Raw genomic sequence first — 65,401 nt, 5'->3', positions numbered from 1 at the left:
CGCCAATAGATTGCATATTATAATCTGTTGTGTTACACATCTCTCTGTATAAATAACTCAATGTAGTAGCTCCCCACGCATAAGTACTGCACTCTTCAAAAGCTACCAGAAATTGCAAATATCTCATAGGGACTCTTTTACTACTTTTATCCACCAACAAGACACCTCCAATAAATCTCAAAATCAAAGCACGTGAAAACATTTTGAGGTGCTCTTCGTCGTCCACATAGTCTTGGATATTTGCAAATTTTGAAGCCAACCAGCTTAATTTCAATGTGTTTCCGTCAGCCAATGCATTGGCATTTGGCCTAACTCCAAGGTATTATTCACACACATATCAATCCCATCAATATTTGTGCTGTCAATTAAAAAATTGCCATCCACAGGAAGACCTAGCAACACAGACACATCTTGTAGTGTGATGGTGGCCTCCCCACACGTCAAATGAAAGGTGTGTGTCTCTGGCCTCCAACTTTCAACAAAGGCATTTACGATTCCTCCATTGATTTTGATTATACACAATTTTATTGCTGTGTATAATCCAGACTGCTGTAACAAAGAAATAATTTCTGTCGGTGGTTGTTCTATACCCTGATAAGTTGGAATCGCTCGCCTCATTCTTAATTTTCTATCTACATCCCTGTTCCAAATATATTGGGACACATGTTGCTTTTGCATCCACAACACATCATTTTCACGTGGTCCACATACCACATCAAAACTGGATGAGAAGGATGATGAACTTGTCATATCAAATACACTGCATATTACAAACATAATTAAATTTATTTAAAACCTTATTAAAAACAACAAATATCACAAACAATTTAAAAATTTCATTTACAATCTCACATATAATAATTAAGTTACATAACAACTTAAAAAAAATCACAATATCATATATTACAAAAAATTGTAAAAAGCTAATATTCCAAATAAATTTGGTTACAAACTACACTTATTTATAATGTTTTCCATTATCATAACATGCATCAAATGCCATCTTTATATATAAATCAGAATAGTCATGTTAAACGAGAATAAGGACTTTTTTACAAGAATGTTTTTACATTTTTTTTGTAAAAACAAAAGTATTTTTTAGATTTTTTTTTAACTTTTTATCTCTTTTGATCTATTTTTTATCTTTATTTCTAAATTTAATTTCAATAGTTTTTTTAAATATCAATATCATAAATTTAAAATATAATTTACAAGTTTAAAATATTTATTTATTATGAAATTTAATAAGAATATAATTTATATATTCAAAAATATTTATGTATTATAAATTTTAATTATATAAAATAAATAATTATCTTATATATTGGACGAACTAAAACATTAATTATCTATCTCTAAATAACTAGCATTTGATGTCAATTAATTCTCCGTCCATATATAATAATGCATCCGTGTGAAGGCTCATTTTCCTTTGTATCTATAACAATATATAATGAGAATAATTTCATTTGGTCTCCACACTTTGCCACGATTATTTTACACCCATTAATTATTCTGAACACTATCCACTATTCTCTTTTTATCACTTTTTTTCTTCTCATTTTCTATTTATCTTTCTCTTTTATTGTATTTTATTTTATAAAAAATGTAGAGACACAAACATAATTTTCCCTAGCCTCTCTAGAAGTGAAATAAAATTAAAAATAAAGTAAAAACATGTTATGGGAAATCATGCATGTCATAAGGTAAAATTATATTTAACTTTTAATTTTATAACGTTAGTATTATATCTAACAATAAAAAAACAAATTGAAAAAATTGAGGGGACTAACGTGTCCCCTGAACATGCCGTACTCATTAAATATTTTAAATATACACATAATATCACCTATTTTAATATATGTAAGTGTCATTAGCAATAATAAAAAAATATGAACTAAAATTATTATGAGAGACAGATTAAACTACAAGAGAGAGAGCAAGTTGGGATGGAAGGGAGCGAAAAATACTTACGGGGAAAAAGGAAGTTGCTTGAAGAGGGGGGTGTTTGCTGCAAGTGAGGGAAGTGAGGGAACAACATGCATTTTCACTTTATAAATGGGGAAGGAGTAAGGAGTATTGCTCCAGGAGGTTTGGCACAACACCCTCACATGCGTACTTGCACCATGTGCAGCACTTGCGCAGCACCTGTGCCCTACCCTGTGCCTATGTTGACCAAAAGTGGTTGTGCCACTACATGTGTAGCAACCCATTGCGCAAAGCTTTTGGCACAACAAATCAATGCCACATGTCAGCTCCCCGTTGAATTGTGTCCCTGCCTTTGGTGTAATACAAATAAAAATAACCCCCTCGGTAAATAGTTTCAAAACAACCCCCTTTTGGTAAATAGTTTCTAAAAAGACACCAAACTGGTGCTTTTGCCCGATATTATACCGACTATTGACAAGTTCTTCTATTTCTTTGAGTTTACGAACACGAAGAAGACAAATTGGGTCTCGATGAATAGTGTGAGTGGGCGGGGTATTTTAAATCTATGTACTTCGTCTTACAAAAACTTTAAAGATAAGTTTTTCTGTTTGTGTGCGACAGAGAACATATCAGATCTGTTGGACAACATCCTTCTTTATTGGACAAGCAATCCTCATAACTATGGTGGCCTTGATTTTGAGTTTATCGGTTGAAAACTTACCTTTTTTACTACTTTATTTAGTGCTTCTAAAATCTTAGAGTTAGAATATCGTTGGGTGGATCTAAGATGCTATATAGGTATAACTTTAATATTTTAATTTTGTTGTCTTTTGACCGAGTTGATACTTATTAGTTATTGTTATTTTGCATAAGTACTGCATAAAATAGTATGGCTCCTAAAAAGTAAGAGGTGAAAAAGATGTTAGAGGAGACGACAAGGAAGGAAGCCACCGAGGTTGTTGCATTGAAGAAAAAACTGCACACACAAACAGAAACAAATGGGTATATTGAGTTTTTTGAACTTGTTAGTATTAAAGTAATCCTGTTAGTCATGTTTTTCCATTTCCATTGCATCAGCTGATTAAGAAAATTGTTTAAGTCCTTTGTGTGTGGTTGTGATGTTAAGAATGCTTTGCCTCAGAAGATGAGTGGAAGAGAACTAGTTGCCCAATTATGTCTGAAGGGTGGATAGATAAATAAAGATGTTCGATTTGTAACTTTTTGGTGAACAGTCCAAAAGGGACTATATTTCTTTATTCATTGGATACCTCAAGCATCTCAAAAATAACTGACAAAGTGTTGAAGATGTTGGATGATGTAGTGAATTTTGTTGGAGAGGAGAATGTAATCCAAGTGGTTACTAATAATGCTGCAAATTACAAAGCAGCTGGAGAATTGTTGATGTAGAAACGAGAGCATTTGTATTGATTTGATATTTGAAGATTTTGAGAAACATTTAAAGTTTCATCAAACTACTATAAAGAAGGGAAGAAGGATCACCATCTACATTTATGGTAGAACAATGTTGATTAGCATCATGAAGAAGTTCACAAATGGAAGAGACTTGATTAGGCCTGGTATAACTAGATTTGTCACAACTTATTTAACTTTAGCTTGTCTTCATGAATTGCAAGCATCATTGATGAGCATGTTTAGCTTTGAAGAGTGGAAAACAAGCAAGTTTGGAACTTCACAAGAGGGGAGAAAAGTACAGAATGTGGCTTTGGATAGTCGATTTTAGAAGAATGTAACCATGTGCCTTAAAGTTGTTGCCCCTCTTATGGTGGTCCTTCGATTGGTGGATTTAGATGTAAAACCTGCCATGAGTTTCATATATGAGGAGATGGAAATTGCAAAAGAAAAGATAAAATGCAACTTTAATAACATCAAGAAAAGGTAAAATTTCTAAACTTTCTCACATTTAAAATTTACATGTGTATTCTTTTAACTATTTCTAATATAGCATATTTGATATCTATGGACTATGTAGCTATGAGCCTGTTTGGAAAATTATTGATGAGAGGTGGGATCATTAGCTTCACAAGCCTTTGCATGCAGCTACATATTATCTTAATCCTCCTTTGCATTATGAACCTAGTTTCAGACATGATGACCCTCAGGTGAAAGAATGGGTGCACATGTGTATGAGAAGATTGGTCAAGGATTTTGCAGAAAGGAAAAAAATTAATTTGCAACTTGTTGAGTTTCATATTGCTAGAGGGATTTTCTCTATGAAAGAGGAAAAAGACACTAGAAAATTTATGCAACTTGGAGAATGGTGGGAGATGTTTGGTGACGAAACTCCAGAGTTAAGGAGGTTTGCTATCTGTGTTTTGAGCTTGACTTGTAACTCTTTTGGGCGTGAGCGTAATTAGAGCTCATTTGAAATGGTAATTCATTTCAAGCTTATGAATTTATTTTATTTGTTTGATAATTTATTTATTTGGTTTAGATAGTAATTAAAATTTGATTTTTAATTATAGGTTCATACAAAGAGAAGAAACCGCTTACATCAACAAAAAATGAATGAGTTGGTTTATGTGGTGTATAACTTGAAGTTGAAAAGTAAACAAAATAGAAAAAGTATTGTTCTTCCATTTGATGAGATTGAGTCTGATGATGAATGGATAACTAAAGAGGGATATAATGAAGAGGATGAGCAACCTCAAGGTGAAGGTGATGATGGCAATGTTGAATTAGTGGGAGATGTTGGAGGAAATTCAAATGATCTAGTTGTAGAAGCTTTTGATCTAGATAATTTAATTTTGGTGGAACCTGATGATGATGCGCAATCTGAGGAAGACCTTGATGATAATGGAGATAGTGATGAAACTGATGATATTCATGGAGATGATCCTATTAGAGGATTGAACATGGTTCTTTGAAGACATTTATGGTTTATTTAGTTATTTAAATGTTTTAATTTTGAGAAGTTATGTTTTGTAATAGACTATTGTCATTTTGTTTGCAAAATAGTGAATTTTGAATATATTTACTTATTATTCATAGGTATTTTTTTGATGAAATAAACTTTTACGATTCTCTGAGTCGAGTCTATGAAACTCTTACCGTGTAGACTCTCAATTTTGATCACTTTAGTATCACGCCATCATGTCAATGTTAGAGATAACAGTCAACGCATCAAATTTAATTATTGAACCAAAATTAATTTTTTGTATACTAGTGAGATTAAATGCCTTAAAATTTTTTGGGAGAATTAAATTCACTTATTAGGAAAAAACCAGGGGACTAAAAGTATCCTGTAGCCCTTATTATACTAAAGCATTAAAAATTGGGTTCGATAATCCGAATAATCAGAGAGCGAAGAAAGAGTGAGTTGCAGTAAGAGTCTCCAATCCAATCCATGTCGTTGCTGCTACTCCCTCAACCTCCGACACCCCTCTCAACGGTCACCTTCTCCGCCGCCGCACGCGCACCCTTCGCCGCCGTCACGCCTCCGCGCCCGAGAACGCTAACTCCGAAACCCGCACTCTCCCTCTCTGCCCCAATAACAACAACAGCACCCAATAATGCAATCCCTCCGAAGAAGGTCCTGGTTCCCATCGGATTGGGCACCGAAGAAATGGAAGCCGTTATCATGATTCACGTCCTGCGCCGCGCCGGCGCCGACGTCACCGTTGCCTCCGTGGAGCCGCAGCTCCAAGTAGAAGCCGCCGGAGGCACCAAACTGGTCGCCGATACCGACATTTCCGCGTGTTCCGATCAAGTTTTCGATCTCGTTGCTTTGCCCGTTAGTCTCTAACTGAAATTGTTTTGGATAAGCTTATCCAGAAGCACTATCAGCACAAGAAAAAAAAAATGAAATTGAGTTTCTCCATAAACTTAAAAATCATTTTTAAAGAAGTGATAAGTGAGAGAACTTTTACAATTAATTTATATATATAAGGTATTTTAACTTACGAAGAAATCATTTTTTTTTCTTCTCTTACAAATGTTTTTAGAGAAATTTATCCACATAGATTCCAGTGCTGTTACTGTTACTACTACTTATTTTGTTGTTCATAGTATTAACTTTAAGTGGCAGGGAGGGATGCCTGGCTCTGCAAGACTACGGGATTGCGATGTGCTGCGGAAAATCACGTGCAGACAAGCTGAGGAAAACAGGCTCTATGGTGCTATTTGTGCTGCTCCGGCTGTCACCCTTTTGCCATGGGGGCTTTTGAAAAAAAAGAAGGTGCTTTGCTTAACTTGGGTTTTATTGAATTAATATTTGTTACCATAATTTTGAATTGCAGTTGGGGTAACTGTTGGGTGGTGCCTATAAAAATTATTGTTGTATAGCGTGTTTGGTTCTACGTTTCAGATGTGATTTTCTACGCTTTTTATGTGATTTTAAGAAGCTAATAGTTATAGTTTCTGCATCCCGAACGTGATTTCTTGCTTTTCAACAGGTTTCTAAACACGCAATTAGTTGTGGAAATTTAAAAAGAATTTAATTGGCATGCCCTATCATCTTAAAGTTTTTACATTGTCAACTAGTCAGAAATCCTCTTTGCCATGATTTTAAAGTAGTTATTATAAAAAGTTTATAGGCATGCACCAGCTGTTTACTGTGTAGTTAGTCTCTACTAAGTGGGCTGAGTACACCTGCAACGAAAATGGAAACTGAACTTTCTGTGGTTTAAAAATGCTGAATCCCGCCTTAACCAATAATAAACCATTGTTAATATGACTTATCATTATAAAAGTTAATAAACTTACCATTGATAATGGTTTGTGATTGCATAAAACTTTACAAAACCTTAGTACATATATGATATATTATTCTATTATAGAAATCAACAAACTTATCATACATGATGATTTGTGATTGAATGATATACATTGTGCATTATTTTTTTATTTTAAAAAGAGTTTAATTTTCATACATGCTTAGAGTAAATATCTTTATACTGTTAACTAATTAGAAATCATCTTAGATCTGATTTTTAAAGTAAATGATTCCGTACATTATTGAAAAAACCTTTGTACTATCTGTGTATTTTTTTTTAAAATAGTAATTTTACTGCTGTAATTGCCGTTAAAGACTGTAACTTAGGCTACAGTTATATTTTGTTGTTTTTGTTTATATTTGGATAAGGCTAATATGCTCTATTCTGTCATGCAAGATAACTTGCCACCCCGCATTCTACGACAGGCTTCCAAGATTTTGGGCCGTTAAATCAAATCTTCAGGTTTCCAGAGGACTCACAACCAGCCGGGGGCCTGGAACTACTTACCAGTTTGCTTTGTCCTTGGCGGAGCAGCTATTTGGGGACTCTGTTGCCAATGAGGTTGCAGAATCGATGGTAAACTGTTTTAATTAGTAACTTTTTGCTGGAAAGGAATAGATTGTTTCTCTTTTTCTATGTAATCAAATTTTTTCTTTTTCTTTCTTTACTGGCTGATACTGTGCTGAAAAGTAATGGTAGCTGATATTGAATTAGTATACATAGCAATCAAAATTAAAGGGTAATGCAAATTTAGTAATCACTTGAAGAGAGCATTATAATAGGATTCAGTTGTTCTGTATTGCCAAATATTCATGTGTTAAAATTGTAAGCCCTATGACACACCAGTAGCAAACTTTTAGCAGGTTCAACAGTCAAATATTTAACTGCTATTAGATACTGATCTAGTTGAACTGGGAAATTTTAAGTTTTTAACCAAGGTAGTATTTGGCGTGCAGATAGAGCACAAAATACTATTATGTTTTGTTCTCCTTGGTTCCAACTATTTTGGTGGGGCCAAAATGTATCACTAGTTCTATTATATTTTTAAAATGTATCAAAAAACAACACCCATATGTTATGTTTGATCCCGTTTTAACACATTTACTAGACCTGTAATACATTTACCTAGGGGTGGAAAAGTTTAAAATAAAATATAAAAAAAAGATTATTAGAGAGGAAGAGATAAGAGCAGGAAAAAAGTGCAGAATGATGAATGTGCTTGAAATCTATGTTTTAAAATTTGGATTCTTTAGTTTGATTACATTTATAAAAATTAACGTCTTCATTGTTCTTTCTGATTTTTTATCTATGTTGCCTTATCAGTTAAGTTATGTGCCTGATCAAGCAATCGTTCTTTTTTATAATAGTTTATGAGAACAGATGATGATCATGCAGCTAAGGAGTTCAATAAAGTTGAATGGTCTGTTGGCCACCACACCCCTAGTGTAAGTTACAAACTTACCATCATATTTGTATAATTTGGGAAGATTTCAGCTGCCCATCCTTCTGCATCAAGGATCTTACACATAAAGTCATACATTATGATGTCCAGGTCCTCGTACCAGTTGCACATGGTTCCGAAGAGATTGAAGTAGTGACTGTGGTAGATATTCTAAGGCGAGCAAAAGCTAAGGTCATAGTTGCTTCAGTTGAAAAATCTCTTGAAGTTTTGGCTTCTCAAGGAACCAAAATTGTTGCTGATATATTAATTGGTGATGCTCAAGAGTCAGCGCATGATCTGATTATTCTTCCAGTAAGATAAATTCTCAAAATAAATAAGTTGATGCATTTTTTCATGGTGCTATAGTAGACCTTACAATTATAAATTTTTTAGTTTTGGATCATTCAAATTTGATTTGATGTGGAAATTGATTCTCATGCTTATAACCCATTGGAGAAAATAAGATTTGAATTGCTTAGTAAATTAATTTTTATGTTTGGAACACCTTAAAATTGAATGGAATTCATTTTGTTTTAATACTCACTTTCTTATCCTTAATAAGAATAGGTAGAGTGGGTTTACAAATCAAATAAAGGTCACTCAAATCCAACGAAACTTGAGTGGATTTCAAAATATGCACTGCAAAGATTTCAAAATAAAATAAATCTGTATTTTTAAACTTTACCCTTTCCCCTCCCCCCAAAAACAAAAAAGCAAAAATCACATGTTGGGCATGGGCATAGGGTAAAAATGAGTGGTCACAATCATATCTTGTGCCAATATTATCTCTCTTGGGGTTCCTTCAAATTGTAGGAATTTTGATTGCGGTTGTAATTGACACGGTATAAATAGTATATGATAATCATATGATTCTTGTTTTTGCCCCACCTATCATTTGTTGTTGCTGAGATTTTCATGAACTTTTAGGGGGGAACTGCTGGTGCTCAAAGACTAAGCAAATCTAGAATTCTGAAGAAGCTTCTTAAAGAACAAAATTCAGCTGAAAGGATATATGGGGCAGTCTGCTCTTCACTTGCCATTCTACAAAAACAAGGTTTACTAAAGGTATTTGATGCCCTTCTGTTATTTTTCTGCTTCCTGTTCCAATTCTTAAGGAAAGCCTCACTGAAATGAGAAATTTCTTGCTGTTACAGGACAAGAGGGCCACAGCTCATGCCTCCACCTTAGACAAGCTTAAAGACAAAGAAATAAATGGTGCTAAAGTAGTTATTGATGGCAAACTGATCACTAGTGAGGGACTTGCCACTGTAACAGATTTTGCATTGGCCATTGTGAGCAAGCTATTTGGTAATGGAAGAGCAAGAAGTGTAGCAGAAGGCCTTGTTTTTGAGTATCCTAAGAAGTAGAGTGCATGGTTTGAACTTTGAAGTGCATGTTGGTAGGAGAAAATTTTATAACGAGTCCAAGAGATGAGGGGTTTATCAGTCTTTTCCAAGCCTAAAGCCTGACCAGCAGCTCCATATTATCATTATGATTTATTTTGCCTCCAATCACTTCGGAAAGGATAAGTTGCAGTCTTCTAATTCAATATCTTGGCAAAATCTACCAACCTGAACTCATGTGATTAGCTCTGTATCGATTCATATCCCCTTTTGGCATTCGTTTCACACACTTGGATGGTAACAATCAATCTTCTGAGTTTGATTTCTGGAGGGGATGTCGACCTGGGAATGCCATTGCTATTGACTGAGACAGGAACTTGATGATTTTCATCATTTAGAGAATGGATCCTCTCATAGTTAACACACTGTAGACTCTAGTTAACAATAGATTGAACTTTCTAATATAAAAACCAAACTTCCCCTGATAGGATGTAAGAAAATGTCCAAAACGCAATATGTCATAATGTAATTATAATTAGCCAAATATCATCTTGTATCACAGAATGCTTTCCAAAAAAAAAATCATGTCGAATTTTTGTTGAAAAAAGGTGGTTTAGTCACTCACATCTTTACTTTGGTAATAATTCTTTTACTTTTGTCAATCAAGATGTAGTACAACAAATCTGCATATTAACACCTTTAAAATATGACCGTTTTAACAGAAGGTTATGTTCAGGTCTTGATATCTCATCAAAGTTTTTATTGATTCTCTTATCAAAGCCTCTTCAAGCTCATATGAGTATTCTTTTATTTGTTTATCCGAGTAACTCACCAAGTATTTTCAGATTTCAACTGTATTCATTTCGAAAAGGAAAAGGGTTAAGGTCACTAACCATATCGTCTTATAAAGATGGATGTACAATATGAAGTGCTAGTCTAAGTCTTAGGATATTTTAAAAAAAGTCTTAGGACAACAATATGAAGTGCTAGCCTAAGCCTTAGGATATTTTTTAAGAAAATGTCTAAGTCTTAGGACACAAATAGCCCCTGAACTAGATGTGAACTGAGTTAAGTACTAAAAATTTAGACTCTCAAAAAAAAAAAAAAAAGAATGATTCAAGTTTGTTTCATTTATTCAAACGAATCTAATTAAAAATCTGAATTTTGTCTTATCTAAAATAACTAAAGCTTGAACTTGACTTGTTTAGTTCATTTATAATCTAATTATTTTTTAATTTGTGAAAATTTTTCTTAAATTATTTTTTTAACTTTATCAATTTAATATTTAATGAAATATTTTAATATTATTCCCTAAAAAAATTAATATTATATAAAAAATAATCTACAAGTAAAAATATGTGCTAAACATGTGGTATAATATTGGTGTTAAATTAAAACAACTTACTTTACTTGCCATTAAGGACGTTTAAGTAACTTTAAATTGTGAGTACCGAAGCTTAAACCTATAAAGCTAACTAATGAAATTGTAATTATTTGGTAAAATTATCTATTTCAATAAATATAATATGACATAGACATGTTTATATGATATTTTTTTTATACAAATTTGAATTTAATTTTATTGATAAAAATATATTCTTCTATAATCATAATTTTGTTTTTAATTAATTTTAAACTCTTGTAATTTTTATTTATAAATAAATTATTTCAATAAGATTTTCTAGTTTCAGTTATTATATTTTTTATATTGTGCAGTGTTATATCCTAAAATATTCTTAATCAAATCAAAATAAAAAGAATTTAATACTTTTCTTTTAATTCCTAAACAGGTTTTTTTTTTTTTCATTTTCGGTGCCTATGTTTTTCCTCTATTAACAATTTCCTCCACGTATCAAGTACTTAGCTTAACTAATGATTAACTAATGATATAATCATATTGACAGATGACTTATCAAGTCATCAAGGAATCTAATAAAATAATTAATTTTTTTAAGTATTTTTTTAATTCCTCATTTGTTTAGATTAATTGATGTGAGATTAAAAATATAATTTATAAAAAAATAAATATAATTATTTTGTCAAATTCTTTAATGATGTGACAAGTGATTAGACTGTGAAGTTACTGATATGTTATTGGTTAACTATATAGTTTATTAAGAAGGACTAAAATTGTTATTAGAAAAAAAATGTAAGAATCAAAAACACTTAAAAAAAACTAAAAGCAATGAAAAATTCAGGGATAAAAAGAAATATTAAACCCAAATAAAGACAACATTAGTTAAATAGACATTATATTTTCATCATATTAATTAGTGTAATGATTAAAATAAATTGTATACTTTTTTTAAAAAATATCCAAAACATTTAATTTGCTTATTTATTCATATTTTTTTAAAATGAAATATACGTTTATTATTACTTATATGAATAAATTTTTTTCAACAATTAATATTAATTTTCTTATCTTAACTGACATTACAAGAGCAAAATTCAAATAGTAAATATATAAATAGAGTTTAATAATTATGTATTATTTGTGTAAAAAATTGTACATTGTTAATTAATAAAAAAATTATTAAATAATTATTATAAAAATTAATAAATTTATTATTTTATGATTTATAATTAGATCACAGCTTAAAATTAGTAAATTACTTTACAATACTGATACGAAAGCTATTTTCTGACAAATATTAGGAAAACACTCTTACTTTCGGCGGTAAGAGTTATTATTATTTTATTTTAAGAGTATGAAAGAGTTATCCTTAACACATCAGCGACTATGTTACTTTTACATTTATTAAGATTAAAGATAAGATAACATTAAGATTTTGCTTCAATTTGACGTCTAAACTCAATTTTCAAAACACGTACACGAGAAAAGGAGACGCTTTATACTATTAGTAGAGGAAGATATTTTTCCCTTTTGTCCTTTTCACTATTGCACGACAATGAAATATTGGTAGGGCTTATTTTAGCTTTTTTTTTTAAGGAGGTTATTTTAGCTTGCTAATGGATTTCTTTTTTCTTTTTCTCCATCCCCTTCATTTCATAAGATTTTGGGAAATTTAACAAAATAAAAATGATTCATATTTAATAAATAGTAACATTTATTTCTTAAAAGCTTAATAATAAAAAATAGAGAAAAAGACAATGTAGGGGGACTTTTCGCATTTTAGCTTAGATTTTGAGTTTGATTTTTGTTTAATACTGCAGTTTCTCATAATTATTCATATTTGTGCTTATTGAAATTGAAAAAAAAAATATTTCAAATAGAGATGTAAATAAATTGAGTCAAGTCGAAATTAGTTTACCCTGATTCTACTTTAGAAGAATCATTTTAACTAAAAGTTTAACTTCAGTTATATATGAATCTTATATTTTTAGTTTGAACCCAATTTTGTTCAAGCTCGTGAATGATTCACTTCTCATCATTAGCTTAAATACATAAATCAAAAGTATTTTAACTTACTTTTATACTTAACTAAATTTAAAATTATGATTATGTTACTATTTATATATTTATGCAAAAATTTGTTTAAGATGAAATTATCTAAACCGAGATTTGGTGCCAAAAAATCCAGAAAGGGTGAGTTTAGTTTGTTTAATTTTCTGTTCCAATACTTCAAACGAACGTTCAGCTCAATGACCCTAGACACATGGATTGAGTTTTTTTTTTTATCAACCACATGGATTGAGTTGAACGTATAAAAAATCTGAACTTGAACCTATAAAAAATCAAACACACAAAATCTGAACTTGAACCTATAAAAAATAATTGATTTAGATTCAATTTTCACCCATAATCAATCCGAACCGACCCATGAAGACCTTTACTTTCTTCCCAACTGAAATTATATTTGAGAAGATTTGAAAATCCAGATTATAATAAGACTGTGAACGAAAATATTACTATTGATATACAAAAGTTTAAAGCTGAGAAGAATCTCTAATTTTTAATTTAGGATAAATCAACAACCTCTATGAAAACTTACAACACGAATACGCATCGTTTACTAACACGAAAAAGCTTTTGTGTTTTCTTGTATATCATCCTGCAACACAAAAGAAAATAACATTCAAGCATATAATAATAATTTGTTATCCAAAGATACAAGTTTAATGTACAACTCAACTCTCCTAGTTCCTATACATAATAACACTAACAATAGCTACCACCCTATCTAGTTTTGGACTGCAATTACCTCACGTCTCACATACATATATATACCCCAGCCCTTATGACATAATGGCTTCCTTCGTGTAGATGTCACTTGGAAACAATGACTCACATTCACATAATCTACCATGGTCCAGTAAGTGTCCTTCTCAAGCAGTGTATTTTACTTACCCTTGGTCTGCATGCAGGGTCCAAATCCTATCAAAATAAAGAATAAGACAGTGTATTAGACTTTCAACTACTGTGTAAATAAAGTGTATTCATAGCTTATAGAGAACACAAGATTTTATACCTTATTTTTCTGCATTTCCATGATTTCTTCCTGCATCAAACCAAATGTAGTTAGAGAAAGCCATAACCTCAGTTAACAAATTACTGATGAGGACATGGTGCACAATGACAATATACCTGTTTTCTTTGTAATTCTCTGTTTAATTCCTTAAGTTTTGCAACCTCAGCTTCTAGTTCGAAAGTGTAGGCCTGCCATTCAAGAGAGACAATTTTAGTAGTTACCAGTGTAATAAATCATTTGATAAGGCAATAAAAAAGGTCATCATATAACATGGGAAATTTTTTTATCTGATGTATTTTACGTCTCTCTTTTTATGATTTTTACAGTTAATGTATAGCACTTTTAAGATTATAATCTGGTTATGCACAATTAGTAATGAAGTGTGGACCTTTATCAATTGTTCTGTTGACTTTTTAGTCCCACTAAAAACAAAGTGGACCAAAGCTTTTAGCAGGATCTACATAGTAAAATTAGAAGTGTGAATTGCTAACACTGCTCTTGACAAGAAAGCATAATGACTAGTTAGAAACAACAACCATTTTTGTTTTTGTTTTTCTCTGTAAAAATCTTAAGAATAAAAATATCATTTTGTAAAAGTGAGAAACAAAAGAATATTTTCTCAAATCAAACAATTCCTTAATTATTTTTATAAGAAAACCAAAACAGACAAGTTATTTTTATTTCTTCTTCATAATAAAGAACGTTAATAAGATACTTTATATATATATATATATATATATATATATATATATATATCTTTTAACTGTTATTATTAGGTGAATTTTAGGAGTTACACTAAAAAACAAAATGGGCTTATTTTTTCAAAATGAAACATACATAAATTTTATTAAATAATACAGCTATGACATAAAGTATATCATTAAGGAAAATGTTTGTTTGAACACAAGTTTGGCACAACACAAGTTGTCTCTTCAATTTTGGAATGTATTTTGAAGATACGAAATAGGTAAAAGACATAGTAAGTTGTTTCCAATGTCACATTTGTTAACACTTTTTATGTTAAAAAACAGTGGAACTGATGATGCATTTAATGATTAATTGTAGGGTGACTAACCTGCTTACGAGCCCTTGACCTCGCAGCTGATTCTCTATTTTTTATCATTCTCCTTTGTCTCCTCTCAACCACTTTCTCTATGGCACTGAATTTCCTTCCCCTGTTGATTACATAATGCGGTGATATTGGAGAGTTATCAACATTATTACTCCTTGTAATAACATCAGGTGATATTTTACTTGAGGCAGAAGCTGTGACATTAGCTGTGGCTAAACCAACCATTCCAACATTCATCGAATGCTCAGCAACTCCAATCAACCCTCTCCTTCTGCCAGGGCTAGCAAGTTGTGCATTGTTCAACAAATGCATAGGAGCAGCTGCAAAAGTTACATTTGCTGGCTTTGGAAAAAGTGGTGGTGGCTGTTGTTGGTGCTGTTGTGCTTGTCTTTGGGAGTGGTTTGAGTTTAATGATAAAGGAGGAGGAGGTTGTTTGGGAACTAAGTTAGTGTTCTCACCCAAATTCCCGTTGCTTCTATTTGGTTGTTGAAACCCAAAAAGTAGGCCAGTGTTGTTATTGTCTGGTCTAGGAAAGTCACCAAACCATCCATTGTTGTTTGGTTTTCCAATTTGTTGTTGTTGTTGTTGTTGAGGCACATCTTCTCTCACAACCCCAGCTCTCGCCAAAAACTCCTCCAATGTCATTTCTCCCAATGTTGCTTGCCTTTGAGGAATTGATGAGCCACCATTGCCACTTCCACCATCCTTGGCCCCACCACTACTATCTTTGATCAAGTCCCTCCAAACCTCATCAACTGTTTTCTGACTAAGAGTCCTTGGCAATGTCAAAGAACCTTGTCTTTGCAAACCACCACTAATAGGGTTGTTGTTATGGCCTTCTCCTCCTGCTGCACCAGCTGAAAATGCCATGGCTTGAGTCTCTTCAGCTGCCCATATGTTCTTCAAGAGTTCATCCATGTTCATCGACCCAAAATCCTTCCCAATCCCACCCATTGTGCTCTGAAACTCATCAAATGTCAATGAGTATATTGTTGAGGGCTGTCTCAGCAGAGTAGTAACATTGTTTGCTGGTGTCTTCCCATGCATGGCATCCCAAGTGGGGTGGTTACTATTATTATCACCAAAGTTCCTGAAGTTCATCTTTGACCCCACTTTCCAACACTTGAAGCAGACGTTCGAAGCTTACTTAAAGCAAACTTTGTGTCTTACGTAGCAATCATGCCTTAGTAGATCATGGGGTATTTTCAATGGTTTCCTTGGATTCAGATCTAACCATACAAAAATATTGGGACAACAAAAGCAATTCATTAATTAATCAAGTTACCAATGGCAGATAATTATTAATATTATTAACAAGTTAAAACTTGCAATTCTACCCCCACAAGAAGAAACAAAACATTCAGTTAGAAGGTTGTTAACTTCTGAGCGATCAAATTCATGTTAAACCGCAAAAATCCAAACTTGCGCGAATGGTGAAACTTATGATAACTAACTTTGTAGGGACAAGCCCGATCTAAAACTCTGCTGTCTGTTATTCTGGTATTTCGTACTAGGTGAAAAAATTGTACTAGTTAGGTAAATTGGATTAAATTAACCTAAAAATCTGATGATGTAGATGGAACTTAAAATTACACACGCTTCTAACTGAAAAAAGTTAACTAATTTCTCCGAGATACCAACACCCTTTTACGAGTTTAACAGAACCCAACTTGCTTTTCTCCGCGAAATCACAAAAATCGAAAGAAAAAAAAATCTCCGAGACGCATCACCATCCCCACCCTTATTTTCATTTTATCTTGATAAAATAATTGTCTCTATTACACAAATTTCACATCCAATTATAGAAACTCCCTTGTTCCACACACAACTCAGTCACACCCGAAACAACTATAATAACTAAACTACGCGTAATTCACTCCTTCAGAGTTCAGATTCTCCACGCGATAGAGCGTTGCAGTGATCGGAGAAAACCGAAACCAAAACGCAAAACCTCAAACACAAAACCCAAAAGGTCCATATCGAACAAACTAAAATTTGTTAGCAGAAGAGACCCTTACAAAAGAAAAAAGAAAAGAGTGAGCCAAAACAAATAGACAGAAAAAGGGAAAGAAAATTAATACAAACGTCGAAAGAGGCACAGATGTAGGGATATGGAAGAGGAAAAACAATGGCGGTGAGAATGAAAGGGGAAATTAACATTAAAATTATAATTATTACCTTGGGTAGTTGGGTTAGTAGTGTTTTTGTTTGGGCCTATTTCTCAAAAATTTCACTCAGCAACGTTGGGAGTGTCGTGTCGCAGCGATCTTGAGATTGGGGAGTGTGGTGGAGTCGACAAGTGTCTTGTGTTGTGCCGCCTCGACAAGGGTCGGGATTTAAGGAGAGCACTCGCTCGCTGCGACTATCGTATTATTGTTATTGGAGTTTTCTGCGAATTAAAATATTTTCCGAAAATGAAAATGGAACCACACTGATCACGAAACGTGGACCAATGGAAACTGAGTTGAATCCTTGATGTGACCTTTTCCCAATTGCGTTGCGAAATGTGGGAGGATCCACTGCACTTGATGCTGCTTTCCGACAACATCTTACATTTGTCATCATCACGCGCCTTTTGGATTTTTTTTTACCTCCTATTTGGTTTTATGATATTTTCAATAAATTAATTTGATGTGTTTTATTTTTAATTTTTATAAATTTATAAATTTTAATTTTCTTTAATTTACTTCTCACATAATTACATTTTTTATCTCTCATTTTTTTTATTCTTTTGATAAATTTTACACCCATTTTTTTATTTTTAGTGAATTTTATTCTTAACTTTTCATATTTTTTTTTAAATTGTATCTCCAACTTTTATGCTTAATAATAGATATTTTTTAAAAAGTTAAGAATAAAATATATTAAATTAATTTGTTGGATATAAAATTAGTTAAAAATTACAAGTTTAAGGTAAAAAAATGTAACTCATCCCATAACATACCCCATTTTATGTCTCATTTTACTTTCTTAATTCTAAACCTCCTATCCCTTCCTCTTACAAATCATTTTACTATCTTTTTGCAGTAAGCAATATTAAAATGCATTAAATGTAGTAGGAGAATTTGTAGGAAAATGGAGTAGGAAAAGATGATTTGACATTACTCATTTCTTTTTAACTTATACTTATAATTTAGTTGTGTTATAAATTTTCAATTTGGTTTCTTTACATAGAAAATTTACTCAAATCGATTCATGTTCAGGTATGAACTTTCTCTAGGAATTGAGAAGATCTAGCCAAAGCATTTAAAGTGTGTCTTCTATCATTCTTCTTTGTTCCTTGAGTTTTTTTATTCTCCAAATGCTACCTAAATATTCAAGGATGAGTCTCTTCCCCTAAAAATATGGGGGTGTTGTTATGTGAGATATAATATTGTAAGGACTCTACAAGACTCGGGTAAGCGTGATCGAATAAAACCCGAACTTGATCTTATCATAAATCAAGTTGATAGTGATCTTTAACTTAAAGGATACAATTCTTATATGTATACATATTATCAATTTAGTTTATGTCATCCTAATCTGTTTAATTATATATATATATATATATATATATATATATATATATATATATATATATATATATATTCTCTCTCTCTATGTATATATATATTCTCTATATGTGTGGTGTATTTTTAATTTGTTCCCTACGTATAAAAGACTAAATTAAAAATGTGTCACCCCTATAAGAACCAACTTGAAAATTTTCACCCATAGAGACCAAATTAAAAGTTTGACACCTATAAAAACTTTTTTTTAAAGAAAGACACCTATAAGAACTAAATTATACGTTTAACCTTTTTTATTTTTATCTGTTTTAACATTATCTTTACCTGTTTCAATGATAAAAAGTTTTTGGAACCCATCTGTGGTGCCTCGATCGGTACAGGGTAAGGTAGATGACTAGATGTAAATATTTGAATCTATTAGTTTTATTTTGTCAACAGATACATCGTTTAAATAACTTAACACCTAATTTAGTTTTCAGTCAACTCACTATATTAATAAGAATATTTATCTTTAGCATTATATATATTTGAAATAATTTATTTATTAAAAAATAAGTAAATTTTAAAAAAAAATCCAAAATTATTAAGCAAAAGTTCAACAAATATATTCATTCCCCGATAATTAAGTTTTGGATTGAAGGGGATCAAGGCTCTTACTAGCTCCCCAATGCATTCACCTTTGGTTACAAAATACAATTATCTGAAGTATTGGTTAAACTACATAACAAAAATCGTGACTTTGTTCATTTATTTCCTCTCTTCATTTTTATATAAGACTTATTAGAACTTTTTTATATAAAAAAAGCTATTTTAAGGCAATTATTGATTTTACTAACAAGTTGTTGACCGAATGAAATTGAATTTGATCTCCTTAAATGAGATTTTTGATCTGTAGCTTATAAATAAAAAAAATATAATTAAAAAATAATTAGATGGATTTTTTTGACAAAAATTAGTTATTATCAAATTTAGTAGATATTGACACTAATGTTATGATGAAAAAAGGAGCAGCAATTATTGAATTCTAACTTAACTCTGTAACTTCTAAAGTGTGAAGTCTTTTGTGTTATGTCCCTCCAAGCAAAAACAAAATGGTATCGAGTTTTTTCATCCCTTAATTTTCCCTTTTCTTCTTCAGAGACCAAATTAATAATAATTTAAATATTTTTTTTTTAAAGAATAAACATTATTTTTATGTAATTATCTTTTGTCATTGAAGGTATCCTATAGTACAGTTATGCAATTAACCCTGCAATTAAGAGTAGTATTTAACTAAAGCTCTCCCTAACGTGGCAACTGATCTAGACTAACAAAGTTTGCTATAATTGGCCATTAGTTGAGTCCGTTAAATATGTTGCTCAAAAAAGGCAAAATTCATTATCTGCATCTCAAAAACAAAGTTTGTTATAGTTGGAACTCCAGTGTTTCGATTTGCTTGATAGAAGTGCCCGTTTAGGGTGGTGGCTGACTTTCTTTATTTTGGTTTTGAAATGTAATTTTCAAATAAATTGTGTTTAATAAAAATGAACTTTAAATAATTTTTAACTGAATTTAAAGCATATTTACGTTCATTTTAAAAAAAAATGATATTTGAATTTGATTTTAGTTTTTTAAAAAATACTCTCCCTATATTTTACTACGGTGCTTAGAACTAAATCAAACCATTTATAAATTATCAAATGGATCCAAAAAATTAAAAATCGACTAAATAGAAAATTGCATAAGCCAAAATCTCAAAAAGCACATACTTTTTGTAATTTGGTTTGGATTTCCATTCTTGTTAAAAAATCAAACTAAATTACGCATTATAATTATATTAATTTTATTTAATAGATGTTTAGCATTATATAGCTAGTATTATTTTCAATTTTTAATGATTATAGTATGTGATCTATTACTTTTCTATAATAATTTTGTAATTAGTATGTGATTTTTTTTGCATTAATTAATAATAAATATTAAATAATTTATTACATTTCTTTTACTTTGTAATCAAGGTGTCTATTTTAGTTTTACATCATATGTTAGAAAAGGATATATTGTTAAAAAATAGTATTGAATATCAAGTAATGTTCAATTTATTATTGTTATGAAAAGGTTTATAATGATTATAATATTAAATTTAAAAACTATAAAAACTGGTTGTTGTTTTCTAATTTTTTTAAAAAACTTACCACTAAAGGCCACCCAAAACTGAACTAAATGTCGGTTGTGTTGCAAACTATATATCATCAAAGCAATGAATTTAATAATGTTTGGTTTTGTTTGACTTTTAAGAATTTTGTCATTACAAATTAGGAATAAATTAATTATAACTTATTTTATTTTGGATTAAAAAAACCATAAATTATTTTAATTACAAAATAGCGCAATACATACATATATAATAGACTCAAACACTACTGATTGAGATTTTCTTTTGTTACCGTATTATATTATGTGCAAAATATCTTCTAATTCTAATTTTATATATGATAAATTTCAGTAAAAAAGATCAGATTAATTATTGGAATTTCCTCTCTCAATTTTTTTTGTCGTATACAAGTTCGATCGAGCATGGAATTTTGCTTAAAATAATTTTTAATTCATTTTCAAAGTTATCACACTTCTATTTTGTACGGATTTTTTTTCCATGATCATGTGGTGCCCATAAACATATGATATGTCGAGAATATGCGAACCTGCTAAAAGATGAACTGGCTAAAATAGCAAAGCTAGATGAAGATCACGAGCATGTAATTTGTCAGTGTACAAAAAAGTGGAAAAGTAATATGAACATGAACTGAGGCCTGCAGATTCGTGGGATCTTTTCACGTGGTGTGAAGGCAGTATGACTATTGTTGTTGCATGGTGATTGGTGGGATTGCTTCACATATCATATCAGGAACTCCCAGACAGAAATTCGCGTCGTTAAGGCACAGAAAATATTTAGGATTAATGTTTATGATATTTAGGATTGCTTATGCGATAACTTATTATATAGGATTAATAAAAAAAATTACATAACTTCTCTACACGATAATAACTTTTAGATTTTTGTCGTACACATTTGTGTTAATTATACTCGCAATAATAATTCGTCAACAGCTTATCTAAATTCCTCTAAAAAAAAGCTTATATAAATTGTATAAACTTGGTAATAATAAGATTAATGCTAATATACCAAGATTTACTAGAAACTTTTAAGTGGACTCATGAGCAAGTGGTGAATAGTGTAATGAAGAGACCAAATTTTCACATTTATTGAGTAATTTGCAAGAGACAATTAAAAGAAAATGAAGTTTCCAAATTAACAAGGAAAAGTGTCACGTGTGCATAAGTAATAATAAGGGAATGTAAGGGAAGGGAGAAGTGTCACCTAAATGATATTCAGTTTAATGGAAAGCCAATTTACTCGATCGAACTCACTAATGGAAGTAATCCAATGTAGAGTTTGGTAGTGGTGCAAGACAAGTGTTGCGGGCTTCGACATTCCTCTCTATGGTTAGAAGATTGATGTACATGATAATTTGATGCATATCACGTAGAAATGGATCATTGAATGCCACGTATATTTTGAGGGGATTTTATGTATCTTACACAGTGGGGTTGATACCATTAATTTCTATCACTGCTGGGCACATATTTTAACTTCATTAATGTTGTCTTGTTTCTTAAACTTTTTGCACATGTATTTCTGGTGGTGTTGGAACTCCTTGTGACAATGTTCACCTTATTAATAATATAAGATGTTTGCTGTGAAAAAAAAAAGGGAAGGGATAAAATAGGAAAAGAGAGAGTAGAAAATTGGGGGAAGAATGGATGTAAATAATACCAATCGGAGTCATGATGATACATGGTGTGAAACAAATAAAAGGGGAGGAGCAGGATATGGAATGGTTGCATGACTCTCAGAAGAATTTTTCATTGCACAAGACCTTTTAGATGGAAGGTTTCATCACGTTGAGAGCTACTTAAATGGGAGATAATATATGGTGTTGCTTTCTGTTGATCAAGAAGAAGATTTGGTGAGTTGTTAGGGGAGGGTAATGATTGGTGAGTTGTTATGAAAGGGTAATGATTGGTTAAAAAGATGGTTCCAATCTATAGCTCCACGGACTCAAGTTGATGTTGTAGCTTTCAAAATCAATTGGATTAGATACAACAAATCCCCGTTAATGCTTCGTAAGAGAACGTATTCAAGAAAATAGTTAGTGCAATTGGTATATTTTTGTCAAAATAGAGAACACTACTCGGATGAATAATCTCTTTATAAAAACAAACTCAGATGAATAATAGATTGGATTATGCATGCATGGTATCAATCACGACTTCTTCTTTGAAGCCAGCTTCTAAATGTCAGAAAATTAATTTTATTTAAAATAATTCGGCTGTTAAATATGTGTCAGATGATAATTTTAATTCTTAAAATATTTTATATAACACTTTCAATAATAAAAAATACCATAAGAAAGAAAAATAAAACAAACATAATTTACAAGAGATAAAAATAAAAAAAAATAACAATTTTACAAGAATCAAAAATAAAAAATACTAAATTATAAGGATTAAAAATATATTTAAACATATTTTTTTATTGATACTAATTAAGGATTTAATCCATATATTATTCATTATTAGATTAATCATATATAATCAATATTGATTCTATTTGTTTATTATAAATAAAGATTAAATGTAGTGATCGAAGACACACACTACAATAAATCTTTCAATATGGTATTAGAGTCATATCATCCCCCATGATCTATCTAGTCATTATTTTTCATTGGGTTCCCAAAATTTTGAACTCCAATTAATTAGTCACTTCTATTGTGTCTCTCTTCTTTTTCGTGTGATATCGCTTTTTTGTTGTTTCCTAATAGCGATTTTAATATTGGTTCTTGCACAAGATCTTAGGCTCAAGATCTCGAAAGAAAGAAAAATAATTTTATTTATTTTTTAATATTAGTTATTTGATAATTAAAATATTTATTATTAATTACTTAATTTAATTTAAAAATAATTAATAAAATATATTTAGGTGGAGTCCATTGTAGGACCTACAAAAGTGGCTCAAGATCTCAAGTTGAGATTTATCATTAGAGCAAAAAAGAAGCGAGATCTTGGTACACATGTGGCACTATGGGACCCATAGAAAAGTGGTCTAAGATCTCAAAATGAGAATCACCACTAAAGATGTTCTAATCGGGTTTGACATTTCAATCCATCGCCAAACGCCATCCCTTTCTAGCACGTCAATCTTATGTGTCTACACCAAATCGACACATGAGCTTTTTTCAGGGAAACCTAATCACATACACTTTTCCCTAGGCCTTTTTTTGCCTTTGGCAACAATTGCCAAACATTTTTTTGGCGCCTCTCACACTCCGGCTATCCCTCTAATGCTTGCATTTTAGACACAACTACTGCCACATCGATGTGTGATGCCCTTTTCCAACAAGACCCACGCATCGACGAACCTCCCACTTGTCTTCTCTCCCTCACATGCTCTTTCTTTTCTTTTCCTTTTTCTCCTTAGAGCATTCTTCTTTCACAAGTGAACAGTACTCGTCACAACTGCAAGGCTCTGTTGGTTGTTGTCAAGCCATTGTTTATCCGCCACAATCAAACAACCAGAATCACCTTTTGTTTCTCTTAAGTTTATCATATTTGTAACAAGCTTAATTCATATGACATGCATTCTCGAGCTTGAGGAGGAGTGTCAGATTATATTTTATTCTCATTCATTATTTGATAAAAATTATGAGTTTAATCTATATTATTTATTATTAGATTGGTACTATGTAATTTTGCGTGAGTTAGCAAGTGTACTGATTCGCACAAGTAGTATAAAATGATAAGACCGAGTATCGTATCCTTAGGGAATTTGTTTCACCTAAATCATGTACATTCAGTATGTAAACACTTATAAGGGTAAAAAATGAGGCACATGTGAATTATGTACTAGAAAATCTATTTGAACATAAACAAAATATCTAAAGCTATAATAAGTGAAAACTATCAAGTTAAGAGCGTTGAGGAGTGTTTTACTAAATTTATCTTGATGTATAAAATGTATTTTTCTCTATTTAACGTTATCCTAGTGTTCTTATGCTGAGAAACTACTTAAACCATGATTCCTCACATGAATGAGCCTAACTCTCTTTAGATTTCGTCCTTGATCCCTCAACAAACTTGTTCTAAAAGAGTTGCACTAAGCCTACAGCATAAAATGGACTAGATCACTGCACTTCATTCCTAGACATATAGATTTCTAGTTTGCTCTATCCAGTTCTAAGATTTTAAAGTATTTTCCAATACTAAAAAGCCTAACTACACATACAAATGGGTGATCAAGCCACAAACATGTAAAATAAGTATAGATAGAAGTAATGAAAACAGAAAAATAACATTGAATAGATAGTGAGAATATTACATCAAGATGGTTCAGTAGAAATCCCCAACAAAGAAGCTTAGTCTTCCATTACAAGCAAAGCTTCAAAACTAAAAAAGAAACTATTTTTGGTGAAAGAAATTGGAAGAAGATGATGAAGGATGTCTCCTCCAGCCTCTAAACCCTAAATCTCTCTATTTTCCTGAACTAAGCTCCCTCTGTTGCTCAAAACTTGTCTTTCTACCCCTTCTTTTTCATTTTTGCCAACCTCAGTGTTTTAAAGACTCTTGGACCTTTTAGCTTCTGAAGGCTCGCTTAGCGAGTGTATCTCGTTAAGCGAGAATTAGTGAATTTTTGCTTAGTGAGAGTGAGCGTCCTGAGCGTGAGAAGAGACAACGTCCTCGCTGGGCAGGCTAACTGCGTGTTGGGCGAGCATATCTTTGACTTATCCTCTTCTAGAATTTCCCAACCCACTAAGCGAGCTGGACGCCTTGCTAAGCAGATGCATCTCATTGAGCGGATCTACTTCGCTAAGCGAGTCATCAGCTGCTTTAACCTTCTCTTCTTTGGCCTGAAACTGAGTTGGATTCAACATTAAGTCACAAAAATGAAGTTTCTACTCTATAAAGTCACACAATAAAGAAAAATATTACAATTCCTACCAAAAGAACCATAAAGGAGGCACAACGTCATTTCTTTGCAAATTTCCAATACCAAACTAACTTATAAATAGCAAATGACAGTAATCAATAATAATTTTATTTACTTATTATAAATAAAGACTAAATGTGGCTATCCAAGACACACATTAGTGTAAACCCTTTCAACAAAATGATTTAAGAAATTTAGGAAGACTTTACAATAATCATTCCTGTACAAAAGTCAGATAACTCAACTCTTCTGGAGCTTGTCATCAAAATAATTATCCAATTCAGATGGGTTGAAGTCATCAAAGATGAAATCTTTCAATATTATCAACACTTATTTTTATAATTTTTTAAATTCTCAATTTATGAATTATTTTTGCATTTTTCCATTAAGATTATACTTATATTAAAATTTCTTTTTACATCAATATTTTAAATATTCAAATGTGTTTTTTCAATATTTTTTAATTTTTATGTAATTTTTTATCTCAAATTTTAATTACTTATATTTTGAAAAAAAATTATTTCTTAATTTGAGTTTTGGCTTAAAAGTAAACTATACTTTTTTCTACTAAACTTTCAACAATAAAAAAGACTGAAATATGATTTTGATCTTAAAAAATAGGGTATGATTTTGGTTCTTTAGTTAAACTTTTATTTTAGTACATGTAATTTATTTTTGTTCTAATCCATGCTATCAAGTAATGACATTAATTAATGATATAACAATGATGTTCGCAGACTAGTGACTTGTTAGGTTATAAAGAGTTTTAACAAGATAATCACATGTAATCTTTTTTAGTAAATTGTGTTTATGAATCTCTCATTAATTAGAATGACATTATAAACAATTCTAACATATAAGAATCTAAAAATGGAATTTACTAAAAAAAAATTATGCGTAACTATCCTTTCAAATTCCTTAATGACATGTCACTTGATTGAGAATGTTATTGTTACGTTATTAGTTAACGTTGTTATTAATTGACAGTAGGTACTATACCAAAAAATATGGAAATTTATAAGAAATAAAAACAAACTTTAAAGGATGAACATCAAAATAATCCTATTATTTAGGAACCAAAAAATATATTTAAGAAAAAAAAAATTCACTCTAACCAGTGAGATAGTATTTAGAAAGTACCTTACTTGATACCAAATGAATATAAAATTAATTATTTGAAAAATACCGTACTTAATATGAAATGGACTAACAGTAGATACTAAACCTAGAAATATGAAATTTTATAGGAAATAAAAACAAATTTTAAAGGATCAACATCAAAATAATTCTATTATTTAGGAAACAAATTAAAATATATTTAAGAAAAAAATTTCACTCTAATTCGTGAGATATAGTATTTAGAAAGTACCTTATTTGATACCAAATGAATATAAAATTAATTATTTGGAAAGTATCGTACTTAATATGAAATGGACATACAATTATCATATCCAAATTTTATTTTATTTTTACTTTTAATCTCTAAATCTTGTCAGATTAATCTAGAGGTCATCATTGTATCTGGAGAGGCTGGAGAGAGAAAGATGATGAAAGGATTCAAATTCAAGTGTTTTAGCTTGAAGATGTTAGTTTAAAATTATTTGGGATTGAGCCAAAACTAACTTGAGAAAGAATACTTGTATTTTATATAAGTGATAGTGAAATTTTGTAGTTTATCAAGACATGAACATAATCTTCCTCAATTGTTTTATCTAACATTGAATTGTGCTTTCTATCAACGTTGTTTTTAGAAAAGGTTTTGATAAAACTAAGTTTGTAAAACTTGTTGTGCTTAAGATTTGCTTTTATAAGATGATACAATCTGTCTTCAAAAGGTTAGCAAAAAGTTGAAGTAACACGATTCAAACCATCTTCTTGTATTTTCCTATTTTCTACAAAAATCCAACTAAATATTATGTAAAGCAAAGGTAAAATGTGATACATTAGTCGACATGGAAGACAATTTTTATGTTAGTGACTTCCACATGATGACGTGGACATTGAAATCATCATGTTTTACAACAAAGGCGAAACAAACAACTAGGATAAAGGGAGGATGATGACAATGGAGAGTAACGAGTGGAAAAAAGAAAAGAGGGATAAGTTTTGATGGGAAAAAAGATAAAAGAAGATTGTACACCTTAGATTATTATGACTATTAATAATAGTACATGGTGAATAACCTATGATAATGTGTCTAATAAGTAATTTGATTTTGAAAAGAAAATTAAAATTGATTTAACTCCACGGGACCACACTCTAAAAAGAATTGATGTTTTATGGATATTCATTGTGTTATGAGATACCACGAAAAGAAAAATAAATATAAATATAATAAGATTTATAATTTGATAGGAAGAAATAGATAACTAAAAATAACATAGGTGAATAAAGTGTTTAAAATAAATGAATATTTATATATTATTACCCTTTCACTTAAATATCACTATTTGTATTTCTAATAGGAACATCCGTTACATGTGCATCCAGCCATAAGCATCCACGTGGAATGGTGTTCTGAGTTTTTGTAGGAATCTTGAACACTTGCTAGCTGCCTGAGTTTGCTTTGCGAGTTTGAAACTATATTTTTGTTTTATTGAAGAAACACTTAAGGATGGTGTTTGAAAATAAGGACAAAAATTCTATTATTAAAGCAAGATAAAGGACGAGGCTATGGTGATGGTGGAAGAGGTAGCTAGTGATAGTGCCCTAGTGCTGCGGAGATGAGGAATAAAGGGGAAAATGGTGATGGGGTTGCTAGTGTTAGTGGGGACAAGAGACTTTAAATCAAAGCTGCCACAGAACCATCCAAAATGCGCTGACACGCACAAGGAATTCGGCTACCTTTCCAATGGCTCTCTAAGTTGAACACTATTTTATGTTCCAACATGATGATATCACCAACAATCACAAAATATCAATACCATATATGTTTTGATAAGTGCAAGATCGCCTGTCATTTTTTAGTGCCTACTCACAATAATAGATAAGACTCTTACTAAATAATATATATATATTATTTGTATGAATTTCTTAGAAGATTTTTATTAAAGAAATATAAGTGACAGTCTTTAATATGTTTTTTTTAATTATATTTTTTTCATTCCTAGGTTTAAATTCAAAATTTTATTTAAGAAAACCAAATCTAACTCAACTTATATACAAACATTTAAAAATATACAAATATTTTGCATAAAAAATAAATATATGATTTCATTAAAAATTATACATTTGATTACATTTAACAAACGATATGATTTTAATAAATCTCAACATTTAACAAGTATTATAGTTTTCATTCAATTTATGTCCAAAAAAAATTACATATATACAAATATTTATATATAATGATTTATCTTAAAGAAAAAAGATATGCACAACGTATATATAATTTTTTTAATTTTATTTCTTAAAAATTCTCTTTATTTTTATTTCTCTTTCTATTCTCTTTTCGCATCATGTATTTTTGTTCTTTAATAATATACTAAATTTTAATTTTAATTTTTTTTATAATTTGAGTTATTGCATGTGTTCTTTATTTTGTTAAAAATATATACTTTAAGTTATTATATATAATAGGTCCATTGTTGTTAATCTCTCAAACTTACTTGAAAATTCATTTAACATGAATTTATGAATATAACATATTAGATAAAAAAAACTATTTTTTTTTACTTTCTACTTATATCATATTTCATGAAAGAAACATAAAACAAGAAAAAAATTCAACTTATTTATAAAAATAATATAGAAAAAAATTTACGGCACAATTTTTTAAAATTTCCTGGGTCCCTTTCAGCTATGGGTCTTAGGCGGTCACACCTCTAATTATGGTCAAGATCGGCCCTTGATAAATAGTGATAAATCAACAAATTATTGATTAGAATGGTACTAATCTCATTTCACTTAAATAATATTAAGTATCTTTACGAATATTAATCATCAACAAACTTAAATTATTTAGTATATTTAGTATTTACATGACAATTTCTTCTCTATTATCGTTCAAAAGAGAATAATACAAAATAAATACATTAAATGACAAATTTAATCATGTACATCTTTTAATGCACAATATTGTGTTTTTATCTTTTAATTTGTGCTGTCTCACAATTTTTTTAAAATCAAATATGGAATAAAAAGTATCGTAATTTTTAACAATAAAAATATTAGTACCCTTGTAAGAATACTTTATTATGAGAATAATAAATCTAAATAATATAATAATATACATAGAATATTTTAGTTTACTTACTTATCATAAATTAAAAGAATAATAATAATAATAGACATCATATTTAGAAGTTGCGCCATAATTTTAAGTATAATATATATATATATATATATATATATATATATATATATATATATATATATATATATATATGTGTGTGTGTGTGTGTGTCTAACCAAGATGTCACTTGTCAAACCTTTCACAGGATTTAGATTAGCACGTCTAATACAGATTTTATTTTTTTAAAACAATTAGTATATCTATCATCACTTATCAAGATTCAGGGGAAGGTAATGTTAACGGGTAGGATTTTTTTGTATACATTAACGGGTAGGGTTAAGATAAGGTTTTCTATACCTGCATTCTAACAAAATTTCCGTACTTATTTCTGATATTTGCGTGGACAGTAAGTAATACTAGTGTCTTTCTTAATTGGGTACCTAAATTTTTATACATATACACGTTCTCGCACTTTAATTAATATAAAAAAATAATATAAATTAAAGACAAGATAATGACTAAATTAAAATCTCATTTAAAGATATTTTATAAAATATAATATAATTAAATATGTTTTTAGTTATTAAAATTTGGAGCTTATTTTTTTAGTCTCCAAATTAAAATTTGCATTTTTTAATTTCTCGAATTTGAAAAATGTTTTCCTGTTCTCTTTTGATTAATTTTTTACTGTTTAAATGCATAATTTATGATAATTTTAGGCCTATAATGAATTAAAAAAACATTTTACAAATTTAAAACACTAAAAAAATCAAATTTTAATAAGAATTTAACCGTGTACACCTACAAATCTTAACCCATGATCTTTTTCTCTTAGTAGAATGATTAATTTAATAAGAATTTAAATCACTTGAACCGTGTACACCTTCAAATCCTAACCCATGGCCTCTTCACTTATAATGCCCAATATATATTATTGTGCCATGTAAGTGATTTAGCAAACAACGATTTTTTAATAACTATTAATACCTGAAAATTGATTGTTGCTTCAAAATTCTTGATTTAAAAAATAGGATGATCAAATGTAAAGAGGATCGAAATAGAAAATTGAATTAAATAGAGGGCCGAAATTATATTTTAATCTTTTTTCTAATTCATATCCTCTCTCTCGAGTTAAGATTATAGTTTTGTCTTAATATCATCCATAAATTTTAATATTAAATTAAAATAAGTATATATATGTAATACATTAAATTAAAATAATTTTAAAATTTAGCAGAAAATATATTATTACAAAGAAAACTGATAAAACATAAGATAAAAATATAACTAGCTATAAGGAGAAAACTATTTATTTACAGATAAATATAAATTGTTAAGGTAAAGTGTGAGAGTATTAATAAGTATAACACATAATTAATAAAAAAATTATAACTATGGTACCTTTGGAATTAATATTTTCTTTGGTTAAATTACTATGCAGATTGCTGAGCTAATTGATAATTTTTAATTAGATCCTAATTTTTTTTTCATTTGGGTGTTTAAACTTGTATTTGTTTTTAATTGGATCCTATTATCTAATTGTTATTTGAAAAATTAACCACCAGGATCTAATTAGTCTTTGCATCTAGTATTGTCAACTCTATAAGTCTGCACTAAGTATTATCACTTCTTCAAGTTGGTATCCAGGCTAGAATTTTTACCTTTGTAGATTATATGAATCCAATATTATAAACCAAGTTGGTCAACTAGTATTCTCACATTTATAAGTTTACTCAACCTAACCTAAGTATTCTTTTACAAATATTTTGAGGCTTCATTCTACAATAACCTTGATATAAACTTACACAATTGGCTCAAACAATTAATTTTTATAACGACAATAAGATAGAAGGGCCCAATTAAAAAACTCCCTTATTTATAAAATTGTCAATGTCTTACATACTAAGACGGCTCTTGGTCAATCATTGTCGTATAAAATGTTTTTCCTAGCGGCGTTTGTAACAAAATGCCTCAAGTTTCCATTGTTGGACAAAAAACTAACCAATTATTATATATGAGATAAATCGTCCCCAGGCTTCCTCCATAAGAAAGAGCAACATAAAAGTGGGAACCCCGTGAAGTAAAGTCTAAGAGAATCCTCTTGTATGACCCACATTGGTAAGAAGATCTATGCAACGATTTGCCTCTACGTCAGTCACGAACTCAACATGTAAACAGTTTCCTTCAAGATGGGTTAGAGTAAGGGAATAAAAGATGTTTCCGATATAACAAAAGAGACCACCACTTAAGAGTCCAGTTCAAAGATAAAATCCACTAGGCCAAGTTGCTGAGCTAATCAAATGCCAAAGAAAAGACCCTACATCTCTCTTCGAACAAGACTAATTAAAAACACCAATGTTGCAATGGAAACCCTTCACAAACAAATCGTTGTGATCCCATATTAAACTAGCTACCACATTTTACACAGTTTGTACTCAAGTGAAATGAAACATTTACATTGACTTTATGCATATATACCATCTAAAGGAGGATACCAATTAATAGAAACTTCATGGTAGCTTATACAGTCTCACTAGCATTAGAGCACCATACTCACTTTTGCGAGATAGCTTTTGCCTGACGATGAACCTCATGAACCAAATCATATTTGAGGTTTTAATAGTGAGAAAAGACAAGATAGTTTTTGATAGAGGACTAGGATGGATATAACCAAGGAGGGGCATGAAGATCATCAAGTGAGGATTTTAATAAAAGACCCTGGAGAGACAAAGTTGAGGACTAATTCACTTATTCAACATGAAGAATCGGAAGAATTAAGATGTTAGGAGATTAGTGACAAAATTTGCAACAGAAAAATTAGTCGCTATATGTGGTAGCTTAGTGATCCTGTATGCTAGCTGAGAAAGGACTTGTATAGAGAATATGTTTTAAGGCTTGCTCATCGAACCCCCTTGCTCGCTTTGCGAGTTTCTGGGAAGAGAGAGCATGTTCCAAGCTCGCTTAGCTAACCCTAACAATGAAGATTAATGATGACACTCGACTTCGTTGGGAAGGGGAAGTCGAGAAGCTTTAGAGACGACTCGTCTGCTGGTTGGAAAACCTTTAATCACAAACGTTATGATGTTCAAAATCTCTTTCTTGTTGCGATATTGGAGATTTGGATTCTTGTGTTGATTCTTTGATTTGAACCGATTTTTTTTTTTTTATGGTGAAGCGACATTTTATCCTTAGAAGCCAAATTGATTTAGAAAGTTTAGGGTTTTTAAGGATTTGCATTGAGATGTGGATTATGTTGGGAGGGTGAGATAACGACAACCCAATTTGAATGTTGTTTGTGCTGGTTTTGTTGTAATTGTCATTGTCATAGTTGTTAGTATGTGATGTTGTTATTATCATTGTTTTGGAATTCTCCCTATGTCATATTGATTTTTCTGGTGGTGGAGGGGTCGCCAGAGGCAATGGAGGGTCAGTGGAAGGTCATGGAGGGTGGTGGAGGGTCACCAGAGGTAGCACAGTGTGGGAGGAAGAGTAAAGAAGGGAAAGTTTTGATAAAGAGGGTAGCTAATAAGATCTTGCGCCTTAAATTAAGGTAATGATGAATGTTGGATAACCTATGTTGATAGTCCACTTAGGATTCGTCCAATAATAGGGCCAGTTCGAGATTTTATGGTAAAGGGTCATATGAATCCCTTCATGATAAGCCTATTATTGTTCTTGCTTGTTTTTTTTTTTCTTAATTGTCGTTAACTATTGCACCAATTCCTGCCAAGTGCCAATAAGTTTCCACTATCTAGCTTCTTTGTAATCGGTCCTCGTATAGTCGTATAGATGTTGAAGTCATTCTATTGTAAGCTGTGGAGGGTGTCGGGTGTTTTGTTTTTGTTTTGTTTTTCATGTTGGTTATCTAATATTTATATCCTTGTTGATATAAATATAGAATAACCTCTACAATTTGTAACTTTGGTACTTCTAGTGCCATTTTCCTTTTAATATAGTTTCAGTTGCTGATTTTAAAATAATGCAAATCATTACTATTTAATTTTTCTCTAGTTTCTTTTCTGCTAATATTTTATTTAATGATTTAATTAGTCAATTTGTTTTACAGTTGGTTAGTTGATCACGATGTTGATTAATGTTAATGAAGATATTAAAATTGGTCAATATTAATGATTCTAAAAAACATTGATCATTCGTTAACACTGATTAATAATTTTTTTGTTGAAGAGAGACTAGAAATATTGTTAGAATGAGAGAATCCACTTTCAATCATTAACACGTTTTACGGGACACGAGAAAAAAATTGAAAAAGGAAAATGAGAAAAAACCCTTTTCTCTTGAGTGGAAAACAAAATAGAAGGGGAAAATTAGGTGTAAATCTTACTACAAATATTTCTCTCTTCCCATGAATAGAAATGTAAAGGTGGGAGAGGAGAAAAAGTTTGTTCTTTCTTTTTCGTAATTGATGCTTTTAGCAATCCGACATTTAAGATTTTTTTTCCAGAACATATGTATTCTTTATTTTAGTGGAGACAATCATATTTAATCTAAAACCTCCTATTAAACTAGAATAATATGGGTGATAAAAAAATTTCTAGGTGATGTAGGGACAGTCATATTTAATGCGACTCTGCATATCTAGGATTTAAATTTAAAATCTCTAAATTGGAATAATTCCACATTAATTAATGTACGCGTTTAGTGGTAATTCAACATTCAATATACTTATGAAGATTTTGAATTTATATTGAGGCAGGTTTACTGGTCGTCCGGGGGTAAAGTAATATATAAGCTTTTTATAAAATTTCAAAATCAAGCTTAATATATTAAGGCTTACGTATTTTTTCTTAATTAATATACTAAAATTTAGCTTTTTTTTAGTAAACTAAATTTTAGTTTTAGTTCTTTATAATTTAAGTTTTGATTCGTGCTTTTTATTTTATTAAAAAACAATCTCTTATAAGTTCTCGCATTATAATATGTACATTATATATTAATATGTTTGGTCAAAAAATTACATATTAATACGTCATAATAATGAGCTTGATATTCATTTAACAAAAAATTACGAATGTAACATAAAAAAATATAACAACTAAGATAATACTTTCTAATCATATGTTACATTTTAATTAATTTAGAAAAAAGAAACAGGAAATGAAACAGTGATTTCATATTTTCAATCCATTTATGAAAATTGACAACGTAAAATAATACCTTAGAAAAGGAACTTATTATATGAATGTGTGAATTCTTTAAACTTTTGGGTCCCTCCAAATCCCAAGTATTCCACGCTATTGTTCTTCCAGACTATGTTCACGATTGACTCACTTATATTCTTTAAATAAATTAATACAAAAGATTAAATTAAGAGCTTAAAGGTGATGTATTGACGACGTAAAATAATAATTTAATACTATCATCTTATTAAAAGTTATCATTTCAACATAATTTTATAAAAGTTAATATAATTATCATAAATGGTAGGTGAAGATTGGATAAAAGTATACAAAAAAAAAGTTATACTGTGCATGTATAATCTTTTTTCTTTTACATCAATCTATAAAATATCTAAATTATTTGATAATTTTTAATTAAGCCAAACAGGACCCGATTAAAAAATTAACACAGACTTAAACTCAATTTAAAAAATTCAAAAACTTAATTAAAAATAACAAATAGGAACTTGTCAATTTTTTTATAACTAAAATGTGTCTTAAGAACGTAATATCGTGTACTCTTTCTTTTTATCAATAGATTTGATCAAATTATTTCACAACACCAATGCATATTTCACTGTTGTAACTAAATTAAAATAGTGAAAATAAAATTTGACTAACTTTTACCTTTATAAAGTTAAATAAAATTGTAGAGCTATGAATATATAATTTAGAGAGATTTTTATTATTCTTACACTATTCACTCCAAACATTATTTTCTGCAACTTACAAAAAAAATTCTCTCTAAACCATTTCAACCTACTACTTTTTTGTTTATATATTTGATCTTCTTAACCGTTTATCCCTTTTAATTTACTATATTTTATATCAATTTTTAAATTAAATCTCAATATATTTTTTTTAAAAATATGAATGGTTAAAAATAGTCTTATATTACAATTTAATTTCATTTGCTCATTACAGATTCAAAATATAACTTATATATTAAAAATCTATTTATTATCAATATATCTTAATTATATAAAAAGAAACAATTAATGTTAACCAGATTTTTTTAAACAAAAGTGGGAATTGTGTTTATGAATCACCCGTTCAAGACAAGTTAATTTATTATGAATATTAATTACAATATAAGTTACTTCATAATTTTTAAATTTTTTTAGGGTGCTACGAACTAGTATTCTTGGATATTATAAAATCATAAACGAATGTATAAAAAATATATATTTTTTAAAATATATTTATTATAAACGAACGTACAAAAAATTGTGGGAAAAATTTTATTACCAATCTTAGTTACATAAAACAAAAGCATTAATAAAAGTGGAAATCGAGTTTACGAATCACGAATTGAAGACGAGTTAGCCATGGAATAGGCGCATATGTGATGTGCGGATACGATAAAATAGGGCATGAATTGCACGCGCCAATGACTCACTCTCTCTCTCTTTCTCTTCATTCAACGACCCTTCAAAAATATCTGGCTCACATTACCCCAAGATATTATCTCCCCGATGACGTGGCACCCCATCGACGGCACTGACACGTGTAAAAGCGAAGCCATGTGGAGCCTTTTTCTTCCCCTTTCTCAGAGGGTTTCTTCTTCCCTGCCAAAAAATTCCGATCACGCGCCATGGAACAACACGATCTCCGCCGCCGCCGCCGCTCTCCGCCGTTAACCTTTGATCCCAAACCATTGCCGGAGCTCGCTCGCTCCGCCTCCGCCTCCTCCGCCGTCACCGTCGACAACGCCTCCAAAGGCTTCTCGCATCCGCCTCTGGTAAATAGCTTCACTTCTTTTCGAATTATTATTCCTCCTGCGAACCTCGTGATGGATTTTCCAATTTCTCTTTTGTTTCTCGCTTAAATTTTGCGGTCAGAACTTGCGTGTTCAGATATTGATCTTAGAGTGTATTTGCGTAGCTCGATGAGAACTTGTCTGTAATTTATCCGTTTGGATTCTAGGTCTTCTTTGCGTGTTTGCGTTTTGCTTTTTTGGCGTTTAATCGCGCAATTGTAATCACATGGCTTACACAAACCGGTTTTTTTTTGGTTGGTTAAATTCAGTAATTACTAATTAATGAGTTAAGAATATCTGAAATCTAAAACCAGAGGGGAAAAGTAGAGAATTATACTAGCAATGTGGTGAGGAGCGTGGAGCCGTCGAGTAACTGAAATCAATAATCGACAATCGTGTTATAAATTTGCAAACAGTTTGGCTTCTGTAAGGTTTGACCGTGGATGCTGGTGTGCTTTGAGATCAACTTTGTTTGTCAATTTCTTATGTTTGGTCTCTTAAACATGCCTTTAAGTTGCACATCTTAGTAAGATATCTGTTTGGTGTGGATTATGTGTGATAACTGGAGTGAGTATCTGAAGACAATTTACTTGGAAGTTGCTGGAAATATCTTTTTGGTAAGAGCATTGTGATACAGTTCGAAGAAGTTTGCATGAAATCAGGTTGGTAGATGTTTTATTGATTTTATAAAAAAGGTAAGTATGTAATTGAATAGAACGTAAGTGTGTTCGTGCACCTGTTTGTCCAAAATGATTCGTTCTTGGTAAATTATTTCTGTACCGTTTAGCATTTGTCGCTTGGTAAATTATTTCTGTAGCACCAATGGGTGTGCTTTTGGTTTGTATCTAGTATCTACTGCTTAAATGGAAATATTCTCTGATGTTCTTTTCTCCTTGGCATGTCAACTCATATGCACGTCAAAAAGCTTATTTTGTATTAGTGGGGTCTGATATGAAATACTTGAAGAAGCTTTAGACAGTTTAATGTTAAACTTATAGATCATGAGAGATTTTATTTAGAGGAAGCATCATTTAAATTCTTTTGATTGGCTCATAGTTTTGAGTTTATCTAATTTTGGTTCTTGGAATTATAATTAAATTTATTAGTTGTATAGACCGACTAGTTTAGTTCCTATATGGGTGTAAAATTTCTTGTTGCTTGACATAACTTATTTTCAAAGGCTATTTATGTAAGATTGTTGAGTGTGAAATTGACAATATTAAATTGTATTCCATGTTTGTGATTTCTATCAAAGAAGGAAATTTTCTCTTCATTTAGTTTGCAAGGACATACTAAGCTCAAATTTTGTTCCAGGACCAGTCGACGAGATGGACGGATCAGCAGCACAGTCTATATATTCGTTCTTTAGAGGCCTCATTTGTGAATGAATTGCATCGATCTATGCGTTTACATCATTTGAGCTTAAAAAATAGCACAGATGAAGCATATAAATGTAGATTTTTGCAAAATTCACATAATATGCCTAAGCAGGTCAGAGTGTCAGACAAATTCAAATATCATCTCTGTAGTGTGGATATGTATTAATTTTTGTACCTCTCCCTGTGCAATTAAACCTTATTATCTTTTGTTGCTTTCAGTCTCTGGCTCTACAAGATGGCTGCCAGAAGAAGATCAACCTTGAAAGAGTTGCACCTATGTTAGAGAGCACAGCTGATTCTCATGTTCTTGCAGGAAGTCAATTCCAACTTACATCTGTGGATGGAGGCTGTAGTTTGAGAGAGCATGGCTTGCTTTGTGATGAGGAGATTCATGCAAGAGGAAGTTCAATATTTACTCTAGAAATGGCTTGCAGTTCTACAGGTAGCTTGAAAATATATTTTCTGTATGCACATTGTTTATCATGTAGGCTAGACAACGATACTTTCTATCCCCCCATTGTTTCTTGCACCTTGTTCCACACATGGCTGCCATACATATGCAGATTTTTCCTTTCTCAAAATACATGCATATAGTTTAATCAGCAGTTACATAATCAAATTATTTAATTCAGTTATTTAAGTTCACAGAACATGGAGTTACTCAATTTTTATCGGGTCTAAATGATCTGTCTTGAACCATCGCACAGAGGTAGCTGTGTATCAATTAGTCCTGAATTTACCTGCCATAAAAGCTTATTGATGCTGGCTCATATATACTATTGGTTGTGGATCTGTGGTTAAAGATTACCAGTTATATTATGAATTTAATGTTTTTCCAAAAAAAAAAAATTGTTACTGGCAAAAGGGTGATCATAATAGTAAGGTTGTGACCTGGCTGGAGGTTCAAATCCTGGAAATAGTCTCTCACTCTCTCTACTTGCGAGGCTAAGAATGTATAAGTCTACCCTCCCTAGACCCACTAGGTGGAAAATATTGAACAAATACATGTCTTTTTATTGATGATGATAACTAGAGGTGTAAAAGAGTTGAGTTGAGCACTTATAGTTCGGGATTGACTCATGAAAATAAGAGATAACTCAAGCTTGACTCGTTTATTTAAGAGTCAAATTTAAAGCTCGAGCCTGGCTTGTTTATCTTCTACATGGCTTGATTATCTTTTTATTTTAATTGGATTTCTCTTTGAATAATTTTGTTTAGAGCAAATTACAGCAACACCCCTTAAGGTTCTGTGTAATTACACAATTGTCCCTTGCTTTTTTAACCATAACTTTTGCCTCCCCTGCAGGGAGTGTCAGTGTAAGGTTTTCAAACATATAAGGGGATGTTAGTGTAATGTTTTCAAACTTAAAGGGGGTTAGTGTAGGAAAATAAAAAAAGGGTGGGGTTATGTGTAATTACATGAAACCTTAGGGGTGTTGCTGTAATTTGCTCTTTTGTTTATTAATTTGGTATTCAATAGATGGGTACTTTCATGATAGAAAGTGAAGTAAAATAATATTAAAATATAATTTTATATTCCTAATAATGACTTGGAATTTGGAAATGGGATCTTTGATGATGAAAATGGTTACTTTTTTTTAAGTTCATTGTTACCCATTTAAAATATGATTTTTCATAATTGAAATCAGGTTAATAATATATGTAAGATAATAATATACAAAAATATAACTTTTCAAGTAAATATAATAAATAAAATTACAACTATTTAGGTAATATATACATATATGAACTATTTGGCTATTTGCAAAGTATTAATTCAACTTGGGCTTGACTCATGAAATAACCAAGCCTAACTTCAAGTTTGAGTTTGTTTGTTTATGAGCCTCATGGAGCATTTAATGAGAAAGACTTGAATAAATCACAAACAACACAACTCATTTACACCACCATTGATGACAACTGGTCATCTATTTACAACTCTAGCAATAATGACTTTTCGAGCAATCTTTTGTTGTTTATTCCATTGTATATCCTTATAGGGATAAAGAAAAGGAAATATGTTTTCTAGATGGAATCATGGAAATAACTAAAAGGAAACATACCTTATCTTTCTTGTGTTTATACATGATATGTATAACTTTATGATCTATTTGTGGATCAGTCATGTTTGTGTCACTGAATCAGTTCTGCAGTTAATATTGATGTAATTGCTTAACCACATTGCATTTAAGAATTTTTAAGAAAATTTTGAGCTTATTTTCAAATGGTTGTTGTAATTCTATTTTCATGTGTGCTGAAACGGATTAAGAGAGTCAAATTTCAACATGACAATTTTTTCTTTTTCAATATTGTTTCAAGAGCAGTGATTGAAGCATCTCTGTGTAAAATATACGAATAGTTTAAACTTCACACCAAAGGGGAGGGGGGAGTCAAGTTGGAGAGTAGATTCTGATTCTAGGCCTTCATAGATATTCAATTTAGTTTCTTTTTATGCTGACAGTTGGATATTTGATGTGGATTATTTACTCTTCCGCGTAACATACAATGAGTTGACAGATTACCTTAGCTCTTGTTCTCCTGTTTTAACTAAGTACTTGTGAACCACGTCACAGCATGTTGTACTAACCACTGGTTTCACATTGGATTTAGTCAAGTATAAATTTATGCACTGGCAGAAATTTCTTTTTATGTTACATTCTTTTTTACATGTTTATGCTATTTTTTAGAAGGAAATTAATACCTCAGCTTATACAGGGAGCTATATATTGTAAAAAAGAAAACAGTATATTGTAAAATAATGCATATCAAAATTTGAATTTTGCATCAAATATTTGTTTTTTCCTTAAATTGAGTGGGACTGGGAGCAAAGATTTGTTTCTTCCCAATATGCTTTTAAATCATTTTTGTGAGACTACATGATTGGGAAAGTTTTTTGCACAGGGAATAAGGTTGTACAATATATTCTGTAGGTTTTTTGGGGGGGATTAATATAATCATTATTATTTTTTTTTCTCTGTATTTTTTATAGAGGTCACCGATCAAAACTTCAAGGATGAGGATGCCAGGTCAAGCTGCATGCCCTTGGTGAAAAGGTTGAAGACAGCTACAGCTGATAGTTCAAGCACTGATCAAGTAGAGTGGAATTTATTCTTTGTCTGATAAAAATCTCAAATAACCCGGCTTGCTTAGCTTTTCAAATTCCTTTAACGTGCAGGTTGTGCCATTTGGAAAAGTTCACACACCAGATGTTTCAACTAGTAGTAATGCAAGCTCAGAAAATAAAGGACATGAATTGCTATCAGAACCCCCAGTGAGCTACCATTTCCCAACATCTGATCTGCCATACTTTTTAAGGGGAAGGTAAGTATATGCAACACAGAATTGAAGTCTCAGATTTTACAGTGGATGCTGCTGATACAAATTGAGAGAATAGACAATTTGCTTGGTGCTCTTTCAAGAATTTCTTGAGAGACTTGTGTAAAGGAAAATTGAACGTGACAACAACTCTATTCTTGTGAAATTTAGTGCTGGTTAGGTTTATCCAAAGGTGTTTGATGTAACATAATGGAGAAACTTTCGACAGCAATTTGCATAGACATAGTAAAAATTATGACTATATATGATTTTTTTTGTTAGATGAATTTTTGGATGGTTAACAAACTGTTTAGGTATCCTAGATTAGTATGGTATTTCTTTAGTTAGCTTCGTTAAGTTTTCTTACAATAGTTGTACTTCAAATAGTTGAAAAGATAAAGATATCCAATATGCATTTTTCTTAGCAATGAGATTTTATTATGTTAAGTTGTGGCATGTATGTTCATTGATCTATGGTTCGCTATCATTATAAATTTTATCTCTCCTTTGTGTCCCTTGGTTTTTGGGTGGTATTGTGCAATTAAATTGTCTTTCAAGACTTGTTGATCTCTCGTTCATCTTATCAAATTGTTGACCATGGGATACTGTTCAATAAGTTATAAGTATTGTTGGAGGTGGCAAGTTTGGCTGTGGCCGTTTAATGTACTTGCTTAAAATTCCTTGTGAAGTTTTTATGTAAATCTTCTATCTGAAATGTAGCTTGTGTTGTAACGAGCCCTGTGCAAGGAGAGATTCTTTTATACAAGCCAATAGATAGCCCAATACTACTTATTAGTCTATTACGGCTTGGAATCATCAATCACCTCCATTTGTTCGAGTGTGTTGTATCTGTTATTTTATTTAGATAAATAATATTTGTAGTATTATGATTGAGAGTTTTTTACCCCAAAAATAAAAAAAATAAATCTTTATCCAAATAATACAATCCAAAAAATACTTACCCTAATGATACACTTTATCGTAGCAAGTAAGAAATCGGTTTCTTTCAAACCGGTTTTTCTCTTACTTTTGTTTTACATAGTTTAAAATTTCGTTCCTACGTTTTTTTTTTTTTTTACACATTTTTTTTTTTACAAAACCATAATATGAATCGATTTCATAATGTGATTTTTAATGTTTTTTGTTATTTGTTTTAATTTTTTGTTTTTCTAAATTATATTATTTTCTCTTTTAAATTGAAAATAATTTGTAGTTTGAGAATATTTTGGATTATTTTTGTTATTTTTTTAAATTATTTTTGTATTATTGAAAGCTTTTTTAAAAGTGAGAACACTTTGTAGTTTGAGAACCTGCTAAGTTTGTGATAATAATATAGAAATAGAAATATCTTGTATAATGGTGGATTTATAACCACTTGTTTTGAAGGTAAAGAAAGACATGAATAAAATGAAATAAAATATTTAACATGATACAGTAAGACGATAAATTATAATTTTTTTTTATAAATATTAGAAACACTTACGGTCATTATGTTGAACACATCTCTTCATATATTTTATTTTCTAATTCATATTCTAATTATTAAATAGATTTATTTTAAAACATTTTACTAAAATGAAATAAAGTTGATTTAAAATTCATTTAGTTAAAAATAACAATATTTAGTATTCCATTATTTTTACATTTTTTAAATAAAGAAGATTGGAAAGTAGCTCACCTAACGTGAATAGATGAAGATGAAGTTGTGAATCTCATGAGTGAGAGAAAAAGAACAAAAGAAGCCATGCATGCTAGCTAGTTGTTAACCATTGTGGGAATAGTGAATATTCATGCATGCCTTCCTTTATCCTATGATACTCACTCATATTTTCCTAATTCAACTCTATTTTGTCACATTGCATTTGTTTTGGCATATGACAACTTGCAAGACTGCAAAGTTTTGTCACACATCAAGTTTAATCATTTCACATTTTCATCTTTCATTGCCAACTAACAATAATAATGTGATATAATAATAGTTTATTCATATAACAATTTTTTTTCATTAAAAATAATTTCAAGGAAGAAAGATCAGAGAAGAGAAGTTCTTTCGCCTCTTCATGAACAAAAATGAGATGCAACCACAACATCATCAACGCCAGTCACCATGAGCTACCATCATCATCCATTCACAAGCTAAGTGCTATGACTGATCAAGGGCCACTCTACAACCTAGGGTATATGGTCCGGGGTCAATAATTAGGGTTTACAAACTAGGGTTAGGGTTAGGGTTTGAAGCATTGGATTTCCTGATATACTGTCGTAAAACAAAAGTGTCTTCGTCGCACTGGCAAAAGGCAAAAGTGTCTCCGAATGAGTGACAGATTTAGGGGTCAAACTTAGTAAAAACAGTACATAATTAGAGTTTAAGTTAGGCTTCATTTCATGAGAACAACTTTTGGTACTTAGATTGTTATTTGTATCAATTATTTTGGTTTAAATAATGTTTGGTTCCTATAGTTTTCATGTCAATGAAGTCATTAAGATAACTTTTGTGTTTCGATTCAGCCCTAAAACACATTAACAAAGTGGCCAAAAACAAGAAAAAATCACTGAAACCTCAAGATTGCAATCCATGAGGGCAACTTTTGACACTTAGACTGTTATGTGTATCAGTTATTTTGGTTAAAATAATATTTCATTTCGGTAGTTTTCATGTCAATGAATTCATTAAGATAACTTTTTTGTCTCGATTTGGCCCTAAAACGCATTAATGAAGTGACTAAAAACAAGAAAAAACTACTAAAACTTTAAGATTTCAATCTATACTTCAAACTTTTGGCATTAAAACACACATGACAACAACTCAGTAATACAACAATAAAAAAAACATGATGACTACAAATAATTAAATATTAAAATAACAATAAAATAACAATCAAATAAATTGAAGGAGTTTCTTCAAAACTCGATTCGAGGTTCATTGCTTCTTCAAGGTATTCATCCAAACCCTCCAAATTTAAAGAGCTTGCAAAAATTAGTGGTGGATGTGCACATGTTTGTATAGGTATGTCAACGGTGATAATATATAACTCAAGGTATGTGAGATTGGAGAGTTTCCTGAACATAGAAAATATAGTCATTACATCCTCATCATCATGCAATATGCATGCCCTGTACTGACCAATATCACCAACAAATGATACAGGTAATAAAAAATGTATATCCTTGACCACTTTAGCATTTGGTAGACTAATCTTGTTTCCAATAGCTTGTTTCAAGACATCAAATGACATTTTGTTGTCAAGTTAAACGATCTTTGGTGAACCACTTACAAACGTTTAACCATGTTTAGTTGTTGTGATAACACCATTGTAATACGCAATTGTATTGACTAATGATGAAGTCATGGTTTCAGGTTTAGGCTAGCAGTAAGGTTTCCGATTGAGGTGATGGATTAGACTGCTTAAGTGCAGACTATATTTATAATGTTTAATGACTTATTATATACACTTCAAAAGAACGACCAAAATCCTATTGACAAAATGAACGACCTAAATATCATCGATTGGAGTAACCCACATTGAATGACTAAGATCCCATCGACAACATGAACGACCTAAATATCATTGATTGGAACAATGCACGTTGAACAACCAAGATCCCACCGAATGAATTGTGTTATTGTTAATTTTTTTTTATAAATACAATGCATGCATTGTCATCATATACATTAACTCATAGACTTACTTTCTCTCGTTCTCATATATCCCTATTTAACTTCTTCTTGACATTAGTATCAAAGCATAAATCATGGAATATACAACTATTCCTCTTCTATGGAAACAACACCTTCATAGATCTAGAAAAGTATGTAATAGATTTTGTCTTATTGAATGTTAATTATGTTATGATTTACAAATATTGATGTTGTTATTATTTTGTTTTATTTATTCGAACGTCAATTATATTGTTTTTAAAATTATTAATGCAAGTTATTTTTTCAATTTCATTGGTGCCTTATTGAGGGTTTCAATCATTTATGCCAAAACATACATACAAGGATTCCAAAATATGGGGTGCTTGTGTTGCTTTAATCTATTTTCAAGTGGTAATATGACAACAAACTAATAGGGTCATGCTCCAATTTGGACTTTGTCAAGACATACCAAATCCATCACATAATCTTGACAAAATCCATCATACTAACATGAGAGGATATAATGACACAAATTGGGTAGAGGAATATCAATAGTGATATGCATACATTATTTGTATATTGAAATCACATAAAAAATATTTCATTTTCTTATCTTTTATTGCTACTGTTGTGTTTAAACAACATGAACGTAGCTTCTTCTGAGTTTTTATCCAGAAAATGCTAAAGTTAATGATTTTATAATATTTTTGGGTGTATTTTTTTGTAGAGATAAAGTAGAGACATGGAAGAGGATTGAAGAATTGAAGTGTCGTACTCAGTGCAACATCCTCGCTTAGCGAGTAAAAACCACTTAGCCCAAACAAGCCTGCTTAGCGCAAGAAGCCACATTAGAAGATAGCTACCATAAGTGTCGCGCTAAGCGCATAAGAAAGTTCTAATTGACTAATCAGTTGGTGAATATATTTAAAAGATGATTCGTTCAGAAGTTTTCCTTCAACACGAAGAAACCATAGAAAGCATAGGAAACAAGAAGCCTTGGAAGCCATTGTTGAAGGAAATCACTTTATGGAGCTTTGGCCGATCCGTTTCATTTCATTTCTCTTCCATTTCATTCCACCTTTTTATATTTGTAAGTCTCTCATAACAATTAGAGGCTAAAACCACTCATTGTTGGGAGGTCTGTAAACCAAACTCTCTTTAATGTAATGATTCTAAACTATTTATTAATATGATGTTGATATTATTGTTCTTTCCTATGCTCATTCACATGTTTGTGGTCTGATCATTTATTTTCATGCATTGTTTTAGGATTTAGACATTGGGAAATGTTTATATGCTAAGAACTTGGGAAGAACATCTAGGTAATTCATGTATAGGGATAGAGTGATATTGTCTGGCTTATTTATGCATCTCTGCTTGTAATACAAATTATTTAATATAACTCCTAAGGGATTAGGAGCGATATTAGGTGATTTAGGCTCTCTAACTTGAGGGATCATGATTAGAATATGTTAAAAGATGCGGGTAATAATCATATTCATGTTAAATGGAGAAAAAATCTATTACGATTACATCAAAAGTAGTTTTGGTAAGCGGAACCCCCAATACGTTCCATAATTTTGTACCAACACCATCTCACAACCCCGAGCATTTGTTGTCTTACTCTTTCATGCTCCTTGCTTTGTAGTTAATTGACATTAATTTATATTTGTACTTAATCAATGAACAAGATTCCATTTGAGTCACAAATTGCTTATATATATATATATATATATATATATATATATATATATATATATATATATATATATATATATATATATAACTCTGAGTACAAGCAAAGCCCATGTGGACTCGATACTCGATCTTACCATTTGAATACTACTTGTACAAATTGGTATGCTTGCCATTGAGTCAACACCTATTCTAGGAAATATTGAATATTTGAGTCACTACATAAATTGATACTGAGCAAATTCAAAAATTTGCCTAACATGGTTTGCAACTCATCCAAACATTGTTGTCACATCTCTCTCAGCTCTAGACATGAAAATTGAACAATATCCTCCACAACAAAGCCCAACAGTAATTGTCAGCATGCATGATGAAGGACTACAACCACATCCTCAATCATATGAATTCACACCACAACCTCATCATCATTAAAAATATTATGGGTACAATCTGCAGTTTTTTTTAGTGCTAGCTGAGAAGACTTTATGAGCAATCTCATAGGTATAGATCTTCCAACATTGGAGTCTGCTTATGCGTACATGTAAAGTATGCCCATACCTTCGTTTACATACTTTCACTGAAGTATTGTTAGCAGTTCTTCTACTAATGACTTTGTCCTGGAAGAGTAACATGTTTCTGATGAACAACTTCAACCACAAGAACATGGACGAGTACGTCAACAGTTGACAAGAAACAAACAACCTCCTAGATGTGAAAATGGTGATTACATACAACATTAATTACCCTTGTTAATTATGTTTATTATGATGATTGTTAGTTTATCCTTGTTAATTGAATGAACATTGAACAATACATTAATTGACTGAGCACTACATTTTTCTGATACAAATTAACTAATATTGATATCTTCTAGACGATTTGACCCCACTTTTTTTTCCATATGATATGACTTCACATTGTTTGTTTCAAGATAATTTGATTGAACACTGCTCTTTTCGAATTGCATAAACCAAACATAATTAATTGGAACTCAATATAAACCATTTATATTATCGGTGTGATCCCAACCGTTGGTATGAGTGATGAGAGAACACTTAATCACCTAATATATATAGTAGTAGGGGTTAGATGCAACTCAACTCATTTTCTTCATTTTTCCTTTTATCATTAGACCCTCACTTAATCTAATAACACTATATGAATAGGTAGTTGGTCCTTTCAATTCTCAAGGCTTTAAGGTCATTTTCACTTCTTCCATGGACAATGAACTCCTACTAAAAGTTTTCATGTCTACAAAACTATTGTAAACTCTTGGCAAAGAACTAAGAAGAAGAACTTAGTCCTTGTTAACAATTACAACATCAATATCTTTCAAACTAATAATAATTTGGTTGAAATTATCAAGTACTACCTTTGTCCACACACACACACACATATAAGTATATATATATATATATATATATATGTAATAGAAACAAATGATAGTATTTTTCTGTTCCATATTATAAGAAACATACAATCACTTTCAAATTTATTAATTGCTAGTGTTCTTTTATATTCCTAATTTATTGTGATGTCTTTTAATGAGATATTACTCATTTCTCATGAAAGTTGATGCATTTATTGATCTATTAACAATATAACTCATACTCATTGGTTGAAAGATTATTCCTTAAAAGAGGAATACTAGCGACATTCTCTATGACACTTTCCCTCAAAGACTCTCCCTATGATTTATTAGAAATCATCAACTTTGGTATGTTTAGCTTCTCATTTAATATAAAGAAGGAGAGAGAATTATTAAATGAGACACAAAACCTACAAAAAAAATGATGATTTCCAATAAATTATAACCAATGTCGCTGGCATTTATCTTCCTTAAAATATAAGTCATTATATGTAACTACAACTTCAACCAATTAATACTATAAGTGTTTTTAGAATAAATTTAATTTTACAACAATATTAATTAAAATGAACTAATTTAACTATTTTTGTTGGTTTTGATGAATTATATATTTGTTTCTTATATATAAGAATAAAATTAAAATGTTTATGAATAGTATCACCTTTACATACATTTTCATATTATACAAATAAGCATATATAATTATGGAGAGACTTTGTCATTATTGACTTTGAAGCTTTGTCCAAAGCTTGTCGACAATCTTTTCTTTGAAGACTTCTCCTAAAACTTCATCATCTAATGACAATAGTATTTCACTATGCACATTTTTAATTTTATTCTTTAAAATGTTAGATTAATTGACAACTATGATTCCCTTTCCAACGCCAACTCACATTCTTGTTGTGCGACAAGAGTGAGCATCTTAACGAACCATAAGTTGAAGTTGTTTTTGCAATCATTTTCTTAGTGTCAAACTTTATAGATGTCATAGTTCTTATCCCAATTTTTTGTAAAAAAAAAAATTGTCTTTAACGAAGAAAATCACACACCCCTTTTGATCTCTAATTGTGTTTCTAAATCCTCGTTTGTTTAAAATAATTTATGATATCAAACTAGTTGATAAGAGATTTAAAAATTCAATTTACCAAACAAAAATTATACATGATCATCTTTTTACACTCCTTGATGGTGTGACAAGTCAATTAACAATCATTGATGTTATGTGATAACTGCTAAATAATTGTACTTTGATAATAGAAAATTAAGTAAAATTGTCTTTAAAAATAATTATTTAGTAGTTATTTGTGCTCAAGTGTTACAAAACTTATATTTCGTTAAATCTTGACTACAGATATAAAAACTGGAGGTACTAAAAGCAAAAAGTGTAGGAATAACGAAGAAGAGAAGGAATCTGCAACAAGGCTCTAAGCGAGGGCGTTAAGCACGAGATTCAACACCCACGCTAAGCGGGCAACAGGCGCTAAGCAGGCAAAACAGAAACAGAACGTGCTAAGCGAGAGGAGCTCGCTAAGCACGCGATCCAGTCTGCGTTGAGCGAGGAAGGACGCGTTAAGCGAGCCTACGAAAGCCCAAAGCCCACTTCAGTAGTTATAAATAGAGAGACAGACCAAGTAGGGGAAAAGTACACCCCCACAACCCCAGAGACTCAGAGCTCTCTAATGAATACATCTTAAGCCTCAATATCTCAAATAGGGGAAATGCTCCCTTTCTTTCTTTCAACCCCTCTCATTGTAAAGCCCTCATGACCATGAAGGACTAAACCCCTAGTTAGGGTCTGGCAGACCTAAAAGCCAAAGCGATGTATGATGTACTCTCCACTATTTATCAATGCAATACCAGGTATTTTCTATCCTATTATCTTTTCTGTTTATCTTTCATGCATTATTCATCTTTTCATTCTTTCAGGGGTTAGGTGCTCGAAATAGGATAATTTCTAAATAAGATATTTAAAGAAAGTATGCATGCATCAGTTTTAGGAATTAGATACTCAAGAGAGGGTAATTTCTAATAGAAGAAAAAAAAAAGATTTCATGAAAGTCATTACTAGACATAAAATGATAATTTTATGCGCATGCATTTTTGTAAACATCTAAAATTCAGACTTCATGCATATTTGTTGAATCTTTTCGGGAGATAGATAAATAAAATAGGTTTGTCATCGTCATCGTGAGGAATTAGGGGCAAGTAAATGAATAGATGTGGGCAGGATAAAATCAACTGAATTGATAAAGAAAAATCATAAAATCATACATCTTAGTCAAAGAGTGCATGCTATGTCCCAACAACATTATCGTTATCGCATTATGATAACTTATCTTTCAATCATCTTATCTTTTTCTTTTTCTTATCTTATATTTTTTTCTTAATCTTAATCTTTAATTTTCCTATCTTTTACTTTTTCTTATCCTATCTTTTTATCTTCTATTTTATTTAATCTTTGTCATCTTTTAATTCAAATCTTTTACTTTTTTCATCTTCTATCTTATCTTTAAATCTTTTATCTTTTCTTTTAAATATTTACCTTATCTTCTATCTTTCTTTATTTGTTATTTTAAATTTATCATCTTTGGCTTGTAAATTGGGTTTGCATTAATACAAATAAAGTTCTTATGGATTCGACACTTGTGACAAATTTGATACACTTGCCAACGAGTTAACATTACATGATCATTCAAGGTTCTGATTCCTCAAAATGTTTTACATCTTTGAAGGACTAAAAAAAAAATCTTATTTTATAAGAACCAAAAAATTATTTAAGCTTAAAATTTATTATACCACAAAATTTGTCCCACCAAAGCACAAAAATATTACCTTATAGTTTGTCATGGAAATTTCTTTCGGAAAAAAAAATTGTTATGGAAGATCAAATCAATGATACTAATATATTTTTAAAAGAAAAAATTAACAACAAATTAAACATTTGAAAGGCTACTTCAATAATAAATATTTCAAAAATTTGAAGTGGTGATGAAAATAATATTCTTAATCTAGAACTAAACATATTTGTCACAAAATGCAATTATACTTAAGCTGATAATATCCCAATTATAATGAAACTCACTCCTCTTGTAACAAGAATATTTTTCATACAGAAGACTCAAATTTAAATCATTACTTAAAAAAATCATATATGTAACATATGAACCAAACATTCATTGATACAAAAATAATTTTTATATAACTAATTAACTTAATTAATTAATATTTTAATCTTTCAATTTAAGTGTCTTTTTTTTAATCCCTGAAATTTAAATTTATATTTTTTAATTCTTAAATTTTAAAAATTGTTCTTTTTAGTTATTTCCATAATAAATTAGGAACTTATGATAATTTTTAACCATCATGAATAATTGTTGTCATTCCTCAAAATAATTATAATTTAGATACTAACGATCACATTCGTCAAAATAGAAAATAGAAAACGATAGTAGAATAAACAAATGCTCCCACGTCCCCAATACCAAATCTGAACAGATTAGTTGATCTACAGCTTTAAGGTGGTCAAATTCAGTTGTTTTTATGTGAAATACTAACAATACCTTCGAAAACATACTGAACTGCTCCACTACCTACCTTAGCAGGTTTGGCATCACGTTCGCAGTGCCTTTAGTTACCATCTTCGTGCACATTCGCAATATAGAAAATTTGTGAAGAAATAACCACTCAGACCTCAGTTTCGCTGGTAAATAATCCATCAACAAGATAACATTTCTATTCCCATCAACAAATGAAAACTAAGAATTAGAAATGGAACTTTCAGTTTCCACGATGATAACAACGGTAATTAACTTAAATTAATTATTAGTTATCATTATCCATGTGTATTGCTCCTTACTTCAAATCAAAACAAAGACAAATAGACAACCATTATCTTTTTGTAAAAAAATCATAAAATTTTCTATTAAAGATAATCTTGTTTGAGCTATATAAGACTATTAGGTGACAAAGTTTTCCTTCCTAATATTTAATGTAATCACATACTTAGTTGAGTTTGAGATCTCTAGTTAAGCTTTGATTTACACATTTGATAATATTACTTTCCAAGAATTAAGAAATCAGGGTTTTAAGTAGTTAATTTAATAAGTAGTATTATATTTGTCAACCATTTATATATTTTTAGAATTATCTTTAAAACTTTGTTAAAAAAAGAATTATCTTTTAAACTATAAGAATCCCATTCTCTTAATCTCTTTACCAAATTAATTAATTAATTAAATAATGCATCTTTATTTAAAAGTATTTTTTGTCATAAAAATTACACAGTAGACAATTTGGAGGAAGTCTTATAGAAAAATATTAAAACAAACTTCTTAAAAGTTTCTTATAAAAAATTAAAACAAATAGTATAAAGACAAAACTTAAATACAATTTTTAAAACTTTTTTTGTTGTTTTTTATTTTTGTGATCGTTGATCACCAAAAATACTTATGAAATTGCATTTAAGTTTTTTCAAAAAATAGAAAGGTCAATATAAATTGAAAATATTAAAATGCATTCAATTCTTTTTTATTTAATAGGTAACAGAATTTAATTTAGAGAAAAAAAAACATTTGAAAGATTTAAAACTTTTCATGAAAATACGAAGTATGGACCTTATATGGACCCGAAGGGAAGCCACATCTCGGAAGCCCAAAATTAAATGAAAAAAAAGGTACTGTTAACTCGTTTGTATAAACCAAACTCAAGAGTTAGAAAAGTTAAGAAGGACTTAATTACCAATTTACTTCCTAAATTACTTAAAATGCAATTGATTCTTAAATTCTAAAGCACTCAAATTATATCCTTCAATTATTAAACTTACTTCAATTAAATCTTTTTTATCATGTCCATTAATTTGAATGACAAAATTGTCTTATGTGACACTTATATGAGATTCTCATATCACATATTATTTATTTATTTTGCTAGAAACAAGTTATTTCTACATTTAAAGGTTAACTCTTAAGTTGTAGAAGAAATCACAAGTAAATTTTGTTTCTTCTAATAATATCTGTCTCTATACTTATAGAATCCAATCTTTTAACAATTGTATTAGACCTTCTTGGTTCCTCTTATCACATGTTACTTATATTCAATTCAGACATTGTTAATATCAAACTAACCGGAAAAAAAAAGCTTAATTGATGCATACCTAATTCAAGCGTTATAAAATTTGAAACAAGTTTGGAATGCTGTAAAAAAAAAAACAATTTTGGAACCAAATGGGTAAGTAAGCCGAAAAAAAAAACAGTATTTTAGAAGGCCTTGTTTGTTGTCGTGTTTTTATTAATTTTTCTGGTCGTTTTGCCGTTGCTCATTGGTTTCAGTGACGCACATAACAGCAGCACCACCCCGTAGACTTTGAATGTGGAAAATCTTTGCCACTTCGGCAACTAATACACAAACAGAAAGTTTGCATTTTTTATTTTTTTATTTTCTTCTTTATTTCTTCCTCGCAGATAGAGGGAGCCACGAGAAGCTTCAACCCTTTTACCCTTCATGGAATCGCGTCCATAACGCTACATATTTCCGTTTCTCTTATTCTCATTGGCTTTGTTTTGTTTTTGTTTCGCGCAATTTTGATCTATGGGTCTCGCGAAGAATCTGCGAGGCTCGAGAACGGAAGCGCCACAAGAAGGTTTACCCGTTTCGGCGGTTTCCGGTGGCGCGGCGGCGAAGACGAAATGGACCAATCTAATGCCTCTGGTCGTGGCCCTCGTCGTCGTTGCGGAGATCGCGTTTCTGGGAAGGTTGGACATGGCCAAGAACGCGGAGATGGTTGACACCCTCGCTGACTTCTTCTACCGTTCTCCCGCGGTGGTTGAAGGTGACGATTTGGGGCTGGGCACGGTGGCAGGTGGTGGCGGCGGTGGCGGTAATCGGAATTCTGAATCGGAGAGTTGTGAGAAGTGGTTGGAGAGGGAGGATGCTGTGACTTATTCGAGGGACTTTGCTAAAGAACCTGTTTTTGTTTCTGGAGCTGACCAGGTTTGGTTGATTCTAATTGTTATTATCTCCTTTTTTGTTGTCTCTGTTTTTATGAAAAAGTATAGTTTGTTCATAAGTTAGTTTAATCGTCTTTTAGTAGCTTTGGAGTTTTAGTTTATTCTCCTCACTAGATTGGTGTTCAGATATTGGTGTGGTATCAATGAAAAGACGACGGGGAATCGGTTAAAGTGTGCTTTAGACTTTAGACAGATATTAAGTGGTTTTTAGTAATGTGAAAAGAGAGAGATAGAGACCAAGAAGGATATTGGGGGAAGTTGTTAAGAGGGATTATAACAACAACAACAGCAGCAACAACAAAGTCTTATCCCACTATCATGGATCACACTATGCCATTCTGTACGGTTGAAAGCCAAAGCTGTAGGAACATTATTTAGCTTGAGATCTCCCTTGATGGCTTCTTCCAACGTCCTTTTTGGTCTCTGGTTGTTAAGAGGGATTGCATGGTAAATAATATATCTGAAAATCAGGTCTTTAACCAAGTTGAAGGATGTCTTGTGACCATGTAGCTGACCTCACAACCTAGTGGAAAAAGGCTTTTTTGTTGTTGTTGTTGTTTTTGTTTTTGTGGTGGTGGTTGGTGTATGTTGTCTAGCATGGTCACTTTGTTCCCAAGGGTGTTGAAGAATTACTTTGAGGGGCATTTGTTTCATATCATATGAGGGTGGAAATGAATATTCCCATGTTTGTTAGAAGGTTATGACAATATATTCTGGAGTATATTTTATTCCTAGGTATAATATTCATTGGAATGTGATTCCTGGAAATGCAAAATTATACCGTGAAACAAACACCCCCTTTGTTATTGTTATTTTTGTCTTTAGGGAGCTGGGTGGGGTGGGGTGGCAATGGATTTGTTTCCACTCCTGTTAGTTGTTGTTAGTTGTTGAATAACAGGGTCCTACAACTGATCATGGTGGACCTTTGTTTGCTAAAGTTTGGTCTTTCTTTCTTTAACAACACCTTGCTATTCAATCCAAATCCCTTTTGTGGGCATGTTTGCTTTGATGCTGATAAGTCAAGAAGTAATTCATAAACCTCCTTATAGTTTTCCTTATAATTACAAAGTCACTGTTATTCTTCTTGTCCATCTAAAGTTTTTGGTTCATTAAAATGCAGGAATGGAAGTCATGCTCAGTGGGATGTAAATTTGGGTTTAGTGGGGATAAGAAACCTGATGCTGCATTTGGGTTACCTCAACCAGGTGAAACAGCTAGCGTTCTGCGATCGATGGAATCAGCACAATACTATGCTGAGAACAATCTTGCCATGGCAAGACGGTGGGTAAGCACTGTTGTAAAGTGTTATTCATTAGATTGGTCCATTTGTTGCATGTATGTTGCTTAGTCAGATACCATGGTTTTTATTGTTTTTATAGTTCCATGGAAATGTGAGTAAGAGATTGAATTTTTTCTCAGTTTAGTATCATGGGATTATGGATACTTCGTATGCCAACATAACCTATAGTCTTATAGGCTAATGTGGTATGGGGTTTTAATTTGCAGCTGTGTTGTCTTCTTTTTACAGCATTTGCAACTGTGTCTATGTCTACTTTTCCTTGCAAGTATAATCAGTGCAATGCTAGTTACTGTCTTTACTTTTGTTCATTGAAATTCTTCTTTCCTTTTGTTCTTTGTTCAAGTAGAGAGAGAGTGATCCATTCCAATTTTTTTCAAGTGTCAATCAATGATTAAACTAATATTACAATGTCTTTGTGTACTAGGAGGGGATATGACATTGTAATGACAACCAGTCTATCATCTGATGTTCCTGTTGGATATTTTTCATGGGCTGAGTATGACATCATGGCACCAATGAAGCCAAAAACTGAAGCTGCTCTTGCAGCTGCATTCATTTCCAATTGTGGTGCTCGAAATTTCCGGTTGCAAGCTCTTGAAGCCCTTGAAAAATCAAACATCAAGATTGACTCTTATGGTGGTTGTCATAGGAACCGTGATGGAAGAGGTAACATTATGATAATTTTTATAAATTTAACTTTAATATCTGTTAGGAATTGTTTATCCCTGTTAAAATTATTATAGATGTTTTCTTGTCAGAATTGCAGTTGCAGTATCCCCTTTGTGCTGACCTTGTTAAGTGTTTCTCAAATTTAAATCACATTTCTTCTACCTTTTAAATGATGTCTTTATTTAGTATAAGCAGTTGCACTTTATATGTTAATTCTTGTTTATTTTGTTTGGAAAAAGAGGGAAGAAAGTGATTAAATTACAGATTTTAGACACTGAAAAATTGTAACATGTTTTTAATGTGCCTGCAAATGCTCCCGAGTTTCTAGGGATAACTTTTCTTTTATGTCAAATGCTTTTCTATTTTTAGTAGGACCTGATAGCATGGACTGAGCAAAAATTGGCCAATTACCTTGTGCTGAAATGAGGGCGAGCCCTGGTGCAGCGGTAAAGTTGTGCCTTGGTGACTTGTTGGTCATGGGTTCGAATCCGGAAACAGCCTCTTTGCATATGCAAGGGTAAGGCTGCGTACAACATCCCTCCCCCATACCTTCGCATAGCGAAGAGCCTCTGGGCAATGGGGTACGAAGTTTTTTTTTTTTTTTTTACCTTGTGCTGAAATACTGTCTATCACTATATAATCTCCTACTGTACTCTCTTTCACCTAAAGATATATATGGCTTCATTGCTTTTTAGCACTTTTTTCTTTTATGTTTTTTTAAAAGGAAAAAACTCAGGCACAGGACCTCATGTGCTTTTAGTGTTGTTTTCTATCAGAATTGGAGTTTTATCTTGGTAACCCATAACATCAGGTTGGCAGAAAAGGTCAACACTGTTACTGAGGTAAAAATCTGATTTAGTTAGAGAATAACATCAAAAGGACCATAGATACTGCATCTGCACCTAAGTTTTGAATCAACTGCTCCAATCTTATGTATTAAATTAGAGTATATTGTCTTGAGAATAACTTTAGTCTACACTAATCATCATTAACTTCTTTAAAAATGTTAAATTTAAATTCTTTTGAATTAATTATGCATATCTTATTTATAGTTTTAATTTTTTTCCCTCAAATATATTTAGATTCTACCTGAATTAGTAATGCAAGAATCCCTTATAATTTTAAATGTTTATATTTGTAATATATATGCATATTTTTAAATTTTACCTAAGCTTGAAATACCCGTGCAATGCACAGGATACTTACTAGTTATAAAAATAGAAGTTCCATACCTTGCCATCTTGGTCACTGGGTGAAAGGCTCTAATGCACAGGATACTTACTATTAAGGTAGATTTTGTGGAGTTTATTAAGGATTATATGTTTAATATTTTCTTTAGAATTATTTTTGGCATTTAATTTTTTCACTTAGAGTCCTTTAAAAAGCGCTTGCTCTAAACTTGAATTCAGTTCAGGGTTGAGTAATATTATCAGTTTGTTCTCTTCAATTTCTCTACCTCCCATTCTCTACTTTTTCCCTTTTTTTCACTCCAGTCTTCTTGATGACACTGAAGAGTATTTTTCTTAATAAAGGGAAAAAAAACTTATTTTTAGAAAGGACGGAGGAGTTTGGAACTTGCAAGTGTCCTAACTCTTTCTTGAACTTATTAGTTTGAAATGCATTTTGAATGAATTGGTTTTAGTTTGCAGCACATTAGCAGGAAAGCAAAACACACAATTATCCTTGAAGCTTGATTATGACATTGGACATAAACAAAAACAAGCTATGTTCCCAATTCAACATTACGAGTCTCAATTATAATTGCTTTTGTGTAAAATCCAGCAATTGTCTGACTGATGTATGATTAATTGATTTTTAGGTTTGTGGAAATTATTCCACTGCTTATGTCAATGATTTCTAAAGTTTCAATGATTATGTGATACTGTTGTTATTTTCTAACGAGTATAATTGTGATTTTATTTTATTCTATTGCAGTGGATAAAGTGGAAGCCTTGAAGCACTACAAATTTAGCTTAGCATTTGAAAATTCTAATGAGGAAGATTATGTAACTGAAAAATTCTTCCAATCCCTTGTTGCTGGTATGGATATATATTTTATCTCCATTCTTACTTGCATTTACTATATATACAACATTATTAATGTAACACTAGTTGTTCATGGGCTTCAGAAACACTCTAGTTTGGCTCTTGCATTCCATCTGATTTCTTTTATATCTGATTCTGGGAGTTGCCAAGATTTTCTGCTGCAGGAAGGCAATTGCCAAAATTTAGTTGGAATTGAATGCTCAATTTTGAATAACTTAATCAATATTAATGATGATAATTTCTTCACAATTAAATTTAGGAAAATATGTCTTGAACATAAAATTTAGGCGACAAAAAGTTGTTCCTTTGATTTTATGATGTATTAAGTGAGCAAAAAAGATAATTGTATACTATGTAACATATGGTGTCAATTTTTGGATGTTCAAATAATGAAATTCTTAAATTTATCATAAAGTGGTCCTTTTTATAATTCTAGGGTAGAGTAGATGTTGTTTAGTTATAATTAATCGCCTTAATTTTTACAAAATGGTTCTTTGAATTTTGCACACTTGAATATGATCTACTTTCGGTGTCTTGAGTTTTTCCCTTCAAATTAATTGGCAATATACTCTGAATTTGTGAATGAGCTTCGAAACGATGAACCAAACTTAAAATAGTGTACTGTTGGCATAAATTCAAGAAATTATTCCGCGAACGACGTGGATAGTTACAATAATTTCCTGAAAGACAATTTTTTCTCTAGATAATATATTAATAACGTCCAATCAAGTCATATTCTTGTATTTTCACAAAAAAAAAATGTCATTCTTGTATTCTGGGATGCCTCAACGTGGATATTATCTGTATAAGAGAAAAATACATTTCCATATAAACTTGCAGAAAATTTGTATAATGGGTTTTGGATTCTTAAATTTTCCACTCTTGAAATATCAGAAGAACCCACTTGTAATGCTTCTTCTAGGGATTAATCTCTTTTATTGTAGGAACTATCCCTGTGGTTGTTGGTGCTCCAAATATTCAGGATTTTGCTCCTTCTCCTGGTTCAATTTTACATATTAAAGAGATAGAGGATGTTGAGTCTGTTGCGAAGTCCATGAGATACCTAGCAGAAAATCCTGAAGCATATAATCAATCTTTGAGGTAAATTAAATGATGAAGACGAAGAAGTCACTTTTGCTTTTCACACCAAAATTGGATTATACAAAACAGTGTAAAATCTTGGTAGTTTGATGTTTTCTGTTTCTAAATGAGGCATCTTGAGTTTATCTGGTTTTAAAATGTGAATGGATTTTGTGTTGTGGTTCTTTATTTTATGATCAATAGGATACATCCTGAGTTATCTTATTAATATAGGTGGAAGTATGAGGGCCCATCTGATTCCTTCAAGGCCCTTGTGGATATGGCAGCTGTACATTCTTCCTGCCGCCTTTGCATTCACTTGGCCACAGTGAGTAGAGAGAAGGAAGAAAATAGTCCAGGCTTTAAGAAACGCCCTTGCAAGTGTACTAGAGGGCCAAAAACTGTGTATCATATTTATGTGAGAGAAAGAGGAAGGTTTGAGATGGAATCCATTTACTTGAGGTATACTGTTTACTTTGATTAGTTATTTTTTCTAGGCTATAGTCCTATTACAAGTTTTCATCATCTGGTATGATAATTGTTTCCCATCAAACTTTATGGCATCTCTTGGTCACTTATCAATCATAAGCTGAATAAAAGCTGCCAAAAAAAAAAAAAGCTGAGGTGAAAGATGTAATGAATTGAATTTTTCCTATCAATTAAAATCAACTTATGGACTTCAAGTTTTATGGAACTTCTCCCATCTAATGTTTCCAAAAGCTGAGGTGATGAGTTGAGTTTAACATATGTGAGATGCTCAATCCATTATATCTTCTTATTTTCTTCTCCTATAAGTATTCATGGAGCAGTTTATTCAAACAAGACTATATCCATTATGGCTCTTCCCATTTTAGCTGATTCTATCGTTTCAAGAAACATGTCATGAAATAACTAATGACAACTCATTATTTTAATGCCAATTGGCAGGTCTAGCAATTTAACCCTTGAGGCCTTGAAGTTTGCTGTTGTTTCAAAGTTCACATCCCTGAATCATGTACCTATATGGAAGACAGAAAGACCTGAAATTCTTAGAGGGGGCAATGATTTAAAACTCCACAAAATATACCCAGTTGGGTTGACACAAAGACAAGCTCTTTATACCTTCAGCTTCAAAGGGGATGCAGATTTCAGGAGTCACTTGGAAAGCCATCCTTGTGCAAAGTTTGAAGTCATTTTTGTGTAGCATGTGCTAGTGGCCTCTCTGCTCTACATGAATAGCTTCTTCACTTAACTGAGCGGTAGAGTTTTAGGGATGAGTATGGCAATGAAACTGGCATGGCTTTATTTATGCATAGCTTCTTGACCAACTCATTGATGATTTATATTCAAAAGATAATCTTACTTTTGAACTCTTTTGTGTACAAGAGGTGAGGTTCCATATTTAATGCTTAGTTTTAGTTATAGAGTTTCTATCTGATCATCTAGAAAAGCCACATGATGATGGACAATTGGTCAGCATGCCAGTTCTTGTATACTGTGGGTGAAAAACTAAAATTTAAATGGAAGCAGCAGATGTTTCACTCAAGAATACGTTATGCCTTCTTTTAAGATATTTTTGGGCCCTACCTAGAAATTTAACTTTTGGACCCTTGGCCAAAACTATTCGAGAAATTTAATATAATATAAATTATCAATCCTTGTAGTTTTTGGTTGGTTGAGTTGTGAAATTATCTATAAAAAATTTATAATTAATTATTTTTTTTTATTTTTGATAAATAACATCACTATTCCTTTATTTTATCTTGTAACATTGTTGAGTCTAAAATAAGATTTAAGTAATTTAATTCTAAAAACTCTCCTAGAGCAATAATATTGTAACAAGTTTTGGAATACAAGTATTGTTAATATTGTATAATAAAAGTGTACATTTTGGAAAAGATTTTTTTATTAACAAGTTTTAATACGTTTAATTTTAAGAATAAATTAAAATTATTAATATTAATATGTTCACCAAATCTTAAAAATCCTTCTTTGATATATTGGATCTTTAAATACATTCTATTACTTGTTATTTGGGTCTCTATAAAACAGTAAATTTACTACGAGTATTTGTGAATGGATGATAGAAGGTGGAACCTAAGGCTGTTTACCTTATCACATCTACTGGCCTGAATTTTTCTCGCCTTAATTCTCACATTATGTTTATCTATACTGTTAATAAGGGAAATATTCTTTTTTGGTGTTCACAAATTCTAAACAGTTTTAGCTTTTATCAATTTTTAAATTTTTTTTATTACTTTTCTAATAATTACCCATTATTCTTATGTTGTAAGTTAATTTTATTACTTCTAAATATTTTTTTTCTATTTTTTCTATTTTTGTTTAAAATATGTAAAAAGTACAAAATGTCTCACTTCCCCTAATGTTGATAATGTTAATAGATTGTTTTGGTTAACAATTGACACGTAATTGCTCCCTTGAGTATATTGAAATTGGCTCTTTTATATGTTGTTTTGTATAAAAGAAAGTTCAAGATTTAACACAAACAATATATATAATTTAATAATTAAATTAATAAAAATTATATTATATACTCACTTATTAAAATAATATAATAATTATTAAAATTATACTGTTATAATTTGATCCTTCCGATCTTTAAATATATATTATGCAAGTGCCGGAGATAATTGATTTTATCATAAAAATGTTACAACCATTACAAGGTTTTAACTTGAATACAGTTTGTGTCACTGTACATTTATTTTAGTTTCCTCGGTATGATTAATTTAGTCTATCAAGATAATACAATGACAAAATGATATCTTAGAAAGTATAATTTGTCATTCATTTTATTCTAAAATTATAAAAGTTGAATGACTTAGTAATAATATTAACATATTTTTGGAGATTGAAATGACGATAAATAATTAAATTTAAGTCTTAAAGGATAAAAACGGCCATTTATTCAATTTCGGGTAATTAACAAAGCTGGTATAAGGTGTAGATGGATTACAGGGTAGCTACAACTAAAGATAACATAATTAAAAGAGGCAAAAAAATAATAATAATAACAATTCAGAGTCCTCATGTTCTCTCAGTGTAATGATTGAAGAGATTGGCATTGCCCTTTACAATATAGTTTGGCACAAATTGGTTCAAGTGTGGGTGGTGGTGGCTAGGGACAGAGACCTGACTCTTGGCAATCTCGTAAGGTTTTTTAGACTTTAGAGAGCCACCATGTGTCTCCTTCTCAACACTGTGGTCGCAATGGTAAGTGGCATTTAATTACTATTATTAAAGGTTTGGATAATATATACTAGTCCGTTAATAAGTTATAATTAAATAATGTTTTAACATACATTACGATTTAGTTTGTTAATATACTCATATTAAAAAAAAATAAGTATATAAATATTAGTAAATGTTTGTAAAATTTGTTATATATTCTTATTTTTTTTAATATGAGTGTGTTAATAAGTTATAACTAAATAATATATTAAAATAAAACAATAATATAGATTATTAACATGTTTATAAAAAAAAATAAGGATGTGTATATTAACAAATTCTTTAATTAAATTCTAAAATGACTTGTCATTAAAACTAATGTATTTTTAATACAAAGTTGGACATTCAACTATAAAGACACTTTTCAACAACAAAAAGAAAATGACAAAGACACTTATCACAATTTATTAAAAATTTAAATTTCACTTAATGAAATTGAGTATAATATCACTCAAAATAGTAACCTACAGTAAAACCAGAGATTAATTACATGAAGTATAAATATTTTTTTTTTAAAATGATCTCTTTTATCTTTTATTCTTTCATATACATAAATTTAAAGATTAAATTTATGATTGCATATTTAAAATGTATAATTATCTGAGTCATACTACTTTATGTTCACATGATATAAACTAATTTAAGTAATGAGTTTATGATATCTTACGAGTATTATGATATAAATTAATTGAAAAAATAAGTTTTAATTTTTTTAGATAAAGTTTTAGTTATTTAAAAACTTTTAATAAATAATTATTTTCTTAAAACACGATGAATAAAATAATTAACAGGATTAAGTCGCACATCTCATTAAAAAATAATTTATGATTATTAAATAGATATCGGATCTACGACCCCAGTTGGAAACGGGGCGGGTGATTTTTCGGAAGCTGTTGGGAAGTTCTATTTCAAGTTGTCTTCTTCTACTTTTGATTTTCTTTTTCTATAAACTATTTTTAAGTCTTCTTTTCGTGGTTTTCATTTAAAATAATCTTAATCATTGTCCTTAAAATATTAATTAAAAAACTAAAAAAAGTATTTATTATAAAAAAATAGAAAAAATTATGAATAACATTTATTTTAATAAAAAAATTCTTTTAATTTTTTAACTAATATACCCTGATTAACATTTGCCTCTAAAAAAATGACATGTCAAACGGTTACATGCAGCCGCATACACGTTTCACAAACACAATGCAATGAATGACCCCCCAAAAGTCCAAAATGAAGGCAATAGAAAAAGAGAGAGAGATTCCTTATACACTAAGTTTAAAATTGAACTAACTATTTAATCATTTAAATTTAGTGTTAGATTTGTGAGAACAATATTATAAACGGTCATATTACTTATCATACATAATAAATAATATATGATCGGATGTAAGTGTAGTTTTCTTTAAGGTTTCTTGTTTTTTTCAATCTCCTATTTTATTAAGATTTTTTTAATTTTATTTTTGAACTTTTTTGTTCTTACTTTTAATTCTTTAGACTAAAATTAAGAATGAAAATAAAAAATTAAACAATTAAAAGTAAGGAAAAAAAATTAAGTGACGTTGACTAGTCAAAAACAATTTATAGACTTAAAACAGAAATTTTTAAATATTTTAGAGATTAAAGAAGCAATAAATATTTGTTTTATATTTTAATGAAATTTAAAAGAAGAAACAAACTAACCAAATATTTTGGTGTAAAAAAGTATAGAGAGAATGTGTGTAGCATGCAATTTTGAGAGGGAATTTTAGTTAAAAGTGTTTTGTTTTCATGAGGAAGGTGACCCTTGGAAGCACCGAAGGGTCTATCGATCCGAGGAAGATCACCTCTGACCTCTTGCTTACTTGTAAGGTCCTCGTTCACTCTGGTCCTCTCGTCCTACAAAATGTACACTCTTCTCTCAAACCGCCATTACCATAATAACAACCTCAAAAACTCAATATTCTCAACAACACACTACTTTCCTTCTTCCAATAATGTCTTCTTCATTCTCTGTTCGTTTTCTTGCTCCTCCATCATCATGCTTCCCCAGCTCTCGGCCCAAGACATGGCTCTGCGCCGCCACCACCCCAACGGTGGCTCCGGCAACTGCCTCCTCGGAGGTGGAGGCTTCAAGGTTGGAGCCTAGAGTGGAGGAGAGAGATGGGTTCTGGGTTTTGAAGGAAGAGTACAGGGGAGGCATCAGCCCTCAGGAAAAAGTGAAGCTTGAGAAAGACCCCATGAAGCTCTTTATGGAAGGTGGGATTGAGGACTTGGCTAAGATGTCCCTTGAGGAAATTGAGAGCTCCAAGCACACCAAGGATGATATTGATGTTAGACTCAAGTGGCTTGGCCTTTTTCATAGGAGAAAGCAGCATTGTAAGTTTCCACTTTTTTTTTTTTTTTTTTATGTTCCTTTTGGTTTGCTTCACTACCACCACTCACAATATGCAATGATAAGTGGAACAAAAAAGAGTTGATTGGTGCATGTTTGAGTCTCAAACCATGGCAACCACACAAGTTGTTGATATTTTACATTAATTGCATTCAAACTCTGGTGAAACACAAAATTTAGGTGTAGTACTATTGAAAAGTTATTTTTTTTTTGTGTTATTTTCTAATCAGAATTGGAGTTTCATCTAGATAATTTGTATAATAAAAGTTTATATTAAAAGATTATATTGACATGAAACTCCATAATTTGTATAATAAAAGTTTATATTAAAATATTATATTGACATGAAACTCCATAATTTGTATAATAAAAGTTTATATTGAGGTGAAATTCCAATTTTGATCAAAGAACGTTAAAAAAAAAACAACTAAAAAGTTGAGTATATGTTTTCTCTATCATATACTCGTTCGTTTACTCAAGAACAAGGCTTTGCATTTTGTTGTAATTAGCTTTTGTATTTGATTAATATAGTTGGGTTAATTTCTTTCCATTGTCTAAACCAGATGGTAGATTTATGATGAGGCTGAAGCTTCCAAATGGGGTGACAACAAGTGCCCAAACACGATATTTGGCTAGTGTGATCAGGAAGT

General features: G+C 30.7%; 5 protein-coding genes and 1 long non-coding RNA gene across 10 annotated transcripts in view; 4 read left to right on the top strand and 2 right to left on the bottom strand.

The window, feature by feature from the left end:
• The first annotated feature begins 5,206 nt into the window (after positions 1-5,206).
• Positions 5,207-9,990, top strand: LOC100777134 (protein DJ-1 homolog C). 2 transcript variants are annotated; one of them, XM_006583821.4, is made up of 7 exons: positions 5,207-5,680; positions 5,975-6,124; positions 7,059-7,238; positions 8,030-8,107; positions 8,215-8,415; positions 9,031-9,168; positions 9,258-9,990. In XM_006583821.4, the coding sequence occupies exons 1-7, from the start codon at positions 5,294-5,296 to the stop codon at positions 9,468-9,470; spliced, it is 1,347 nt and encodes a 448-aa protein (XP_006583884.1). In that variant the 5' UTR covers positions 5,207-5,293; the 3' UTR covers positions 9,471-9,990. The 2 variants fall into 2 exon arrangements, with proteins under 2 accessions (XP_006583884.1, XP_006583883.1); XM_006583820.4 differs by having other exon boundaries at positions 5,208-5,680; positions 5,969-6,124.
• Positions 9,991-13,424: 3,434 nt separating this feature from the next.
• LOC100776600 (ABSCISIC ACID-INSENSITIVE 5-like protein 4) lies at positions 13,425-17,318 on the bottom strand. The gene is made up of 5 exons (XM_006583819.4): positions 17,130-17,318; positions 14,955-16,180; positions 13,996-14,067; positions 13,880-13,909; positions 13,425-13,785 (listed from the first exon to the last, which is right to left on the bottom strand). The coding sequence occupies exons 2-5, from the start codon at positions 16,050-16,052 to the stop codon at positions 13,711-13,713; spliced, it is 1,275 nt and encodes a 424-aa protein (XP_006583882.1). The 5' UTR covers positions 16,053-16,180; positions 17,130-17,318; the 3' UTR covers positions 13,425-13,710.
• Positions 17,319-36,304: 18,986 nt separating this feature from the next.
• Positions 36,305-41,632, top strand: LOC100806882 (cold-regulated protein 27). Of its 3 annotated transcripts, none has more exons than XM_014778153.3 (5): positions 36,305-36,639; positions 37,972-38,148; positions 38,256-38,478; positions 41,026-41,089; positions 41,212-41,632. In XM_014778153.3, exons 1-5 carry the CDS (start codon positions 36,493-36,495, stop codon positions 41,309-41,311), a joined length of 711 nt encoding a protein of 236 aa, XP_014633639.2. In that variant the 5' UTR covers positions 36,305-36,492; the 3' UTR covers positions 41,312-41,632. The 3 variants fall into 3 exon arrangements, with proteins under 3 accessions (XP_014633639.2, XP_025985108.2, XP_006583880.2); XM_026129323.2 differs by having other exon boundaries at positions 36,307-36,639; positions 37,978-38,148; positions 41,026-41,129; XM_006583817.4 differs by having other exon boundaries at positions 36,310-36,639; positions 41,026-41,129.
• Positions 41,633-53,344: 11,712 nt separating this feature from the next.
• On the top strand, positions 53,345-60,680 carry LOC100776065 (glycoprotein 3-alpha-L-fucosyltransferase A). Its single transcript, XM_003529350.5, has 7 exons — positions 53,345-54,043; positions 55,181-55,341; positions 55,785-56,026; positions 57,965-58,069; positions 59,020-59,176; positions 59,390-59,617; positions 60,083-60,680. Exons 1-7 carry the CDS (start codon positions 53,642-53,644, stop codon positions 60,336-60,338), a joined length of 1,551 nt encoding a protein of 516 aa, XP_003529398.2. The 5' UTR covers positions 53,345-53,641; the 3' UTR covers positions 60,339-60,680.
• Positions 59,992-60,397, bottom strand: LOC106799484 (uncharacterized). Its single transcript, XR_001389255.2, has 2 exons — positions 60,257-60,397; positions 59,992-60,153 (listed from the first exon to the last, which is right to left on the bottom strand). It is a non-coding gene; the product is annotated as an uncharacterized lncRNA (long non-coding RNA).
• Positions 60,681-64,083: 3,403 nt separating the features above from the next.
• The window catches only part of LOC100775519 (ferredoxin--nitrite reductase, chloroplastic), a 3,555-nt gene continuing 2,237 nt past the window's right edge, over positions 64,084-65,401 (top strand). Inside the window, exons 1-2 of one of the 2 annotated variants that reach the window (XM_003529349.5) lie at positions 64,084-64,735; positions 65,315-65,401. The exon at positions 65,315-65,401 is cut by the window's right edge and continues 268 nt beyond it. In XM_003529349.5, the coding sequence (XP_003529397.1) occupies positions 64,354-64,735; positions 65,315-65,401 (469 nt within the window). In that variant the 5' untranslated portion in view covers positions 64,084-64,353. The remainder of the gene's footprint in view (positions 64,736-65,314) is intronic. The other variant, XM_014778151.3, reaches the window with a different exon arrangement.

This window comes from Glycine max, chromosome 7 (genome assembly GCF_000004515.6).
Source record: "Glycine max cultivar Williams 82 chromosome 7, Glycine_max_v4.0, whole genome shotgun sequence".
NCBI classification, from domain to species: Eukaryota; Viridiplantae; Streptophyta; class Magnoliopsida; order Fabales; family Fabaceae; genus Glycine; species Glycine max.
Note: the sequence above shows the minus strand (reverse complement) of the source record. Positions and strands in the feature narration are given on the sequence as shown.

Bases quoted from the DNA above. Each gene is read 5' to 3' on its own strand.
- LOC100777134 (XM_006583820.4), top strand. From the start codon at position 5,294: ATGTCGTTGCTGCTACTCCCTCAACCTCCGACACCCCTCTCAACGGTC. The intron at 7,239-8,029 runs GTAAACTGTTTT...TTTTTATAATAG, and splicing joins ATGAGGTTGCAGAATCGATG to TTTATGAGAACAGATGATGA. The intron at 8,108-8,214 runs GTAAGTTACAAA...TATGATGTCCAG, and splicing joins TTGGCCACCACACCCCTAGT to GTCCTCGTACCAGTTGCACA.
- LOC100776065 (XM_003529350.5), top strand. From the start codon at position 53,642: ATGGGTCTCGCGAAGAATCTGCGAGGCTCGAGAACGGAAGCGCCACAA. The intron at 56,027-57,964 runs GTAACATTATGA...ATTCTATTGCAG, and splicing joins TAGGAACCGTGATGGAAGAG to TGGATAAAGTGGAAGCCTTG. The intron at 59,618-60,082 runs GTATACTGTTTA...GCCAATTGGCAG, and splicing joins ATGGAATCCATTTACTTGAG to GTCTAGCAATTTAACCCTTG.
- LOC100806882 (XM_006583817.4), top strand. From the start codon at position 36,493: ATGGAACAACACGATCTCCGCCGCCGCCGCCGCTCTCCGCCGTTAACC. The intron at 38,479-41,025 runs GTAGCTTGAAAA...TATTTTTTATAG, and splicing joins AATGGCTTGCAGTTCTACAG to AGGTCACCGATCAAAACTTC. The intron at 41,130-41,211 runs GTAGAGTGGAAT...TTTAACGTGCAG, and splicing joins ATAGTTCAAGCACTGATCAA to GTTGTGCCATTTGGAAAAGT.
- LOC100776600 (XM_006583819.4), bottom strand. From the start codon at position 16,052: ATGAACTTCAGGAACTTTGGTGATAATAATAGTAACCACCCCACTTGG. The intron at 14,068-14,954 runs GTTAGTCACCCT...CTTGAATGGCAG, and splicing joins GGTCAAGGGCTCGTAAGCAG to GCCTACACTTTCGAACTAGA. The intron at 13,786-13,879 runs GTATAAAATCTT...TTATTTTGATAG, and splicing joins TGGAAATGCAGAAAAATAAG to GATTTGGACCCTGCATGCAG.